Source organism: Pristiophorus japonicus, chromosome 4, assembly GCF_044704955.1.
Source record: "Pristiophorus japonicus isolate sPriJap1 chromosome 4, sPriJap1.hap1, whole genome shotgun sequence".
Lineage (NCBI taxonomy): Eukaryota > Metazoa > Chordata > Chondrichthyes > Pristiophoridae > Pristiophorus > Pristiophorus japonicus.
The window spans coordinates 164,301,447-164,373,535 of NC_091980.1; the positions used below are offsets into that span (position 1 = coordinate 164,301,447).

Below are 72,089 nucleotides of genomic sequence, written 5' to 3' on the forward strand. Positions count from 1 at the left end.
ATAGCCAGGAACACTGCTCTGGCACAGGCCTCCCAGTGGTCCACAAGCGCGGCACTCCACCCCTAGGTTCAGCACCACCACTGCGAACGACAGATGAGAGCAATGACCAAGATCCTGCTTCTGCATCAGAGAATATTGCCCCCTCGGCACCACCCGCTCCTGTACCCGTGCAACCACCGCATCTGCCTTCATCCCCCTCCCCCAATGAGGCACCGCCTGAGGAGCTCCTCGGCCAGGCGCTGTGGAGCGAGGAGGTGAAGGTGAAGGCCCCGTCAGCTCTCTCAGTAATGGGATGTAAAAGATCCCATGACACTATTTCGAAGAAGAGCAGGGGAGTTATCCCTGGTGTCCTGGCTAATATTTATCCCTCAATCAACATCATAAAAACAGATTATATGGTCATTATCACATTGCAGTTTGTGGGAGCTTGCCGTGTGCAAATTGACTGCTGCGTTTCCTACATTAGAATAGCGACTACATTCCAAAAATACCTCATTGGCTGTAAAGCACTTTGAGATGTCCAGTGGCCGTGAAAGGTGCTATAGAAATGCAATATTTTCTTTCTTTTTATTAACTAAGTCTGGCTTGTTACTCATTACTAAATCTGGTCTAGCCTGCCCTCTTATGGTTTTAGAACATATTGCTCCAGAACACTATCTTTAATGCACTGAAGAAATTCACTACCATTCTGGCTTGTGCAACTCTGCTCTTCCCAATTTATATGAAAAATGAAGTCTCACATGAAAACAACTCTGCTTTGTCAAGTTCTGGGCACTAAGGTACAGGGTAGATATTGGCCCAGATGTTGCGGCCGGGATGATGTGAACTGCAGCATTCGCCATCATTCCACCATTGAAACTCACCGCAGCTTTGGGATTTGGCACAGGCACAGGTGGAAATCGTGAAGTTGCGGTCTGTCATTGACAGCTCTGAAACAGGCCCCCACCCCGACAAAGCCAGCAATCTGTATAATCACCCAAATCAGGGAAACTGATGAAAACTTCAGCTCTTCCGCAGTAATTACACGGTTAAATTCCGCACTAAATGTTGGAGCTAAAGGGATTAGGTGTAACTGGGATTTTGCCAGCGTTATTACTGCTGAACCAATGTTAAGGTCCTGGAAAACTCATTTTAATTTTTTACAGAGTGAAGTTTGTCCATTTTAATAACAATTAAAATGTTTGAGAAACTTTAATAAAATATATTTTTTAATTTTGTGCATCGTTATTTCAGGTTTGCCTTTTCCCCATGTGCAAACCCCAATCTTTGTCTTGCTCTCTGTAACATTTTTTAAAAGGTAGAATTTTAAGAGTTTACTCACTTCCTTGTCTGCTGGCTGTGAGAATTCTGCCTTTTGACTGGCTGCTTAGACAGCTTGTTGACATCACAGCAGTTCGCACAAGGGAATCCCCGTGAACTTTCGTTGGTTTGAATTGAAGGTTCAAATTTCTCGACACAGGATGATGAGATCCTTGTGCGAAATGTACTTCGGGGCCAGCGGAGAACACCTTTGCTTCGCTGCTGAGCGCAAATTCCGGGCCATTGAAACTCTGGAAGCAGTTCAGAGAAAAGCTTAAAGATCAGAGGCCTGAGGCCTGAGGGAAGATGGAGAAACTCAGGCTTTTCAACATTGAAAGGAAGTGTCCTTCTAAACTGAGATCTGGGCAGCAATCTCTTCTGTCTGTCCTTATTTAGGGTTAGGGTTAGGGTAGCAGGCAGTTTAGCTTTGATAGGTATCTGTCACCAAAGTCCATCTCCTGAAATCTCCAGCATTCCTAAGAAGACTTTTTGTGCCGAGTCACTAAATATTAGAATGTGAATGGTACAGTAAACTGCTGACACAATCTGACAGAAACATGGCAGCATTTACAATTCCAGTTTATTGAGAGACAATCAGAAATCTAGTGAAGAGTCACTTCCGCATTGAGTACAAGATGATTGACAGAAATCCCTGGCGTGATCAGTGATTAATGATTTCTCCCCCGCACCAAGCACTAAATATTGTACAATTGGCCCCTTCAATCAATTGTGGGATTATGCTCATTCCTGAATGCAGAATAGAGCGGAGGACCACATCAAATCCAATTTCTTAATGTTTAAATGCTAAATGCTGTACAGTTGCCTTCAATCATTCAGTGTACTAGGAAGAGAGATCCGTGAAGATGTGGATTGTGTTAACGGTAAAAGATCAGCACAGCTGCTTCTGTGATCGTTGTTGTTGCACTGTCATAAATTCCCGTGCCGTACCCATTCCAGTCAAATGCTGCAAAATCTCCACACTGCCTCGGGCTTTCCAGAGGAAAATATCCTCCGCCTCCGATACAGAACTACAAATAAATAATTTGAAATATTTTAACTGTCAGGTACAGAGATGGCCCAGTGGGCAAAGGCACCAGTCACTGCAGTATTGAGGCAAACCCTGAACTGTGCAGATCAAGAAAGCCCCAGGCTCAATTCCCCCAATGTTAGTTGATCTCAGTTGGGGCAGTGTTAGGTTAGAGAGGGGAAAATTAGCCTGGGTTGTCTCCTGGTCACTGTCTAGTGACTCCTGCTGGAACATCTGTGTGTGGATCAGCCTCAGCTGTGATGCCCCCACCCTGCGTCCACTGACTTTTCCTATTTTCTATTGGCTCATCCCTAGTTACATCTATTCACTCCTCTATCATCCCTCTCTAATGCAGTACCTTTACTTACATATTCTGGATTGCATCCTTTGGTTTTCATTCCAGAACACATGGCGAGAGCTGCCTTTTCAGTGTTGAACACCCTGAATTGCACAAAGCCAGGTTCAAATTGTCCTGTAAACACATATCAGAACACATAATGATTTATATATAAACAGGTTAGACATCCAGCACACACCTGCCATGCTTCAGAACTCACACTTCAAAGAATCACAAGTAGAAAAAAAAAGGACAACATCCAATCATTCTCTGCTGTTTTTTGACCTTGATAACTGTGGCTTTCAAACAGTTGCATTTGAGTCCAGGATGTGCCTATTAAACCATTTCCACTCAGGGAGCAGTGCTCTTATAGGGACAGGTCAGGTTAAACACAGCTCCATTTTAATTTACAGATACTTAGAGCCTTGTTTCACTTTCCCGACATGGCCACGGGATTCACGCAGCTCGGGAACCACGTCTAACAACCTGGGGTGCGAGTTTCGTGGCCATTGCTCCAGCTGATTACGTGACACGTGCAATGTACAGTAAAAGCTCCCACCTGACAGATGAGCACTTTCCTCAGCAGAAGCTGTTGTTTAGTCCATTTCCAGCAGAGATTCTGCAGGCTGCAAGTGTTTCCAGCAAAGTCTCCATCCAGTGTCACCTCATTGAAATAACTCTCTCACCATTTGACAGAATGTTTCTGTCATCTGTACTTCACCTGCCATCTACTTCATCAACATGGATGCCGTCTATACTGTCCCACCTTGGTCCTTCGCTGATGTTGCCGGCGGGGCTCCTCAGCACGGCCCTAGACTCAGTACCGCCCTACTGCCCCAGCAATGCCCCTCCATGGATGAGGGGCGCCTCCGATAGCACTCTGCCTCCATTGAGGGGCGTGGGGCAATTTTGCCCCCTTTATTTTTGACATATTAACAGAAACTTTACATAAACATTGGGTAAAACACACAAGTGGCTACCTTTATGTGTTGTTAGTTGGTATGATTGCACTAGGGTGGGGGTAAGTGTGAGGGGTGGCTAGTGAGATAGGGATGTGATAATGAAGATAGAGAGAGATGGATGCGTGGAGGTGCAAGGTATGGTGTGAGTAAGGATGTTCAGGAGTAGGACTCGGAAGGCAGAGTGATGGGGATGTGATGAGAGGTTTCCTGATTTAATGAGATAATTGAAACGTTTGCAGCACTGCACCCAGGTCCTCCTGACCACATCACTGCTTGTGACATCATCTGCAATCTGCAACCAGGCTGCCTTGTCTCCTGGGGAGGTGTCTTCCACCCATCTGAAGGGAAGAGGAGCTCCCTGCATGCTCTGCCTCCCTCCATAAGCATCTTAAAGGAGACATGGGAGAACCTGGGTCAGCCCTCTGCCTCTGTGCAGTCATTGTCGGTGTTTGCAGCAGTCCAATGCTGTAGTGCACTGACAGCACGATGTTAGATTACACTTCAAATGGAATGTGGCCGGGGTCACTTTAAAGATCGCGGCTGAAAATGCATCGTGAGTGACATCACCAGACCCGCTCCATCTCATTGGGCTTAATAGGACCTATTAAGGCTAGTTCATTTTCAACAGTGGGATGGAGTCAGCAGTGGGGTCATGACCCACCACGGACACCGCCCGCACCGGACCCGCCCAGGTAGGCTTGCAGAAGTCTATGGCATCTAATAGAAGTGAACAGACATAAACTAGAGGAGAGTTCAAAGCTCCATTTGTCAAGGCCACCTTGGACATCAAAACAAAAGCAAATTACTCAGCAGTTCAGGCAGCATCTGTGGAGAGAGAAACAGAGTTAACGTTTCAGATCGTTGATCCTTTGTCAGAACTGACGAATGTTCGAAAAGAACAGATCCTGAGGAGCACTGAAAGGGGGTGAGGAAGAAAGAACAACAGGGAAGGTCTGTGATAAGGTGGAGCTCAGGAGAGATTAGAGACAAAAGGGATGATGAGTCAAATTCAACTGGTATTGGCAGAAGTTAGAAAAGGATTAGTCTAGATAGGGTGTGAATGATAGAATAATTAACCAGCTGCCATTGGAGAGAAAGAGAAAATAAACACATAAGATTGAGGGGAGGGGTGGTTGGATGGGAGCCAAAAATTGGCACAGGTTATCTGAAATTGTTGAACTCTATGTTGAGTTGGGAAGGCTATAAATTGCCTAAATGAAAGATGAGATGCTGTTCCTCGAGCTCACGTTGAGCTTCAGTGGATCAGTGTCGGAGGCCGAGGACGGAGATGTCGCAGTGGGAGTGGAGTGGGGAATTAAAGTGACAGGCGACTGGAAGCTCAGGGTCACACTTATAGACTGAACGGAGGTGCTCTGCAAAGCAGTCACCCAATCTACGTTTGTTCTCCCCAAAGTAGAGGAGACCTCATCGTGAGCAGTGAATACAGGATACTAAATTGAGAGAAGTACAAGTAAATCATTGTTTCACCTGGAAGTAGTATTTGGGGCCCTGGATAGTGGGAAGGGAGGAGGTAAAAGGGCAGGTGTTGCATCTCCTGCGCTTGTACGGGAAGGTGCCGTGGGAAGGGGAGGGGCTGATGAGGGTGACTGCAGAATCGACCAGTGTGTCGCGGAGGGAGCTGTCCTTTCGGAACGCTGAGAGAGGAGGGGAAGGGTAGATGTGATTGGTGGTGGGATCACACTGAAGGTGGCGGAAATGACAGTGAATGATCCGTTGAACGTGAAGGCTGATAGGGTGAAAGTTGAAGACATTGCATTGGAGGCAGTTCAGCGAAGGTTCACTCGGTTGATTCCGGAGATGAAGAGGTTGACTTATGAAGATAGGTTGAGTAGGTTGTGCCTATACTCATTAGAGTTCAGAAGAATGAGAGATGATGTTATCAAAATGTATAAGATGAGGGGGCTCGTCAACGTGGATGCAGTGAGGATATTTCCACTCATAGTGGAAACTAGAACGAGGGCCATAGTCTTAGAATAAAGGGCCACCCATTTAAAACTGTTGGAGGAATTTCTTCTCTCAGAGGGTTGTAAATCTGTGGAATTCTCTGCCCCAGAGAGCTGTGGAGGCTGGGTCATGGAATATATTTAAGGTGGAGATAGACAGATTTTTAAGCGATAAGGGAATAAAGGGTTATGGGGAGCGGGCAGGGAAGTGGAACTGAGTCCATGATCAGATCAGCCATGGTGTTATTAAATGGTGGAGCAGGCTCGAGGGGCCAGGTGGCCTACTGCTGCTCCTATTTCTGATGTTCTGATGACAAGAGGAACCTCGTCGTGGTTCTGAGAGGGAGGGGAAAGGGTGAGAGCAGAGGTGTGGGAAATAGAACGAACATGGTTGAGGGCCATGTTAACCATGGTGGAGGGGAATCCTCGGTTGAGGAAAAAGGAAGACATGTCAGAGGCATTAGTGTGAAAGGTGGCATCGTCAGAGCAGATGCGACTGAGATGGAGAAACTGGGAGATTGGAATGGAGTCCTTACAGGATGTGGGGTGGGAGGAAGTGTCGTCCAGGTAGCTGTGGGAGTCAGTGGGCCTATAGTGGATACTGGTCGATAGCCTATCCCAGAAATGGATTCAGAGAAGTCGAGGAAGGGAAGGGAAGTGTCGGAGATGGACAATGTGAAGGTGAGGGAAGGGTGGAAATTGGATGCAAAGTGAATGACATTTCCTAGTTCAGGGAGAGAGCAGGAAATGGCACCGATTTCATTTGAACAGTTCATCATCAAGGTGTACCTCCTCAGGTGGATGTAAAACATCCTGTGGCACTTTTTGAAGAAGTGCAGTGGAGTTCTGGGGCCATTGCCATGATTTATCCCTTAGTCAACACTGTCATGGTCACTGTTTAGAATCCTGGGGGGGAAATTGGGCTCTGTAACACCCATTGTTTTGTCGGTATGTGACTTTCAGATGGGTAGTGCACTGGACAGCAGCTTGGTAAAAGGGTATGCGAGTGTGCACCTAACATCCGTCGCTAACTTGCAGAGCAGGCAAATTATAATGTCAATCACTATGCAATGCTAATTTTATGCCAACACTGCAATTTATGAATACCATGTTCCAGCCTAGACCTTGTCTTAACCTGACACTGCTGAACACAACAGTAATCGGCACGAAGGGCCCCCACCAGTGCTATTTAATGGAATCATGAACTACTTACAGGTTAGTTGCTGGATTATTTCTTCTGAATGCTGGTACAATTTACACGTTGTTGGAGCTTTCCTACATTTGCTGAAAGTTTCAGTAGTCTACAAGGAGTGGTCTGGCTAGTGCTGGCACTTTTTTGTTCATTTAAAAGCTTGTGCTGAACAAGTTGCTGCCAGCCGTGTGTGGCCTTGTAGGCCTTCCTCTTGTAATTGAACATGACTGGGAGAATGACGAGAGGCCAAGCAGAGCAGTTCAAGCTGCTGAAAGAGGGAGAAGGGGGAGAAGGTTTATCCGCAGGAAACTGTATGCACAGAGAGTTTTTAAATGAGCAATTACCTTACCCCAGCTTCAGTAACGACCAATGTTCGAGATGTCTTCACTTTGCCCTGAAAGCCCCTTTGAACAGTGGTATCCAGAGCCACGATAGCAGCAGACTGAGTTTGCAAGGCAGCAGTTTGAGCTTCCCCTGCTGCTTTCAGACATTTCGATTGAAGCTGTTTGTGCTGCAATGGAAGCTGTGACATCGGCCAGCAGACACCGCATCATGGAGGGTTCTACAGATGTGCTGACAGAGCTGACCACCTGCTCTGTGTTGGCAAGGTCTGCGCAAAGCTCTGTGCCAAGTTGATGCTGGACTCCTCCATACTCCATTGACATTGAGTGCAGGCGCCTGGTTCTGTACACCCATCAGCCTTTTTCTGTAGCCTGGCCCATCGATGTCCTGATCCGAGTCCTCTGCAGCAGAACTAGTGTGCGACCTCGCCCTTTGGTGAGCTGTAACCTGCGCTATCCTTTCCCCCTGCTCCTGTGTACTGAAGCTCGGTTTCTCATTGCATGCAGAGTCCCTCCTCAAACCGAGCCTCTGAAATACGCGCAGTGTCAGTCTCTGAGCTGGTGGCTGGAAGTGCAAGATTGAGTAATGGTGTGTCTTCATCTTCACTGTCTTTTTCCTCTTCCTCCACTGATTACTAAAGCTCCAAGGGTTTGGTGGGAGAGGAGAAAGTAAGAAGTGCGTGCTTACACTCTCTGCAGCTTGTGAATCAGAAGAGATTGTGGGATGAGGGTGAAGTGGGATGAGAGAAGGAAGATTGAGTTCGGAGGAGCGGCCTATAAAAGACCCAACAGTCGGGAGGTTGCGCGGGAGCTCGGAGGAGCGGCGGGAGTTCAGAGGAGTGGCCTATAAAAGGCCCAGCAGTTGGGAGGCGGCACGGGAGTTTGGAGGAGCAGCGGGAGTTTGGAGGAGCTAGCTGGTGCAGGGAGAGCTCAAAAAAGAAATAGAAAGAAATCGAAGGGTGACGTCACAGCCAAGGGGGTAAGTGATTGGTGAGTCGTTTTTCTCTTTCTTTTCCTTTATCAGTAGGTAATCTTTATCATTGTTGTTGCCAAATTAAATTAATCTAAACGTTAAGTCATGGCAGGAGAGCTCGGACACGTGTCATGCTCCTCCTGTGCTATATGGGAACTTAGGGACGCTTCCAGTGTCTCTGACGACGATATGTATGGGAAGTGTATCCTGCTTCAGCGCCTGACAGACCACGTTGAGGCACTGGAGCTGCGGGTGGATTCACTCTGGAGCATCCGCGATGCTGAGGATACCATGAATAGCACGTTTAGTGAGTTGGTCATACTGCAGGTAAAGGTTACACAGACAGATAGGGAATGGGTGACCAACAGGGAGCAGTGGAAGGAAGGTAGTGCAGGGGTCCTCTGCGGTCATCCCCCTCCGAAACAGATACACCGCTTTGGGTACTGTTGGGGGGGATGACTCATCAGGGGAGGGCAGCAGCAGCCAAGTTCATGGCACCATGGGTGACTCTGCTGCACAGGAGGGCAGGAAAAAGAGTTGGAGAGCTATAGTCGTAGGGGATTCTATTGTAAGGGGAAAAGGTAGACATCATGGAGACATGGCTCCAGGGTGACCAAGGCTGGGAACTCAACATCCAGGGGTATTCAACATTCAGGAAGGATAGACAGAAAGGAAAAGGAGGTGGGGTGGCATTGCTGGCTAAAGAGGAAATTAACGCAATAGTAAGGAAGGACATTAACTTGGATGATGTGGAATCTGAATGGGTGGAGCTGCGGAATACCAAAGGGCAGAAAATGCTAGTGGAAGTTGTGAACAGACCACCAAACAGTAGTAGTGAGCTTGGGGACAGCATCAAACAAGAAATTAGGGATGTGTGCAATAAAGGTACAGCAGTTATCATGGGCGACTTTAGTCTGCATATAGATTGGGATAACCAAACTGGTAGCAATACGATGGAGGAGGATTTCCTGGAGCATATTAGGGATGGTTTTCGAGACCAATATGTCGAGGAATCAACTAGAGGGCTGGCCATCCTACACTGAGTGATGTGTAATGAGAAAGGACTAATTAGCAATCTTGTTGTGCAAGGCCCTTGGGGAAGAGTAACCATAATATGGTAGAATTCTTTATTAAGATGGAGAGTGACACAGTTAATTCAGAGACTAGGGCCCTGAACTTAAGGAAAGGTAACTTCGATGCTATGAGACGTGAATAGGTTAGAATAGACTGGCAAATGATACTTAAAGGGTTGACAGTGGATAGGCAATAGCAAACATTTAAAGATCACATGGATGAACTTCAACAATTATACATCCCTGTCTGGAGTAAAAATAAAATGGGGAAGGTGGCTCAACCGTGGCTAACAAGGGATATTAAGGATAGTGTTAAATTCAAGGAAGAGGCATATAAATTGGCCAGAAAAAGCAGCAAACCTGAGGACTTGGAGAAATGTAGAATTCAGCAGAGGAGGACAAAGTTTAATTAGGAGGGGAAAAATAGAGTATGAGAGGAAGCTTGCAGGGAACATAAAAACTGACTGCAAAAGCTTCTATAGATATGTGAAGATAAAAAGATTAGTGAAGACAATCGTAGGTCCCTTGCAGTCAGATTCAGGTGAATTTATAATGGGGAACAAAGAAATGGTAGACCAGTTAAATAAATACTTTAGTTCTGTCTTCACGAAGGGAGACACAAATAATCTTCCGGAAATACTAGGGGACCGAGGGTCTAGTGAGAAGGAGCAACTGGAGGAAATCCTTATTAGGCAGGAAATTGTGTTAGGGAAATTGATGGGATTGAAGGCCAATAAATCCCCGGGGCCTGATCGTCTTCATCCCAGAGTACTTAAGGAAGTGGCCCAAGAAATAGTAGATGTATTGGTGATCATTTTCCAACAGTTATCGACTCTGGATCAGTTCCTATGGACTGGAGGATAGCTAATATAACACCACTATTTAAAAAAAGGAGGGAGAGAGAAAACGGGTAATTATAGACCGGTTAGCCTGACATCAGTAGTGGGGAAAATGTTGGAATCAATTATATTAGATGAAATAGCAGAGCATTTGGAAAACAGTGACAGGATCGGTCCAAGTCAGCATGGATTTATGAAAGGGAAATCATGCTTGACAAATCTTCTGGAATTTTTTGAGGATGTAACTAGTAGAGTGGACAAGGGAGAACCAGTGGATGTGGTGTATTTGGACTTTGAAAAGGCTTTTGACAAGGTCCCACACAAGAGATTGGTGTGCAAAATTAAAGCACATAGTATTGGGGGTAATGTACTGATGTGGATAGAGAACTGTTTGGCAGACAGAAAGCAGAGAGTCGGGATAAATGAGTCCTTTTCAGAATGGCAGGCAGTGACTAGTGGGATGCCACAGGGCTCAGTGCTGGGACCCCAGCTATTTACAATATACATTAATGATTTAGATGAAGGAATTGAGTGTAATATCTCCAAGTTTGCAGATGAGTGGTTATGCTGGGTGGCGGTGAGAGCTGTGAGGAGGATGCTAAGAGGCTGCAGGGTGACTTGGACAGGTTAGGTGAGTGGGCAAATGCATGGTTATCCACTTGGATGACAAAAACACGAAGGCAGATTATTATCTGAATGGTGGCAGATTAGGAAAAGGGGAGGTGCAACGAGACCGGGGTGTCATGGTACATCAGTCATTGAAAATTGGCATGCAGGTACAGCAGGCGGTGAAGGCGGCAAATGGTATGTTGGCCTTCATAGCTAGGGGATTTGAATATAGCAGCAGGGAGGTCTTCCTGCAGTTGTACAGGGTCTTGGTAAGGCCTCACCTGGAATATTGTGTTCAATTTTGGTCTCCTAATCTGAGGAAGGAAGTTCTTGCTATTGAGGGACTGTAGCGAAGGTCTACCAGACTGATTCTCGGGATGGCAGGACTGACATATGAGGAGAGACTGGATCGACTGGGCTTGTATTCACTGGAGTTTAGAAGGATGAGAGGGAATCTCATAGAAACATATAAAATTCTGACAGGACTGGACAGGTTAGATGCAGGAAGAATGTTCCCGATGTTGGAGAAGTCCAGAATCAGGGGACACAGTCTAAGGATAAGGGATCAGCCATTTAGGACTGAGATGAGAAGAAACTTCTTCACTCAAAGAGTTGTTAACCTGTGAAATTCCCTACCGCAGAGAGTTGTTCATGCTAGTTCATTGGATATATTCAAGAGGGAGTTAGATATGGCCCTTATGGCTAAAGGGATCAAGGGGTATGGAGAGAAAGCAGAAAAGGGGTACTGAGGTGAATGATCAGCCATGATCTTATTGAATGGTGGTGCAGGCTCGAAGGGCCGAATGGCCTACTCCTGCACCTATTATCTATGTTTCTATATACCCTCATCATTAATCCCTCCAGTGGCCACGGCCTCAGTGATGCTCCTTCCCATAATGGCCAGCACTGTCTCTTCAATAGAGGTTAAAACATGGTTGACCAGCTGCCAGTGTGTGTGAGTTCTGGGTGCGAGACTTGCAACAGTGCTAATTGTGTGAGGATGAGGTAAAGCATCTCGATTTTAGGGTTGAATGCTGTTTGATAGAGAGATGAGCGATAGGGGTATAGTGAATTGAGCAGTTGATGCAGTTCGTGGTGCAGTTGTTGGGATATGCCATTTGAAGATGAACTCAGTCACCTTGATAACTTGTATGAGATTGTTAAACTTCTGCCTGCACTACATTATGTTCTTGGAGCTACTCTCCTGGCATTGACCTCTGACACTACTTGTTTCCACTGCCTCCTGAGCACATGTCTGTGACCTGCTGCCCCCTGCAGATATAGGAGATCTCTCCTTCTTTCCACCACATCTACCAAGGTCTCCAGTGAATTTTCTGAAAACCTTTGTGCTCGCTCTCTCACATGTTTAGCCATTGCTCAAGTATCACAGCCCAGATTGTCTTTTAAAAAAATTCCCACCACTTCTTGCAGCCACAATGCACCTCCCCTTTAAGAGGTGCAGGCTGCCTTTAATGAGCACTGGCCATGCGGGATATCGAGCCCCTGCTGATACGTGCAGCCAATGAACAGTGGGGTTAGTGCTGGTTGCATGCAGAGATCATGTAAAAGAGCATCAGGCACCAACTTACTATGCTGCCTGCAACGCATTGAACAGGCGCGGGTTAATCACACACTGAAATCCCCAGGCATGTTTTCGGGGGTTAGTCAATTTCTCCCCCTTGGTGTCCTGACCAGGATTTATCCCTTAGTCATTGTTTAGAATCATAGAATGATACAGGAGGCTAATCGCCCCATCGCACTTACGCTGGCTCTTTGAAAGAGCTCTCCAATTAGTCCCACCCCCTGCTCTTTCCCCATTGGCCAGCAAATGTTCACCTTCCAATATTTATCCAATTCCATTTTGAAGATTATTATTGAATCTGCTTCCTCCACCCTTTCAGGCAGTGCATTCCAGGACATCACAACTCACTGCGTATAAAATAAAGTCTTCATATCGCCTCTGATTCTTTTGCCAATTATCTTCAATCTGTGCCCTCTGGTTACCGACCCTTCTGTTGCTGGAAACAGTTTCTCCTTATTTAAAACACTTCATGAGTTTGAACACTGCTATCAAATCTCCCCTTAACCTTCTCTGCTCTACGGAGAACAACCCCAATTTCTCTAGTCTCTCCACTTAACTGAAGTGTTTCAGCCCAGGTACCATTCTAGTAAACCTCCTCTGCACCCTCTCTAAGGCCTTGACATCCTTCCTAAAGTGCGGTGCCCAGAATTGACCACATTATTCCAGTTGTGGCCTGACCAGTGATTTATGAAGGTTCAGCATAACTTCCTTGCTGTATGTGGGACTTTGCTGTGTTCAACTTAGCTGCTGTTTTTGCCGACAAAACAGTATTTAAAAAAGTTTGAATTATCAGCTGTGAAATACTTTAGGATATTCTAAAGATGCAGAAATGCAATATAAATGCAAGTCCTTTCTTTTAGATACAGCCTCTGCCCATTCAAGAGCTGCTTTGCAATACCTACTACAGATCAGTGAGCAGTTTCATGGCCCTTGCCTGACTTCTCCATGGCAAATGGACTGATTCCACCGACCAAAAATCTATGTTTTTGTTTCAGAAGGCAATGCTCTTGAAACTTGAATATTAAAATAGAGTAATTCACTTAAACCCCTGCATATTGCACTTACCTCTAATAGAAGGCCCATAAAAATTGCGTATCTTCTGCCCATCTCCGAAGTCATAGGTGATGGGAATGAAAGGTCCGTTATCACCTGGGCAATTCCCTTTGTTGTATTCTACAGGGTAACGCTGAAATAGAACATATTGTCCACACATTGAAAGACCATCCACTTGGCCGTCTCGTCCCCCCATGCCCTCTCCTCTCCCTGCGGCCACTTCTCCCAGTCCTCCTCCTAACTTTGCAGTTCCTTTCCCCTCCCTAACCCCCAACATCTTCCGACCCAACGCTTTTCAAACTCATCTCTTCCATGAAAAGCTCACCACCTGCTCTACTGGACCCCTGCCAACACAATTCCAGATTATCAGCCTGGCCCAGTGGTAATATTCTCGTCTCTCAGTCAGAATATTGTAGATTCAAGCTTTACTGCAGGGACTTGACTGCATGATCCAGGCTGCTACTTCAGTGCAGTACTGAGGGCATGTTGCATTGTTGGAGGGGCACCATTTGGATAAGATGTTAAACCAAAGCCTTTTTTGCCAGTCCTGGAGGATGTAGAGGATCCCGTGGCTCTATTCAAAGAAAAGCAGGGTAGTTCTCCCAGCATCCCAGCCAACATTTATACCTCAGTCAACTCTTCCAGAAACAGAGTAACTGATTATGTATCCCATTATTGTCTGTGGTTGCTTGCTGTGCCTGCCATGTTTGCCGACTGTAATGTATTTGCTTCATGGGTTCTTTGCTTAAGAATTCATAACCAAGGTTTAACAATCATACTGCACTTTATCAATTCATCCACTAGGCTCACAAGTGCATGCCTCATCATGGCTGACCTAGACTGAACTGACTGGGGTTTTATTGAATCTTGTGGACATCACGTGACGCAACCCTACAACTATTTTTAGTTGATCTGCAAATCAAGTTGATCTGTAAATCACGTGCCCCCTGATTAAAGGGGGGCACTAAAACTGACACGTTAAACAAATTAAACTTTGGACAGTGACTTAAATCAAATTAATATTTGGTTGTTGGGGGTGATGGTGCACTCCAGTCCCTCCGGCGCCCACCTCTCGCGGAAGGCAGCGAGTGTACCGGTGGACACCCGTGCTCCATCTCCAGGGACACCCTAGCCCGGATGTAACCGCGGAAGAGAGGCAGGCAGTCGGGCTGAACAAGTCCCTCGACCACCCGCTGCCTGGACCGGTTGATGGCCACCTTGGCCATGCCCAGGAGCAATCCCACGAGGTGGCCTTCCGAGTTGCACGCTCCCCTCCGCACAGGAGCGTGGGACTAAAGTGCAACCGGAATTTGAGGAGCAGCCCATTCAAGTAATGGAAGAGGGGCTGCAACCTCATACACTCAACATAAGCATGGAACACGGACTCCGCCAGACTGCAGAAATTACGGCCTGGGAGTCCGTGAACCGATTTAAAAACCGATTGTACGGGGCTGCTCCATGTAAAACCCTCCAGGCCAAGTCCCCAATAAATAAAGGGAGGACTCCCGCGTAGAGAGCACTCTATTGAGGGCCCCACCTCCTCTGGATGGCAAGATGGTGTGCCATAGTGTGTCCGGATGGCAGCCGAGGATGGCAAAGTGGAGAGTGTGCAAGAGCAGCCCGTACAGGAATCCCCTCCACACAGAACTGAAAGGCACGGAGGGGATTTCCCGGAGGAGGCTCAAGTTGTGAGGCACCAGCTCCCGAGGGAGGTTTCTGGGCCTGCCGCCGATGGGGAATTCCGTCCGGACGGGGGTCAGTTCGGACGGAATCGCCCCATGTGCTTGAACATCCTCGACACACCTAACGGAGTCAGGGCCCAGTGCTGTTTTTAGCGACTCGATGGCATTGGCCGTGCACCGGATGTCAGCCCAGGATAGGCGCCGTGCCATCTCCTCTGGCTCCATACAGCCCATTCCTCCGCCATCGAGCAGGTCCCTGACCCTGGTCCCCTCGCCAGCCACAGCCCTCTCGTCCGCCTGCCACCTAAAACCGCGGTCGTGGAGGTACGGATTCCTGAGCAGCAGCTCCCGAAGGACAGCCGCCACTCCAAACGGGGGAGAAACGCGCTTGGTGGTGATTTTGTTCCACACCCTGATAAGTTCCTGGTAAAAGACAGGCAGCCCCCGCATGGCAGTCCTGACGCTCCACCAGGCTCACAAACAGGAGATGCGTGTCATAATTAAGGCAGTACTGCTAGCGGATGAAATACTTCGCCAGCGCACACCACCTGGGAGGGTGCTCGACGTACAGGTATCTCTGCAGGGTCTGAAGACAGAAAGTCGCAGCCTGGATGCTCACGCACACCAACGCCGAACCGCCCTCCCTAAGCAAGAGACCCTGAACTGCAGCAGAGACCCAGTGCTTCCTGTTGTTCCAGAACAAGTCGACCAGCTTCTTTTGTATCTTGGCAACCAACGCAGGAGGAGGGGCCAAAGTGACCAACTGGTAGCACAACATAGCGGCCACCAGCTGGTTTATGACTGGCGCTCGACCCCTGCAGGACAGCACTCGCAGCAGTCCTGTAGGCGCCCTAGGCAAATGACGACTTTAGCCTCCAACTCTTGCCAGCTCGCCGGCCAGGCTTCCTCGTCAGGGCTAAGGTCGACTCCCAGATAAAGGAGATGGGTCATGCTCCAGGCAAAAGGCCTGAGCTCCTCCGGCAGTGAGTCCACTCGCCACTGACCCACCAGGAGTCCGGAACATTTCTCCCAGTTGATCCTGGTGGAGGATGCAGCCGAGTAAATCGTCTGGCACTCACGCATCCTCCACAGGTCAACGGGATCCTCGACCATGAGGAACACGTCATCAGCGTAAGCCGAGAGGACGACCTCCACACCTGGCCCTTGCAGAGCCAGTCCCGTCAACTTCTTCTGCAAGAGGCGCAGGAAAGGCTCCACGCATATGGCATGTAACTGACGGGACACGGGGCATCCCTGGCGCATCCCTCTCCCAAAGAAAAGGGGCGCCATCAAAGACCCATTAATCTTAATCAGACACTCCACGGCAGCGTACAAAAGTCGGATCCGAGCACCGAAATGCGTCCCGAATCCAAAAGCGCGCAGAGTCCCGAAAAGATACTCGTGATCCACCGTCAAACGCCTTCACCTGATCTAGGGAAAGGAAGGCGACCCGACAGAACAGCCCTCTGGGAATGGTGGACCCCAGAAGGATGTTGTTGTGGATTGTCCGGCCCGGGACTGTGTAGGCCTGGTCAGGGTAGATCATGTGGTCCAGCACGGAGCCAAGGCGAGCAGACATAACATTGACAAAAATTTTATAATCCGTGCTGAGGAAAGAGACCTGGCATCAGTTCTTAAGTAGGCAGAGATCACCCTTGTTAGGCAGCAGGATGATGACTACCCTGCGCCAAGAGAGGGGCATCTCTCCGGTCGCCAGACTTTCCCCCAGGACCCAAGCGTAGTTGCCCAGAATGCCCTGTGGAATTCCACGGTCGACCCGTCCCGCCCCGGGGACTTTCCCCTCGAGAGCTGGTCGAGGGCACCAGTCAGCTCTGCCACGCTTAGCGGAGCGTCCAGATTTTCGGCGCCCTCCGGGCCGACCTTCGGCAAGTCCTCCCACAAAACTCTACGCGCTTCCTCACTGGACGGATCAGGAGAGAACAGAGCCCCGTAATAGTCGTGGGCCCTGTTACTGTTGCCCTCCAGATCCGAGACCAGAGATCCGTCGTCGGCCAGCAGCGCCAAGAGCTGCTTAGGGACCTCCTGTCTCTTTTCCAGTGAGAAGAAGAATGGGGAGCTGTGGTACAGGTCCCAGAGGAACTGCATCCGCAACCTCACGAACGCGCCTCGGGACCCGACAAGCTGCAGGTCCTTCAGCGTACCCTTCTTCACTTCGGACACCGTCCACAGGGCCGGGTCCTTGATAACTTGACCGAGATGGGACTCTAGGTCAAGCACTTCTTTTTCCAGACGCCCCACCCTGGCCTCGCGCCTCTTGATAGACCTCTTCGCGTACTCTTGACAGAAGAGACAGAGGTGAGCCTTGCCCATGTCCCAACATAGCCTCAAGGAGAGGAAGCCCCCCTGCTTCCTTCTCCAGTCAGCCCAGAAACGATGGAACGAATCCTGGAACCGCTCGTCCTCCAGCAGCAGTTTGGTAAAATGCCAGTACACGGACCCCACCCACGCGGAGCGAAGCAAGCTCCTCCCACACCAGGTGGTGGTCCGAGCACGGCGCCAGCCACATGAAAGCCGCTGGAATGCAGAATATGTACACTCGGGATATGTACAGACAGTCGATTCTGGACATATCCTCTTCCAGGCCTCACCCAAGTGAAGGCGCTCGAGTCGCGATGGAGATTTCGCCAGGCGTTCACCAAGTCGAAGGACCCGACCAGCTCCCTCAATTTCTCCATCGCTAACATGCTCTGTGGGGCACCGGAGTGGTCTCTCGCCCCGAGGGTGCAGTTAAAATCCCCCCACCCCCCATCCTGCCGAGGACAATGCAGTCGCTGACGTCGATGGAGCCTAGAAGAGTGGAAACGTCTTCGAAGAAGCGCACTTGCTGCGGGCCGGGCTGGGGGGCGTACACGTTCACTAAATGGAGCAGCCGTCCCGCAGGCGAACCATGACATGGAGCAAGCGGCCTGATCACCAAGATCTCCGGCTGAAAATGTAGGGTCAGCAAGATGGCCACCCCACAACAAGTGGCAGTGAGGTGGCTCATGCGGACCTCTCCTTGCCATTCCAGGAGCCACGTAGCCTCGTCTCCTGGAATGGTGTGGGTTTCTTGCAGGAAGCACACCGCATATTTCCCCTCCCATAGGAGCGAAAAATTGTTAAATCTACGGCGTGCCTCTCTGCCGCCGTTGGTGTTGAGGCCTGCTATGGTTATCTTCATGACAAGAGCACAGTGCAACCTCTACTAACCTTCTGTGAGGAGGGAGCGGAGTCGTGTGCTGACCTCCACTCCCTCAGCAACCCAGTGAGGAACGTTTTGAGCCGGCGCAGCTCAAGATTACCTTTTTTTGCTAAGGTTCTGTCCGCGCCCATGGTTTTGACGACGGTGCGGATGGACCTGATGAGCAGCGCCGGCTCATTTATCCAGGGCCAGCTTTGCGGCGACCCTGGCATTCCGCCAAAAAGTCCCGGAGTTTCTTGGCAGGAATGCGGTGGGATTCGGCAGCGGGCACGAGGAGATCCATCGCCTCACTGGCAATGGACTCTAAATCCTCTCCCGCGCCTACCACCGAGTACCCATCCTCCTCCGGCAGGTCACCACCAGCGGCCAGTCCTTCGACCCTATGCATACCATGCAGCCCTACCTCTGTCGCAATCCCACCCCAGGATCGTTGGCAGAGGAGTTCTCCATGGGCTCCTCCTGGGATGCCAGGTCGGGAAGTGACAGCGGACGGGGGGACCCCTTCCATCCCAGGCACCGGGAAGCACTGAGAAACCAGGCCGAAAAACATTTCCAGATCCTCCAAGTCCCCTGGCGCCACCGTCCGGGACGGAAATTGGGGTTCCTCACCCTCCCCGCCACCATCCTCCGACCCAGCGTGCAGGGGTTCTTGACATTCATTTACAGCCAGGTCGAGCAGATCCCGGGGGATGTTGAGGTTTGACTGGGCAGGTTCGGACTGGATCTCTTTGGCCTCGCCCAGCCTCAGTCCCCAGGATGCTCGACCCGTGTTTGACTAAACTGATTGAATTTTTTGAGGAGGTAACCATGAGGGTCGATGAGGGTAGTGCATACGATGTAGTATATCTGGACTTTAGCCAGGCTTTTGATAAGGTCCCACATGGTAGACTGGTCATGAAGGTTAAAGATACAGGGCAAAGTGGCAAGTTGGATCCAAAATTGGCTTGGAGGTAGGAAACAAAGGGTAATGATTGATGGATGTTTTTGTGACTGGAAGGATGTTTCTAGTGGGGTTCCGCAGGGTTCAGTACTGGGACCCTTGCTTTTTGTGGTATATATCAATGATTTAGATTTGAATATAGGGAGTATGATTAAGAAGTTTGCGGACGACACTAAAATTGGCTGTGTGGTTAATAATGAAGAGGAAAGTCATAGGCTACAGGAGGATATCAATCTACTGGTCAGGTGGGCAGAGCAATGGCAAATGGAATTTAATTCAGAGAAGTGTGAGGTGATGCACTTTGGGAGGGCTAATAAGGAAAGGGTATACACATTAAGCGGTAGGCCACTTAATAGTGTAGATGAACAAAGGGACATTGGAGTGCTTGTCCACAGATCCCTGAAAGCAGCAGGCCAGGTGGATAAGGTAGTTAAGAAGGCATACGGAATGCTTGCCTTTATTGGCCGAGGTATAGAATATAAGAGCAGGGAGGTTATGCTTAAATTGTATAATACTTTGGTTAGGCCACAGCTGGAGTGCAGTTCTGGTCGCCGTATTATAGGAAGGACATGATTGCACGAGAGAAGGTGCAGAGGAGATTTACTAGGATGCTGCCTGGAATAGAGTTTTGAGGACAGATTGGATAGGCTGGGTTTGTTCTCATTGGAATAGAGGAGGTTGAGAGGAGACCTCATTGAGGTGTACAAAATATTGACGGGCCTGGACATAGTGGATAGTAAGGGTCTATTTCCATTGGAGAAGAGGTCTATTACGAGGGGGCATAGTTTTAAGGTGGTTGGTGAAAGGTTTAGAGGGGATTTGAGGTGGGGGGGTTTCTTTGCGCTGAGGGTTGTAGGGATCTGGAACACTCTGCCTGAAAAAGTGGTGAATGCAGAAACCCTCACCACTTTTAAGAGATGGACCTAGAGTTGGTAATTGGGATTAGACTGGATGACCTTTTATTGGACGGTGCAGATATAATGGTAAGTACTGCAGGGAATCGAATACAGCCAGGATGATCCCCTGGACTAATTTTGATCACCTGGATGGGTCGGAGAGGAATTTATCCAAATTTTCTCTCCATAAATCTGGACCGACTAGGCTTATATTCACTGGAATTTAGAAGAATGAGAGCAGATCACATAGAAGCGTGTAAAATTCTGACGGGATTGGACAGGTTAGATGCAGGAAGAATGTTCCTGATGTTGGGGAAGTCCAGAACCAGGGTTCACAGTCTAAGGATAAGGGGTAAGCCATTTAGGTCCGAGATGAGGAGAAACTTCTTCACCCAGAGAATTGTGAACCTATGGAATTCTCTACCACAGAAAGTTGTTGAGTCCAGTTGGTTGGATATATTCAAAAGGATGTTAGATGTGGCCCTTACGGCTAAAGGGATCATGGGATATGGAGTGGTGTATTGAAGTTGCATGTTCAGCCATGATCATATTGAATGGTGGTGCAGGCTCGAAGGGCAAAATGGCCTGCTCCTGCACCTTTTTTCTATGTTTCTATGTTTCAATGTAAAGTGGTCTGGGTTTTTATCTGGTTTTTGCCTCTCCCAGGAGATCACATTCGAGTGTAGACTGTTTCAGTATAAGGGGTGTCGCAGTTGTGTGAGGCGGACTGGTTGGGCTGGGTGCTCGTTGCCTTTCCGTCATTGTTCATAGGTTTATACGTAATCTTGAGGGCTGCTGACCGAGGGCCGTGCGGCTATTTGTCGGCCGGCGTGGACACAATGGGCTGAAATAGCCTCTTTCTGCGCTGTAAATTTCTATGTTTCTATGTTTTAATTTTGTGATTGTGCAGATGAATATTATCGGAGACTTGAACTGTAACCTAACCAGCACAATTTTGAGTGCGATTCGGGGCAAATTCCCGATTGCACCCAAAGCGGAAACTCCACATCTTTTTCAAATGTGGCACTGCACTTTAAGACAATGCTGGGACACTCACCTTGTAAAGCTGGAACAGGTTGCCCCTGTAACGATGCAGGAACTTGGTCTGGGTATGGTAGCGGAGGATTGCTGTATCTCTCCAGCTCGTTATGGGCATGTCGTTGGGCACGTGCCACACGGATATGTCTGAGGCCATTATGTCATAGTAACCCGGGTTCTGTTTGGAAGCAGACACAGTTAGTCAGGACTATAGCAAGCAGAGTTCAGGAACATCAAAAAGCATGTGTTACTGAGGTTGACCCCTCTAAGAATCAGATCCAGCTGCACAGTATGGAGTTGATAACATGGTTTTTGGAGCCCATAGCATTGCTGCTCATTGTTTGCTGGCTCAATACACTGTGGAATGCTGAGTCCGACAGAGTGCCTCTTACAATTAAAAACAAGGGCATACAAAGCGGCCACAACTACTGGAAGGACAGAAGTCTGGGAAGCTTTTAAAAGCCAGCAAAGAACAACTAAAAAAATGATTAAGAAAGGGAAGATAGAATATGAAAGTAAACTAGCACAAAATATAAAAACAGATAGCAAGAGTCTCTATAGGTATATAAAAGGGAAAAGAGTGGCTAAAGTAAATGTTGGTCCCTTAGAGGACGAGACCGGGGAACTAGTAATGGGGAACATAGAGATGGCAGAAACTCTGAACAAATAATTTTCATCAGTCTTTATAGTAGAGGACAGTAACAATATTTCAACAGTGGATAGTCAAGGGGCTATAGGTGGGGGAGGAACATAACACAATCACAATCACTAAGGAGGTGGTACTCAGTAAGATAATGGGACGAAAGGCAGATAAATCCCCTGGGCCTGATGGCTTGCATCCTAGGGTCTTAAGAGAAGTAGCGGCAGGGATTGTGGATGCATTGGTTGTAATTTACCAAAATGCCCTGGATTCTGGGGAGGTCCCAGTAGATTGGAAAATTGCAAATGTAATGCCCTATTTAAAAAAGAAATCAGACAAAAAGCAGGAAACTATAGACCAGTTAGCCTAATATCTGTGGTTAGGAAAATGTTGGAGTCCATTATTAAAGAAGCAGTAGCAGGACATTTGGATAAGCAAAATTCGGTTAGACAGAGTCAGCATGGATTTATGAATGGGAAGTCATGTTTGACAAATTTGCTGGAGTTCTTTGAGGATGTAATGAACAGGGTGGATAAAGGGGAACCAGTGGATGTGGTGTATTTGGACTTCCAGAAGGCATTTGACAAGGTGCCACATAAAAGGTTACTGAACAAGAAAAAAGTTCACGGAGTTGGGGGTAATATATTAGATAGAGGATTGGCTAACCAACAGAAAACAGAGTCGGGATAAATGGTTCATGCTCTGGTTGACAACCAGTAACTAGTGGGGTGCCACAGGGATCAGTGCTGGGACCCCAACTAATTACAATCTATATTAACGACGTGGAAGAAGGGATGGAGTGTAACGTAACCAAGATTGCTGACGATGCAAAGATGAGAGGGAGAGCAATGTGTGAGGACACAGAAAATCTGATAAAGGACATAGATAAAGTGAGTGGGCAAAAATTTGGCAGATGGAGTGTAATTCTGGAAAGTGTGAAGTCATGCACTTTGGCAGAAAAAAAATCTAAGAGCAAGTTATTATTTAAATGGAGAAAGATTGCAAAGTGCTGCAGTACAGCAGGACCTGGGGGTTCTTGTGCATGAAACACAAAAGGATAGTATGCAGGTACAGCAAGTGATCAGGAAGGCCAATGGTATAAGAACATAAGAACATAAGAATTAGGATCAGGAGTAGGCCATCTAGCCCCTCGAGCTTGCTCCGCCATTCAATAAGATCATGGCTGATCTGGTCGTGGACTCAGCTCCACTTACCCGCCCTCTCCCCGTAACCCTTAATTCCCTTATTGGTTAAAAATCTATCTTTGACTTGAAAACATTCAATGAGCTAGCCTCAACTACTTCCTTGGGCAGAGAATTCCACAGATTCCTCTGGGAGAAGAAATTCTTTCTCAACTCGGTTTTAAATTGGCTCCTCCGTATTTTGAGGCTGTGCCCCCTCGTTCTAGTCTCCCCCACCAATGGAAACAACCTCTCTGCCTCTATCTTGTCTATCCCTTTCATGATTTTAAATGTTTCTATAAGATCACCCCTCATCCTTCTGAACTCCAACGAGTAAAGACCCAGTCTACTCAATCTATCATCATAAGGTAACCCCCTCATTTCTGGAATCAGCCTAGTGAATCATCTCTGTACCCCTTCCAAAGCTAGTATATCCTTCCTTAAGTAAGGTGACCAAAACTGCACGCAGTACTCCAGGTGCGGCCTTACCAATACCTTATACAGTTGCAGCAAGACCTCCCTGCTTTTGTACTCCATCCCTTTCGCAATGAAGGCCAACATTCCATTTGCCTTCCTGATTACCTGTTGCACCTGCAAACTAACCTTTTGGGATTCATGCACAAGGACTCCCAGGTCCCTCTGCACCACAGCATGTTGTAATTTCTCCCCATTCAAATAATATTCCCTTTTACTGTTTTTTTTCCCAAGGTGGATGACCTCACACTTTCCAACATTGTATTCCATCTGCCAAACCTTAGCCCATTCGCTTAACCTATCTAAATCTCCTTGCAGCCTCTCTGTGTCCTCTACACAACCCGCTTTCCCACTAATCTTAGTGCCATCTGCAAATTTTGTTGCACTACACTCTGTCTCCTCTTCTCGGTCATCTATGTATATTGTAAACAGTTGTGGTCCCAGCACTGATCCCTGTGGCACACCACTAACCACTGATTTCCAACCGGAAAAGGACCCATTTATCCCGACTCTGCTTTCTGTTAGCCAGCCAATTCTCTATCCATGCTAATACATTTTCTCTGACTCCGCGTACCTTTATCTTCTGCAGTAACCTTTTGTGTGTCTTGGCCTTTATTGCAAAGGGGATGGAGTATAAAAGCAGGGGAGTCTTGCTACAGCTGTACAAGGTATTGGTGAGGCTACACCTGGAATATTGCGTGCAGTTTTGGTTTCCATATTTATGAAAGGATATACTTGCTTTGGAGGCAGTTCAGAAAAGGTTCACAAGGTTGATTCCAGGGATGAGGGGGTTGATTTATGAGGAAAGGTTGAGTAGGTTGGGCCTCTACTCATTGGAGTTCAGAAGAATGAGAGGTGATCTTATCGAAAAGTATAAGATTATGAGGGGGCTTGACAAGATGGATGCAGAGAGGGTGTTTCCACTAATGGGGGAGACTAGAACTAGAGGGCATGATCTTAAACTAAGGGGTCACCCATTTAAAACGGAGATGAGAAGGAATTTCTTCTCTGAGGGTTGTAAATCTGTGGAATTTGCTGCCTCGGAGAGCTGTGGAATCTGGGACATTGAATAAATTTAAGACAGAAATAGACATTTTCGTGAGCAATAAGGGGACAAGGGGTTATGGAGTGCAGGCGGGGAAGTGGAGCTGAGTCCATGATCAGATCAGCCATGATCTTATTGAATGGCAGAGCAGGCTCGAGGGACCTTATGGCCTACTCCTCTTCCTATTTCTTATCTTCATGTTCTTATATGTTTGATAATGCAATCCAAGAGCATCTCAGGCTCATTAAAGACCCAATTTCACAGTAAGTGAAAGGAGCTACATAGAATATAATTGATGCACCTGACTGGTGCTGTAAGCGCTTGTACAAAAAGCGTGCAATAAGGTGTAGCACTGCCCATTAGGGTGGCAGTGTGAAATGCTGCAATGCCTGCCTGCATGTGGGGAGTGAATGAAAGTGAATAAAGATGTAAGAAATGAAAATCAAATATAATAGCCGCAGGCTAAGGAGAGACCTCTAACCACACCTTCCTATCCAGAATCTCCATGGTCCTCTTCTCATGAAGTTAATGGTCAGAGCATTGGTGGCCCTTTCCAGTCTGCATGCACTGCGTTTTGTTATGTGCAGCATTCTCCTGCAAACAAGTAGTGTAAAGGGATGTACATTGCAAAGTTGAACATGAGGGAAGATGTATGCCACTCAAGTGGCCAAGTTACTAGGCACCTTCTAGGAGTGTGTCAACATTCAGCGTGCAGGGTCCTTATGCTGGCTGTGCACTTGACAATTACACGTGGAAGCTGACTCCATGTCTGCCCATGATATTGTCAAGAGGCAGCATGCAGATGTGGAAGAGGAGAGAGCCAAGGATGGATCTTTCAGGGACTCTGAAGACAATGGTGCAGGGCTGGGAAGAGAAGCCATTGCTGGAAACGCCCTGGCTATAACAGAATAGGAAGAAGGGCAAAATCAGAAATGGTGTGGAAGATAAATCTGGAGCATCGCTTCAAACTAAACTGTGGCAGAATGACACAGCTTCAAATTAGAAAAACGGGAAATTTAAGACTCATGTGAGGAAGCACTCCTTCAAAAAGAGCTGTCAACGTAATGGAATGGATATCTGGGTAGGGTAATGTAGGGGTTACCTTAGAATGATTTGGATGTGGTGTGATGAGGGCAGTGTAACTTTTTACTTTCTGGATTGATGATCTAAAATCAGGCCAAATGGACTCATTGCTATTTATCGATCTTGTGATTCTTTTGTACAGTTGGTGGCAAAACAATAGGGCAGCCAATATGAGCTGCCTTAGTGGTGTTTGCACTGATGCTCTTCTCTGCACTGCCTGCACTATGCTGGTGGTGGGGGCTTTGATGTTCCTCCAAGCTTCAGTTTCGCTGGAGTCTTTATTCATTTTGTCCTTTTCCCCAGGTCTCGTGTACAGGATCTAAGTTAACTGAGCATCCAACTGATTCATTCCCCTAAACATTTGAACAATTTTAATCCTACCGCATTTCTTTTGTCCAATGAAAACGAATTACTTTAAATGAATCTCTCGTCACTGACTCCTAAATTCCGGCATCATGCTGGTCATTCTGCCCTCACGCGCTCCAGTTTCCTCTGAAACCAATTTCCTTTTTAAGGACAAGTTCCCCATAACTCCCCCGATGTACAGTCCAGTGATCTACACAGGTTAGAAAACATGTTCCAGCTTATCGTTACATTCATTCCTGTCCATGAAGGGTCCTTTCAGTCAGTGATCAGTAATGATGACCAGGTATATTTCTCCTTTGTTCATTCACTTCCCTTCACCTTGCCTGTGCTCTGTGTTTCCTGTTCCAGTTTGTAGAACCTTGGCCGAGACATTCGGTAACGCCCTGGTTGGAAAGTTGGAAAAGTAGCACCAGGCACTAATCATTCTCTTCTCCAGCGATATTCAGCTTTAGCGCTCCAAGAGGGAAGTGGAGCGCTAAATCAAGCTCTAACCACTTCTCTTAACGTGCCCAAGTCAGAGAGTGGGGTGAAAGCGGCAAAGCGCAGAACAGTTTCGAGCGCATTGGTAACGGCATGAGAGGCTGCTTCCCTCGCGTAAAGAGCAGGAACAATGATGCTGCACAAGCTCGTTGTTGGCAGTTCTGTTTTGCCAGGTGACCTGCGCGACTGCCATTACAGCCCCAAACACTCACACAGTGGAGGCCTTGGATATATTGCACTGGTGAAACATGAAAAGCTTTGCGCAGTGACCAGACTGGTGAAAATAATAAAGGTTGCGCTAACTGGAAACCGTTCCCTTAAATTACCACTCCCCAATTGGTCAGCCGTGTTCACAATGCCTCCTCTTGCTGGGGTTGTCGATATGAGGTGTTACAGCAGGGGGAGAGAGTTAATTTTACATCCAGGGCGATAACGGAGCGCTGCGCACTTTCTGACATCATGATCATAGAAACATAGAAACATAGAAACATAGAATATAGGTGCAGGAGTAAGCCATTCCGCCCTTCGAATTGCACCACCATTCAATGAGTTCATGGCTGAACATGCAACTTCAGTACCCCATTCCTGTTTTCTCGCCATACCCCTTGATCCCCCAAGTAGTAAGGACGACATCGAACTCCTTTTTGAATATATTTAGTGAATTGGCCTCAACAACTTTCTGTGGTAGAGAATTCCACAGGTTCACCACACTCTGGGTGAAGATGTTTCTCCTCATCTCGGTCCTAAATGGCTTACCCCCTTATCCTAAGACTGTGACCCCTGGTTCTGGACTTCCCCAACATTGGGAACATTCTTCCTGCATCTAACCTGTCTAAACCCGTCAGAATTTTAAACGTTTCTATGAGATCCCCTCTCATTCTTCTGAACTCCAGTGAATACAAGCCCAGTTGATCCAGTCTTTCTTGATATGTCAGTCCCGCCATCCCGGGAATCAGTCTGGTGAACCTTCCCTGCACTCCTTCAGTAGCAAGAATGTCCTTCCTCAAGTTAGGAGACCAAAACTGTACACAATACTCCAGGTGTGGCCTCACCAAGGCCCTCTACAACTGTAGTAACACCTCCCTGCCCCTGTACTCAAATCCCCTCGCTAGGAAGGCCAACATGCCATTTGCTTTCTTAACCGCCTGCTGTACCTGCATGCCAACCTTCAATGACTGATGTACCATGACACCCAGGTCTCTTTGCACCTCCCCTTTTCCTAATCTGTCACCATTCAGATAATAGTCTGTCTCTCTGTTTTTACCACCAAAGTGGATAACCTCACATTTATCCACATTATACTTCATCTGCCATGCATTTGCCCACTCACCTAACCTATCCAAGTCACTCTGCAGCCTCATAGCATCCTCCTCGCAGCTCACACTGCCACCCAACTTAGTGTCATCCGCAAATTTGGAGATACTACATTTAATCCCCTCGTCTAAATCATTAATGTACAATGTAAACAGCTGGGGCCCCAGCACAGAACCTTGCGGTACCCCACTAGTCACTGCCTGCCATTCTGAAAAGTACCCATTTACTCCTACTCTTTGCTTCCTGTCTGACAACCAGTTCTCAATCCATGTCAGCACACTATCCCCAATCCCATGTGCTTTAACTTTGCACGTTAATCTCTTGTGTGGGACCTTGTCGAAAGCCTTCTGAAAGTCCAAATACACCACATCAACTGGTTCTCCCTTGTCCACTCTACTGGAAACATCCTCAAAAAATTCCAGAAGATTTGTCAAGCATGATTTCCCTTTCACAAATCCATGCTGACTTGGACCTATCATGTCACCTCTTTCCAAATGCACTGCTATGACATCCTTAATAATTGATTCCATCATTTTACCCACTACTGATTTCAGGCTGACCAGTCTATAATTCCCTGTTTTCTCTCTCCCTCCTTTTTTAAAAAGTGGTGTTACATTGGATACCCTCCACTCCATAGGAGCTGATCCAGAGTCTATGGAATGTTGGAAAATGACTGTCAATGCATCCGCTATTTCCAAGGCCACCTCCTTAAGTACTCTGGGATGCAGTCCATCAGGCCCTGGGGATTTATCGGCCTTCAATCCCATCAATTTCCCCAACACAATTTCCTGACGAATAAGGATTTCCCTCAGTTCCTCCTTCTTTACTAGACCCTCTAACCCCTTCTATATCCGGAAGGTTGTTTGTGTCCTCCTTCGTGAATACCGAACCAATGTACTTGTTCAATTGGTCTGCCATTTCTTTGTTCCCAGTTATGACTTCCCCTGATTCTGACTGCAGGGGACCTACGTTTGTCTTTACTAACCTTTTTCTCTTTACATATCTACAGACGCTTTTGCAGTCCGTCTTAATGTTCCCTGCAAGCTTCCTCTCGTACTCTATTTTCCATGCCCGAATCAAACCCTTTGTCCTCCTCTGCTGAGTTCTAAATTTCTCCCAGTCCCCGGGTCCGCTGCTATTCTGGCCAATTTGTATGCCACTTCCTTGGCTTTAATATTATCCTTGATTTCCCTTGATAGCCACGGTTGAGCCACCTTCCCTTTTTTATTTTTACGCCAGACAGGGATGTACAATTGTTGTGCTTCATCCATGCGGTCTCTAAATGTCTGCCATTGCCCATCCACTGTCAACCCCTTAAGTATCATTCGCCAATCTATCCTAGCCAATTCACGCCTCATACCTTCAAAGTTACCCTTCTTTAAGTTCTGGACCATGGTCTCTGAATTAACTGTTTCATTCTCCACCCTAATGTAGAATTCCACCATATTATGGTCACTCTTTCCCAAGTGGCCTCGCACAACGAGATTGCTAATTAATCCTCTCTCATTACACAACACCCAATCTAAAATGGCCTCCCCCCTAGATGGTTCCTCGACATATTGGTCTAGAAAACCATCCCTTATGCACTCCAGGAAATCCTCCTCCACCATATTGCTTCCAGTTTGGTTAGCCCAATCTATGTGCATATTAAAGTCACCCACTAGCGAGGCACGAGAGGCTCAGGCGCTACGGGTTAGCACCAGCGCTAAACTGGCACTGAAGTTCGTGGGCATCGCTGCATTCGCCATGTCCGGTCGCTAACCCCTTCGTGTTCCGTTAGCACCCCAACCAGGCACTAACTGATGGTGCTATCCTACCGAATTTCTAGTCCTAATAATGTCAACATTAAAAGCCCCCTGTCCTCCCTTCGCCCACCCATTTAATTGTCAATCTCACTTGGATTTGGCACTTGCTCACACAGCTAGCTGTCATCAGCAAATTCGATATTGGTACAAGGATAACTCTTCCCCATTCAACTTGTTAATAGTGTGAGCAGCAAGTGATTCTTGTGAAATTTACTTATTACTAACTCCCAGGAGGGCTTCAATTTGTCTTCTACCTTCAATTGATTATAAACACAATTCGTTAATAATTTGCGAGCCTTGATCTTCTTCAGAAGACTCCTAAGTCCAGTGTTAGAACATGAGGAAGTTCCATTCTGGTTATTTAGCAGGCAGAGTGGGCTGAGGGCAGCACTCACCAATCACATCGTCATCTCATGGAGTCAAATAGGAGGGACTTCTCTGCACAATATCTGTCAACCATCAATCAACCAGGTAACAAAAGGCAAGATACCACAATATCTTCCCTCACACGGCTGCAAATTGAACGGGGCAGTTTAGTAGATGTCCTTTCTCTTTAACTACAAGCTACACTCAGCTCCTCCAGTTAGACTTCTCCTTCTTTGCACATTTGTCTTAATTGCCTCAGCTCTGGTCAGTGCTCCATTAGCCCCAGTCGCTACAAACCATGCATTCTTTTAAGCAAAGAGATGTCAAAAAAGTTCATCACCTTCAAGTCGTCACTTGTTGCTCCATCTATTGAACCAAATGTTACATAGTTGGACCATGACCCGTCTCCTGCCGGACATCGAGCATCATTCCCTTGTTGGCTGGACCAGCGGTCCCCAGTGGTGCATTTCCCGTACATGTTGTTCTCGTGGACGCTTGCGACAAGAGTCCAACCACCGCCATTGGTAGTCATGTCACAGAAGGCCTGATAGGGTGAGCCATCTTTGGTTCTCAACATCTGGATACCATCTGTGGTAAAGAGTATAATATAAGGTAAAGCAATTGAATCAGAGAGTTGGAGAACAGCAGTGTCTCTGTACATGAAGGGTTTGGAACCACTACCACAACTGGAAGGATACATTGGGCTCGATTTCCCTGTATTGTGCCTGGGTATATTGGATCACCTTGAGGAGGGGATTGAATGCAGGTAATGGAGATCATTCGATATTCAATGAATGTATAAAACGATCAGTCAGAGGCTACTCATAATAAAGAACTTGTATTTATATAGTGCCTTTTAGGCAGTGAAATGTCCCAATGCGCTTCACAGGAGTATTATGTGATAAAATTTGAAACCGATTTGAAACTGGAAATTAGCACATGTGACCAAAAGCTTGGTCAAAGAGGTTTGGTTTAAGGAGCATCTTGAAAGAGGAAAGAGAGATAGAGAGGCAGAAAGGTTTAGGCAGCGAGTTCCAGAGCTTGGGGCTTAGGCAACAGAAGGCACAACCACCAATGGTTGAGTGATTATAAGCAGGGATGCACAGGAGAGCATAATTACAGGAGCACAGACATCTCTGGGGTTGTGGGGCTGGAGGAGATTACAGAGATAGGGAGGGGCAAGTGGGTGGAGGGATTTTAAAATAAGAATGAGAATTTTGAAACCGACGCGTTGCTTAACCAGAAGACAATGTCGGTCAGCGAGCATGGGGTGTTGGGTGAGTGGGCAGCCGAGTTTTGGATCACCTCTAGTTTACATAGGGTAGAATGTGGGAGGCCAGTCAAGAGCGCGTTGGTCTAGAGGTAACAAAGGCATGGATGAGGGCTTCAGCTGTGGATGAGCTGAGGCAAGGGTGGAGATGGGATATGTTATGGAGGTGGAAAGAGGCGGTCTTAATTATGCTAAGGATGTGTGTTCGAAAGCTAATTTCTGGATTAAATATTACCACAAGGTTGCGATCATTCTGGCTCAGCCTCAGACAGGAGTTGGGGAGAGTCCTGGAGTCAGTGTCTCGGGAACGGAGTTTGTGGCGGGAACCGAAAATAATGGCTTCGGTCTTCCCAATATTCAATTGGAGAACATTTCTGCTCATCCAGAACTGGATGTTGGATAAGCAATATGACAATTTAGGGATCGTGGAGGGGTCGAGAGAAGTGGCAGTGAGGTAGAGCTGGGTGTTATCAGCGTACATGTGGAAACTGATGCTGTGTTTCCGGATGATGTCGCCTAGAGGCAAAGTAGATGAGAAACACTCCACAGCTAATGTAAGTTTAATCACTATTGTACTGTAGGGAACAATTATATATCGGTCAGCGATCACCCCTGCTTGATTTTCCTCTAGGCACTGTACCCACCCGATCCAATAAATCCCAACGCAGCAACAGGAAACTCTATCCCATTTCTTTATTTTTCTTTGCACCTTCCTATTTTCTCCTAAATTTGCCTCTCCCAATGTCAGGCTCTGCTCCTGGGCTGTGGTTCCATGGGCAGCAACTCTGTGCTTCTTCACTGAAGTTCCCATTCTCAGGGTATTTTTCAGACTTTGTAGTACTGGCGGGGAGCTCGCTGGTGTGTACCACATCTTTAAATTAAGGCTCGGAAGCATTGCACACAGCGCCCGTGCTGATTTCTGACACTCACTTCCAGCACTCGCGTCTCCCACCACCAGAGTGAAGTCCAAACATCAGCTGCTTTTAATCGTGGGACCTCAGCAGCACAGTGCAACCTCTCTCCTTTTTTGTCATGGGGCATCCTTAGAGAGCCAATAAGGTCACATGATAAAGACAGGAGGAACCCAACTAACTTTATCCTTCACCAAGCTGGAGACAGCCCCTGTGAGATCCTCACAGCCACTCTGGTCTACCCTCATCTACAATGCTTTCACTAGTGGGCTTCATGAATAAAACATGATAGAATTTGGACTTATAATCAAGAGTAAGGACATTTCTCCTTATTTCTCGACCAGATTCATTAGTAACTATCTTGTATCAACTCAATTTAGTTTTGGATTCTCCCGCAAGGGGAAACATTCACTTCACAACTACCGTGACCAACCCATTCATAGGCCCCAAGTTTCTACATGAGTTGCTCCTGATTTTTAGGAGCAACTGGTGTAGAACGGAGTATCTTAGAAATCGGAATTCTCGTCATTTAGTTTGCTCCAGTTCTAGTCAGTTAGAACAGTTTCACTTTGGAACAGAATTTTTTTTTCAAAAGAGGGCGTGTCTGGCCACTTACACCTGTTTTCAAAGTTTCGTCAGTGAAAACTTGCTCCAAACTAACTTAGAATGGAGTAAGTGAAGATTTTTGTACGCTCGATAAAACCTTGTCTACACTTTAGAAAATCAGGCGTAGGTTACAAATCAGGCGTAGGGAATGGTGGGGGGGGGTGTTTAAAGGGAAGTTTACAAACATTAAACACTTCAGTTTTACAAATAAAGAGCCATCATCAATAATAAATGATAAATGCATCAATAAATCAACCAATAAATCAATCAAAAAAAATTAATAAGAAATAATTTTTTTTTAAATCAATAAATAAAACATTTTCTACTTACCAACTGCAGCACCGGGAGCCCTCCAACAGCGTGCTGGGATGCCCCCCCAGTGTGTCTCTGTCAGTGTCTCTATCTCTCTGTCTGTCTGCGTGTCTCTCATTCTCTGTCTGTCAGGGTCTGTGTTTCTGGGAGGGGGAGGAGGGGGGTAGAGGGAGGGATGGGGGGAGAAGGGGGAGGGATGGGGGGGAGAAGGGGGAGGGATGGGGGGGAGAAGGGAGAGGGATGGGGGGGGAGAAGGGGGAGGGATGGGGGGGAGAAGGGGTAGGGATGGGGGGAGAAGGGAGATGGGGAGGAAGGAAGGAGATTGGGGAGGAAGGAAGGAGATTGGGGAGGAAGGAAAGAGATTGGGGAGGAAGGAAGGAGATTGGGGAGGAAGGAAGGAGATTGGGGAGGAAGGAAGGAGATTGGGGAGGAAGGAAGGAGATTGGGGAGGAAGGAAGGAGATTTGTGGGGGGGAAGGAGATTTGAGGGGGGGGAAGGAGATTGGGGGGAGAGAAAGAGATTGGGGGGGAGAGAAAGAGATTGGGGGGGAGAGAAAGAGATTGGGGGGGAGAGAAAGAGATTGGGGGGGAGAGAAAGAGATTGGGGGGGAGAGAAAGAGATTGGGGGGGAGAGAAAGAGATTGGGGGGAGAGAGAAAGAGATTGGGGGGAGAGAGAAAGAGATTGGGGGGAGAGAGAAAGAGATTGGGGGGAGAGAGAAAGAGATTGGGGGGGAGAGAGAAAGAGATTGGGGGGAGAGAGAAAGAGATTGGGGGGAGAGAGAAAGAGATTGGGGGGGGGAGAGAAAGAGATTGGGGGAGGGGAAGGAGATTGGGGGAGGGGAAGGAGATTGGGGGGGAAGGAGATTGGGGGGGGAAGGAGATTGGGGGGGAAGGAGATTGGGGGGGGAAGCAGATTTGGGGGGGAAGCAGATTTGGGGGGGGAAAGAGATTGGGGGGGGAAAAGAGATTGGAGGGGGAAAAGAGATTGGGAGGGAGGAAGGAGATGGGGGGGGGGAGGAAGTAGATGGGGGGGAGGAAGGAGATGGGGGGGGGAGGAAGGAGATGCGGGGGGAGGAAGGAGATGGGGGGGGGAGGAAGGAGATGGGGGGGTGGTTGGGGGTGAAGGAGAAGGGGGAGGGAGGCTGAACGGGCCGGGCCCGAGACTTCGGGGCAGGGCCGTCCCCAGCACCAGATTTACAGGTAGGTGGCGTTGGGTTGGGTCGGGCCGTGTCGGGTCCGGTCCGGAGGTGGGGGGGGAGCGGGTGTCGCGTCCGGTCCGGGGGTGGGGGGGGAGCGGGTGTCGGGTCCGGTCCGGGGGTGGGGGAGCGGGAGTCGAGTCGGGTCGGGAGGAAGCAGGAGCTGGCCGTGGGAGGATCCTTATTCACACAGCCCCAGTGAGGCCATTCGGCCAGGGCTAGGGGCTGCGAGCTTCGGGCCCCTCCCACACGGTTTCGGGCGCCTGGAGCTACTGCACTTGCGTGCCCACTGCAGCGCGCATGTGCAGAGGTCCCGGCACTGTTTTCGGCGCAGGGACCTGGCTCCATCCTCTACAGCTCCTGCTGCGTTGCGCCGAGGGCAAGAGGACCTGCAGGGAGCTGGAGAATCTGGAGAGTTTTTTTAGGCGCACTTTGTGGTGCGAAAAACGGGCGTCCAGGTCGGGACTGCGCCATTCTAGGCGCGGCTTGAAACTTGGGCCCATTCTGTTAAAGACCGCGATCAGGTCACCTCTAGGTCTTCTCTTTTTAAATAAAATCCCCAACTTGTTCAATCATTCACATTGATCTATATTAGAGTTTATTTGCCACTTATCTGCTTAAGTTTTCTAATGCCTTTTATTTTGTTGCATTCTCCCTCAGTATTAGCTATACTCACAGTTTGGTATCATCTGCAATTTGTGATATTTGGTTACTTGTTCCTAAATCCAAATTATTGTTGTAAATTATGAATGACAGTGGTCCCAGCACTGATCCTTGTGGGACACCGCTTTCTACCTTCCTCCAATCTGATTGACGACTCTCTGCTTTCTATTTTTTAGCCAATTGCTATCCATTCAGCTATTTGTCCTCAGCCTCCACATGCCGTAAGCTTTGTCATGAGCCCGAATTCCTCCCCTTTCTCTGTACGTTTGAGACAACTACTCACCATCTTCTTCTCTTGCTGCTGTTTTCTAAACGTAATTCTAAGTTTAAATAGATGATTCATGAAATATTTCTGATTCAACTCCACTTCGACTATGTTGAAAACATAACCTGGACGGACACTTCGGTGCCACACTGAGCAAATGTTGTATTGTGAGATAGTTACAGGGAGGCGAGGTGGGTGTGAGTGAGGCCGAGGATGCGGAGGCCCTGACGACCTTACTGACAGGACCTCAGTTACATATTTAGCTGTGTTTCCCACCCGGCTGATGGATAGGGGGAAGACCAGCAGCAGGAAGTCACAGCCGTGGGCCCTTGGGAACGGTCCCGGGGAGTCGGCGAGGCCCACGGCCGTAACTTGGGGTGAAGCCCGGGATCGGGAGGGAGAGAGGCCCGGGATCGGGAGGGGGAAAGGCCCAGGATCGGGAGGGGGAGAGGCCCAGTATCGGGAGGGGGAGAGGCCCAGGATCGGGAGGGGGAGAGGCCCAGGATCAGGAGGGGGAGAGGCCCAGGATCGGGAGGGGAGAGAGGCCCGAGATCGGGAGGGGAGAGAGGCCCGAGATCGGGAGGGCGAGAGGCCCAGGATCGGGAGGGGGAGAGGCCCAGGATCGGGAGGGGGAGAGGCCCAGGATCGGGAGGGGGAGAGGCCCAGGATCGGGAGGGGGAGAGGCCCAGGATCGGGAGGGGGAGAGGTCCAGGATCGGGAGGGGGAGAGGTCCAGGATCGGGAGGGGGAGAGGCCCAGGATCGGGAGGGGGAGAGGCCCAGGATCGGGAGGGGGAGAGAAAGGGAGGAGACCAAAGGCTTCCTTGAGGGGCTGAGGGAGGTGATGCAAACCTGATCCCCCTGGCCCACTTGCACTGTGGGAGCCCAATTTAAATATGTTCATTAAGTGTCTCGCTTCTCCACAGTCGCACACTCGGAGACCCTGATATCGACTGCTGTAAAAAAGGCTGTGGGCACATGGGCTCGCATTCTGTAATTTAATTTTTTCCTGGGCGTCGCTGGAAAAGCCAACATTTATTGCCCATCCCTAATTGCCCTTGTGAAGATGGTGATGAGCCACTTCCAAGATATATTTTCAAGTCAGGATGGCGTGTATTTGGAGGGGAATTTGCAGGTGATGGTGTTCCCATGCACCTGCTGCCCTTGTCCTTCTAGGTGGTAGAGGTCGCAGGTTTGGGAGGTGCTGCTGAAAAATCCTTGGCGAGTTGCTGCAGGGCATCTTGTAGATGTTACACACTGTAGACACAGTGTGCCAGTGGTGGAGGGAATAAATGTTTAAGGTGGCGGATGGGGTGTCAATCAAGTGGACTGCTTTGTCGTGAATGGTGTTGAGCTTCTTGAGTGTTGGAGCGGCATTCATCCAGGGAAGTGGAGAGTATTCCATCACACTCCTGACTTGTGCCTTGTAGATGGTGGAAAAGCTTTCGGGAGTCAGGAGGTGAGACACTTGCCGCAGAATACCCAGCCTCTGACCTGCTCTTGTTGCCACAGTATTTCTGTGGCTGGTCCAGTTAAGTTTCTGGTCAATGGTGACCCCCAGGGTGTTGATGGTGGGGGATTGGGCAATGGTAATGCTGTTGATTGTCAAGGGGAGGTGGTTAGACTCCCGTTGGTTGAGTTAGTCATTGGCTGACACTTGTGTGGTGCAAATCTTACTTGCCACCTACCTGCCCAAGCCTGAATGTCGTCGAGGTCTTGCTGCACGTGGGCATGGACTGCTTCATTTTCTGTGGCGTTGCGAATGGAACTGAACACTGTGCAATCATCAGCGAACATCTCCAGTTCCCCATATTTAAATCTTGAAGCCCCATCCTGACCCTCTCCCGCCCATCGTTGGGTGGGGTTGGGAAGAGGGAGTTCATCTCGAGGCCATTGTCTTTTGGATCAAATAGAGGCTATATGATAAATGAAAAATGAAATCATTTACCTTGGGTGATGTTATATTTCTCTTTGAGTTCCCTGCAGCTCCTGGTTAAATTATTGAAGTCATTTCCCTCAAAGATTCCAGGTATATTGACAATTGTAATATCACGCTTTGCAAAGTCAATTTCATCTGAAAATCAAAACAAAGATATATTTAGTACCATTGGAGACACAAGACACAGAGAAAGAGACAGAAGGAGACACAGAGAAAGAGAGGCCCCAAGTTTCCACACGCGGTGAAAAAGTCGCACCTCAGAGCTGGGCGCCTGTTTTTCGCGCCGAAAACGGCGCCGGAAAAAAAGTGCGGTATTCTCGAGCTCCTTGGAGCTCGATGTCTGCTTGGCGCGGCGCACAGGGGGCGGAGCCTACCACTCGCGCCGATTTTGTAAGTAGGAGGGGGCGGGTACAATTGAAATGAGGCTTCTTGGTGCCGGCAACCCTGCGCGTGCGCGTTGGAGCGTTCGCGCATGCGCAGTCTGAAGTAAACATTGGCACTCGGCCATTTTTAAAAGTGCTGCAGAAAAAGTGAAGATTTGTTTCTTGGACCCCTGCAAAGGCTTGTATTTTAATTTTCTTGATATTTCTGTGTGTGAGGGAGTGCTTTTTGCAGCACTGCTGAATAAATCACCTGCTGATCTTATAGTGTAAATGCTCTCACATTTTTTTGTATCTGATTTAATTTTGCACCTAAAAAGTGATCCTGAAGTTTAAGTTTTCTTCAGAGTGTAAGATTTTTCACAATGAAACTGTTTTGTAAGTGGTGTTGACAATGCAGCACCCATTCTGCAAATGTAAGTATAAAACTGTCTATGCGGCTGCCTCTCCCTGTCCAAATAGCCTCAGTCCCCCTCACAGCTCGAAGGCTGCTGCTGTATCTTTGGCTACCAGCCAGCCACTAACGCCGCCCCTAAAGCGTGGCCGAATGGCCTCAAGAACCTTAATGAGCTGTGTGTGTCCTGTGTTCATTCTTCGGCTCCCGGCCAACCACTGACGCCGCTGCAATCCCATGGCCGAATGGCCTCAAGTCCGTCCGGGTGCTGCATCTTCGTGGGGAATGAAGGCCTGCCTCAAGCACCGCAGCTCAGCTCGAAGGCTGCTTGCTGCCTGCCGCTGCCGTCGAGACACTGACGCCACACTGCTGCCTGAAAGGCCTGCCTGAAGCATTTTCACACAGGTAGGAACATGGTTTATTTAATCTTTTCTTTGCTTATAAATTTTTATTCAGGTTGGATTTATTTGTATAATATTTGTATAAGTATAACTAAGGATTGATTGTAGAATTTAATGACTTCCCTTCCCCCCCTCCCCTCCCCGCCCCCCCCCCCCAACCACCTCGTTCCCTACGCCTAATTTGTAACCTGCGCCTGATTTTTTAAAGTGCAGACAAGGTTTTTTCAAGCGTACAAAAATCTTCACTTGCTCCATTCTAAGTTAGTTTGGAGTACATTTTCACTGTGGAAACTTTCAAATCAGGCGTCAGTGGCCAGACACGCCCCCTTTTGAAAAAAAATTCTGTTCCAAAGTGAAACTGTTCTACCTGACTAGAACTGCAGAAAACTAAATGTGGAGAATTCCGATTTCTAAGCTACTCCGTTCTACGCCAGTTGCTCCTAAAAATCAGGAGCAAATCATGTGGAAACTTGGGGCCAGAGAGAGGGACAAAGAGAGACACTGAGAGGGACAGATATTTGGATGAACACAGAGTGAAAGAGAAGAAGTCAGACAATCAGGGAGCCATTAAAAGAGATATGAGGTACAGGGAGAAAGATATAGAGGGAGAGGAAGACACACAGTTGACGAGAAAGGAAAACAGAGAAAAGCCGACAGAGACAGACAGAAAGAAACAGACATCACAGACAGAGAGAGGGGAAAGGAAATCATAGAGAGAGGCAGCGTGACAAAAACACAGACAGTGTGACAGAAAGAAGAGAGATACAAAGAGGGGGAAGGAGACAGACAGAGCCAGAAAGATAGAATTAGAAACAGAGAAAGAGAGAGAGACAGAGTGAGCGGGCAAGAGATGGGAGAAAGATTCAGTACTAGATTGACAGAGCCACACATGCAGACAGACAGGAAGAGAGCCACACGGGCAGAAGGACAGAAAGAAGTGAGAATGAAGGCAGAGATTTATGTTACGATGCAGTTCAGAGGCACCACCAGCCTCTGGTACATTGCTGAATTGGCGATTCTTCCAGTGTGAATCAGACAAGCGAATGTCATGCAGCTCATCTCTTGGGAGCCAAACTCTTGGGAATTGCAGGAGGAGCAGGATCCCTGGGCTGTACATCTCTTCCTAGCTCTGGGGAATAGGGGACAGCCAGACTGAGAAAGGACCAAATTGTACACACCACAATCCAACCTGATCTGCACAGTTTGTCCAATATCTTAGTTACCCCAGTTTGAATTCAATAAAGTAAACAAAGTGCAAGAATATGATGGAATCGTCACTTACCACCAGAACCAAGACTGGAGGATTGCTCAATATTGAGAATGACAAGGAGGAGAAAAAGGGCAGCCTTCATGTCTTCACAACAGCTTTCTCGGGGCAAGTGTCAAATCCTGGGAAGGTTAAGTTGACAAGATAAAAGGGTCTGATGAAGAGCACATTAACTCTGCTGACATTTTGAATATTGAATGAACTCATTAATTCTACATATTGTGAGGATCCAGTCAGTTCCTGCCCATAGATTTTAGAACCCATGTTGTATAAAATTACTCATGGATAATAATGGAAATTTAAGTCATGTTTAGGTTTAAAAGTAGAAGCAGTCAGAGAATCACAGATTAATACAGCACAGAAAGAGGCCATTCGGCCCATCGAGTTTGTGCCAGCTCTTTTGAAGAGCAATTCAGTTAGTGTCGTTCCCCCGCTCCGTCCCCGTATCCCTGCAATTTTTTCTCCTTCATTTATCCAATTCCCTTTTGAAGTTTACGATTGAATCCACCATCCTATCAGGCAGTGTATTCCAAAACCTAACCACTCGCTGCGGGAAAAAGTTACTTCCTCATGTCGCCTCTGGTTCTTTTGCCAATCACCTTAAATCTGTGCCCTCTCGTTATCGACCCACCAACCATTGGAAACAGTTTCTCTTTATTTACTTTATCTAAACCTTCATATTTTTAAACACCTCTATCAAATCTTCTCTTAGTCTTCTCTGCTCCAAGGAGAACAAACCCAGCTTCTCCAGTCTATCCATGTAACTGTAATCCACTAACCCTGGAACCATTCTAGTAAATCTCTTCTGCACCCTCTCTAAAACCTTCACATTCTTCCTAAAGTGTGGTGCCTAGAATTGGCACAATACTTCAGCTGGGGCTGCACTAGGGTTTTATATAGGTTTAGCATCACTTCCTGGCTTTTGTACTCGATGCCTCTATTTATAAAGCCCAGGATCCCATATGCTTTATTAACTGCTTTGTAAACCTGTCCTGGCATCTTCAAAGATTTGTGCACAAAGACCCACAGCTCTCTCTGTTCTTGCACCCCCTTTAAAATTGTACCATTTAGTGTGTATGGTCTCTCCTCATTCTTCCTCCCAAGATGTATCACCTCACACATCGTTGCATTGAATTGCATCTTCCACGTGTCCACCCATCTTATATGTCATTGTGACGGATGTTACTGCAGTTTAATCTGGGAGCCATTCATCTGCTCCTGGCACAGGTCTGCTCCCCTGTCAATTCTCCCTTGTCTCAGACCCCCCTGTATCCCACTCTCTTTCCTCAGTCTCCCACTTCCCTGTCCCGCAATTCCCGTTTCCCACTCCATGCTCCGCCTTCCAGATTCACACTCCCCTTTTTCAGGCTTATGTTTCTGTTAGTTAGGTTTCCAACTTCTTTGTCCCTGATCTAGAACATAAGAACATAAGAAATAAGAGCAGGAATAGGCAATTTGGCCCCTCGAGCCTGCTCCGCCATTTAATAAGATCATAGCTGATCTGTTCATGGATTCAACTCCACTTCCTTGCCCGTTCCCCATAACTTTTTATTCCCTTTTCGCTCAAAAATCTTTCTATCTCCCCATTAAATATATTCAAATGACCCAGCCTCCATGGTTCCCTTGGATAGATAATTCCACATATTTACAACCCTCAGAGAAGAAGTTCCTCCTCATCTCAGTTTAAAATGGGTAGCCCCTTATTCTGAGACTATGCCCTCTAGTTCTAGTTTCCCCTATGAGTGGAAATCTCTTCTCTGCATCCATCTTGTCAAGCCCCCTCATTATCTTGTACATTTCGATAAGATCAGTTCTCAATCTTCTAAATTCCAATGAGAAGAGACACAACCAACTCAACCTTTCCTCATTAGTCAACCCCCTCATCTCCGGAATCAACCCAGTGAACCTTCTCTGAACTGCCTGCAATGCAATGTCCTTCCTTAAATACAGAGACCAAAACTGTATGCAGTACTCTAGGTGTGGTCTTACCAATACCCTGTACAGTTGTAGCAGGACTTCTCTGCTTTTATACTCCATCCCCCTTGCAATAAAAGGCCAACATTCCATGTGCCTTCCTGATTACTTGCTGTACCTGCATACTAACTTTTTGTGTTTCATGCACAAGGACCACCAGGCACCTCTGTACTGCAGCACTTTGCAATTTTTCTCCATATAAATAATCATTTGCTTTTCTAATTTTTGTGCCAAAGTGGATAACCTCACATTTTCCCATATTGTACTCCATCTGACAATTTTTTGTCCATTCACTTAGCCTGTCTATATCGCTTTGCAGATTTTTTGTGTCCACCTCACAATTTGCTTTCCCACCCATCTTTGTATCATCAGCAAACTTGGCTGCATTACACTCGGTCCCTTCATCCAAGTCATTAAATAGATTGTAAATAGTTGAGGCCCCAGCACCAATCCCTGCGGCACCCCACTAGTTATTGTTTGCCAACCGGAAAATGACTCATTTATCCCGACTCTCTGTTTTCTGTTAGTTAGCCAGTCCTCTATCCATGCTAATATATTACCCCCAACCCCATGAATTTTCATTTTGAGCAGTGACCTTTTAAAGTGGCACCTTATCGAATGCCTTGTGGAAATCCAATTACACCACATCCACTGGTTTTCCCCTTATTCACCCTGCTTGTTATATCCTCAAAGAACTCCAGCAAATTTGTCAAACATGATTTCCCTTTTTGTCAACCAAGCTGACTCTGCTTGACTGAATTATGTTTTTCCAAATGTCCTGCTACTGCTTCCTTAATAATGGACTCCAGCATTTTCCCAATGACAGATGTTAGGCTAACTGGTCTATAGTTTCCTACTTTCTGTCTCCCTCCTTTTTTAAATAGGGGAGTTACATTTTTAGTTTTCGAATCCGCTGGGACCTACCCAGAATCCAGGGAATTTTGGTAGATTACAACCAAAGCATCCACTATCTTTGCAGCCACTTCTTTTAAGACCCAAGGATGCAAGCGATCAGGTCCAGGGGACTTGTCCTCCTTTAGTCCCATTATTTTACCGAGTACTACTTCTTTAGTGATAGTGATTGCTTTAAGTTCCTCCCTCCCTAAAGCCCTTCATTTCGTAATTTCATACTTCTTGGTTTCCTATTCACTCCTCCATTTCCGATTCGCAGAGTTCTAGTTCCCATTCCCCTCTCTCAGGCTCCAAATCTCCCGCGCCACTTAAATTCCCAACCTCCCGCCGACCTCCCTCACACTCCCAGTCTCCCGACGATCTCCCTCGCATTCCCAGTCTCCCGACAACCTCCCTCCCATTCCCAGTCTCCCGCCGACCTCCCTCACATTCCCAGCCTCCCGCTCTCCTCTCTCACATTCCCAGCCTCCCGCTGACCTCTCATCAGATTCTCAGTCCCATAGGAACAGGAGAAGGTCGTTCAGTCCCTTGGGCCTATGCCGACATTCACTTGGATCATGGCTGAGTTGCACCTCAACTTCATTTTCCTGCCTGTGCTCCATATCCCTTTATAACTCTAGCTAACAAAAATCTATCTAACTCAGCCTTGAAAGGGTCAATTCCCCGAGCAGCACAGCCTTTTGGGGGGAAGATTTCCAAATTTCTACTAGCTTTTGTGTGAATATTTCATCCTACTTTGACGCCTGATTGGTCTATCACTAATTGTAAAGTTACCTCCCCCCCCCCCGCTTGTTCTGGACTCCCCCACCAGAGCAAATAGTTTCTCTCTATCTACCCTCTCAAATTCTTTCATTATCTTTAACACCTCGATCACATCACCCCATCATTTCCTATATTCAAGGGAATACTGCCCAAATTTATAGAACGTGTCCTCACAGTTGAACTCTTTTAGCCCCGGTATCATTCTGGTGAAACTGCCATGCCCCCACTCCAAGGGCAATATATCCTTCCCGGGGAGCAGTGCCCAGAACTGAACACACAACTCCAGATGGGGTCTGACGAAAGCTTTATGCAGCTGAAGTATAATTTCCTCCCCTTTGATGAAAGCTAACATACCATTCGCCTCTTTGATTGCTTCTCGTAACTATACATTAGCTTTTAGTGATTTGTGTACATGGACATCTAAGTCACTTGGCTCCTCCAGAGATTCTAGTCTCTCACACTTCAAAACAAAGGGTTTGACAAAAGATAAAGAAAACCAGTCACTTCCAATCTACAGAATTACTTCCCCAGCAACAGAAAATATCTTAGCTTGGAGCTTCCACCATGGGTGCAACCCAGAGGTTAGACCCGAAAATGTGCCCACTCCAGTGCCCATTCTGCCAATATCAAATTACACTCAAAATTATTGTGAGTCTGATTAGAATACATGCAAATGTAAAATGGGCATAAATCAGTGAACACAACCAGGGCTCAACTCACACCATATAGTTCTTCTATCAGTATGAAAATGAAAGTTTTAAGTTATTTAACCATCATTCATGCACATCAGGCACAGCATGCTTAATAGTCTGCAATCGGGGAAGCTTTCGAATATTTAAGATGAATTCATAGAATCATCGAAAGCTCCAGCATGGAAGGAGGCCATTTTGGGCCCATCGTGTCCGCGCTGGCTGACAAAGAGCTTTCCCGACTAATCCCACTTTCCAGCTCTTGGTCTGTAACCCTGTAGATTACGGCACTTCCAAGTGCACATCCAAGTATTTTTTAAAAAGTGGTGAGGGTTTCTGCCTCTACCACACTTTCTGGCAGTGAGTTCCATGACTTATGCCATAAAAATGTTGTCAAAGAAACAGAAAATGCAGAAGATATCACGGAGAGGATAACTTTTTTTTTTTAAATCACAAAAAATTGCAATAAAACAGAAAAATTACCCACCTTACCTGCAAACCTGGTTGTAATTTCAAGAGAGCCCCTGACCAAACATAACTTCAGGAAGCTTGTAATGGGGCTCTGTAACCATTGACCAAACATAGAAACATAGAAACATAGAAAATAAGTGCAGTAGTGGGCCATTCAGCCCTTCAAGCCTGCACGACCATTCAATGATCATGGCTGATCATTCCCTCAGTACCCCTGTCCTGCTTTCTCTCCATACCCCTTGATACCTTTAGCTGTAAGGGCCATATCTAACTCACTCTTGAATATATCCAATGAACTGGCATCAACAACTCTCTGTGGTAGGGAATTCCACAGGTTAACAACTCTCTGAGTGAAGAAGTTTCTCCTCATATCAGTCCTAATAAAGGAGTTAGATGTTGTCCTTACTACTAGGGGGATCAAGGGGTATGGCGAGAAAGCAGGAATGGGGTACTGAAGTTGCATGTTCAGCCATGAACTCATTGAATGGTGGTGCAGGCTCGAAGGGCCGAATGGCCTACTCTAGCACCAATTTTCTATGTTTCTATGTTTCTAAATGGTCTACCCCTTATCCGAAGACTGTGTCCCCTGGTTCTGGACTTCCCCAACATCGGGAACATTCTTCCTGCATCTAACCTGTCCAGTACCGTCAGAATCTTGTGTTTCCATGAGATCCCCTCTCATCCTTCTAAACTCCAGTGAATACAGGCCCAGTCGATCCAGTCTCTCCTCATATGTCGGTCCTGTCACCCTGGGAATCAGTCTGGTGAACCTTCGCTGCACTCCCTCAATAGCAAGAATGTCCTTCCTCAGATTAGGAGACCAAAACTGAACACAATATTCCAGGTGAGGCCTCACCAAGGCCCTGTACAACTGCAGTAAGACCTCCCTGCTCCAATACTCAAATCCCCTAGCTATGAAGGCCAACAAACCATTTGCCTTCTTCACCGCCTGCTGTACCTGCATGCTAACTTTCAATGACTGATGAACCATGACACCCCTTTTCCTAACCCACCGCCATTCAGATATTATTCTGCCTTCGTGTTTTTGCCCCCAAAGTGGATAACCTCAATTTATCCACATTATACTGCATCTGTCATGCATTTGCCCACTCACCTAACCTGTCCAAGTCACCCTGCAGCCTCTTAGCATCCTCCTCACAGCTCACACCGCCACCAAGTTTAGTGTCATCTGCAAACTTGGAGATATTACACTCAATTCCTTCATCTAAATCATTAATGTGTATTGTAAATAGCTGGGGTCCCAGCTCGGAGCCCTGCGACACCCCACTAGTCACTGCCTGCCATTCTGAAAAGGACCCGTTTATCCTGACTCTCTGCCAACCAGTTCTCTATCCACGTCAGTACATTACCCCAATACAATGTGCTTTGATTTTGCATACCAATCTCTTGTGTTGGACCTTGTCAAAAGCCTTTTGAAAGTCCAAATACACCACATCCACTGGTTTTCCCTTGTCCACTCTACTAGTTACATCCTCAAAAAATTCTAGAAGATTTGTCAAGCATGATTTCCCTTTCATAAGTCCATGCAGACTTGGACCGATCCTGTCACTGCTTTCCAAATGCGCTGCTATTTCATCTTTAATAATTGATTCCAACATTTTCCCCACTACTGATGTCAGGCTAACCGGTCTATAATTACCCGTTTTCTCTCTCCCTCCTTTTTAAAAAAGTGGTGTTACATTAGCTACCCTCCAGTCCATAGGAACTGATCCAGAATCGATAGACTGTTGGAAAATGATCACCAATGCATCCACTATTTCTAGGGCCACTTCCTTAAGTACTCTTGGATGCAGACTATCGGGCCCCGGAGATTTATCGGCCTTCAATCCCATCAATTTCCCTAACACAATTTCCCCGTCTAATAAGGATATCCTTCAGCTCCTCCTACTCACTAGACCCTCGGTCCACTAATACTTCCGGAAGGTTATTTGTGTCTTCCTTCGTGAAGACAGAACCAAAGTATTTGTTCAACTGGTCTGCCATTTCTTTGTTCCCCATTATAAATTCACCTGAATCTGACTGCAACGGACCTACATTTGTCTTCACTAATCTTTTTCTCTTCACATATCTATAGAAGCTTCTGCAGTATGTTCCCGGCAAGTTTCCTCGCATACTCTATTTTCCCCCTCCTAATTAAACCCTTTGTCCTCCTCTGCTGAATTCTAAATTTCTCCCAGTCCTCAGGTCTGCTGCTTTTTCTGGCCAATTTATAGGCCTCTTCTTTGGATTTAACACTATCCTTAATTTCCCTTGTTAGCCACGGTCGAGCCACCTTCCCCGTTTTATTTTTACTCCAGACAGGGATGTACAATTGTTGAAGTTCATCCATGTGATCTTTAAATGTTTGCCATTGCCTATCCAACATCAACCCTTTAAGTATCATTTGCCAGTCTATTCTAGCTAATTCACACCTCATACCATCGAAGTTACCTTTCATTAAGTTCAAGACCCTAGTCACTGAATTAACTGTGTCACTTTCCATCTTAATAAAGAATTCTACCATATTATGGTCACTCTTACCCAAGGGGCGTCGCACAACAAGATTGCTAATTAGTCCTTTCTCATTACACATCACCCAGTGTAGGATGGCCAGCCCACTGGTTGGTTCCTTGACATATTGGTCTAGAAAACCATCCCTAATACACTCCAGGAAATCCTCCTTGCTACCAATTTGGTTATCCCAATCTATATGTAGATTAAAGTTGCCCATGATAACTACTGTACCTTTATTGCACGCGTCCCTAATTTCTTGTAACTGCAGGAAGCTTGTAATGGGGCTCTGTAATTACTGACCAAATGTAACTGCAGGAAGCTTGTAATGGGGCTCTGTAACCTGGGGCAGAGCCAGGTTTATGGGTTGAAATGCTTTTGGGTGGAGGGTTTGATCGACGGCGATAAAAGATTGAGGTGATTTGGGCATATTGCACTTACGTTCGTAACTCATTTACGCGCAAAATTCTGCAACGGTTTAGTAATTGATTTTGAAACATAGAAACATAGAAAATAGGTGCAGGAGTAGGCCATTCGGCCCTTCTAGCCTGCACCGCCATTCAATGAGTTCATGGCTGAACATGCAACTTCAGTATCCCATTCCTGTTTTCTCACCATACCCCTTGATTCCCCTAGTAGTAAGGACTTCATCTAACTCCTTTTTGAATATATTTAGTGAATTGGCCTCAACAACTTTCTGTGGTAGAGAATTCCACAGGTTCACCACACTCTGGGTGAAGAAATTCCTCCTCATCTCGGTCCTAAATGGCTTCCCCCTTATCCTTAGACTGTGTCCCCTGGTTCTGGACTTCCCCAACATTGGGAACATTCTTCCCGCATCTAACCTGTCTAACCCCGTCAGAATTTTAAACGTTTCTATGAGGTCCCCTCTCATTCTTCTGAACTCCAGTGAATACAAGCCCAGTTGATCCAGTCTTTCTTGATAGGTCAGTCCCGCCATCCCGGGAATCAGTCTGGTGAACCTTTGCTGCACTCCCTCAATAGCAAGAATGTCCTTCCTCAGGTTAGGAGACCAAAACTGTACACAATACTCCAGGTGTGGCCTCACCAAGGCCCTGTACAATTGTAGCAACACCTCCCTGCCCCTGTACTCAAATCCCCTCGCTATGAAGGCCAACCTGCCATTTGCTTTCTTAACCGCCTGCTGTACCTGCATGCCAACCTTCAATGACTGATGTACCATGACACCCAGGTCTCTTTGCACCTCCCCTTTTCCTAATCTGTCACCATTCAGATAATAGTCTGTCTCTCTGTTTTTACCACCAAAGTGGATAACCTCACATTTATCCACGTTATACTTCATCTGCCATGCATTTGCCCACTCACCTAACCTATCCAAGTCGCTCTGCAGCCTCATAGCATCCTCCTCGCAGCTCACACTGCCACCCAACTTAGTATCATCCGCAAATTTGGAGATACTACATTTAATCCCCTCGTCTAAATCATTAATGTACAGTGTAAACAGCTGGGGCCCCAGCACAGAACCTTGCGGTACCCCACTAGTCACTGCCTGCCATTCTGAAAAGTACCCATTTACTCCTACTCTTTGCTTCCTGTCTGACAACCAGTTCTCAATCCATGTCAGCACACTACCCCCAATCCCATGTGCTTTAACTTTGCACATTAATCTCTTGTGTGGGACCTTGTCGAAAGCCTTCTGAAAGTCCAAATACACCACATCAACTGGTTCTCCCTTGTCCACTCTACTGGAAATATCCTCAAAAAATTCCAGAAGATTTGTCAAGCATGATTTCCCTTTCACAAATCCATGCTGACTTGGACCTATCATATTACCTCTTTCCAAATGCACTGCTATGACATCCTTAATAATTGATTCCATCATTTTACCCACTACCGATGTCAGGCTGACCGGTCTATAATTCCCTGTTTTCTCTCTCCCTCCTTTTTTTTTTTTAAAGTGGGGTTACATTGGCTACCCTCCACTCCATAGGAACTGATCCAGAGTCAATGGAATGTTGGAAAATGACTGTCAATGCATCCACTATTTCCAAGGCCACCTCCTTAAGTACTCTGGGATGCAGTCCATCAGGCCCTGGGGATTTATCGGCCTTCAATCCCATCAATTTCCCCAACACAATTTCCCGACTAATAAGGATTTCCCTCAGTTCCTCCTCCTTACTAGACCCTCCGACCCCTTTTATATCCGGAAGGTTGTTTGTGTCCTCCTCAGTGAATACCGAACCAAAGTACTTGTTCAATTGGTCCGCCATTTCTTTGTTCCCCGTTATGACTTCCCCTGATTCTGACTGCAGGGGACCTAAGTTTGTCTTTACTAACCTTTTTCTCTTTACATATCTATAGAAACTTTTGCAATCCGTCTTAATGTTCCCTGCAAGTTTCTTCTCGTACTCCATTTTCCCTGCCCTAATCAAACCCTTTGTCCTCCTCTGCTGAGTTCTAAATTTGAACCCCGGTTACCCATATCTCTGTGCGCAAGTACGAAGGAAATTCAAGGCCCTTCTTGTGACGGGAGTCAGACTGACCTTAACAATCATGCGTGGTATGTTGTCTAGGGTTTGAACGTTGAACTTGAAATTCATAAGAACCTTCCCTCGCCAAAGGCCAAGGAGACTCTGATTGACCTCTGTCGACAGCAGTTAGACACTGAGGTGATGGAATTCCACAGGGGTTCTCCTGATTGGTCACTGTAACTTTGGCTGATGAGTTACAGAATCCCCACAGAAATGGTGTAAACGCCATTGAAGCCATTTCGCTGGGATTTCGGTCAATTTTCTGGCAAAGCTATGGCAGACAATTGGGACCCCACCCCCACAGAAATTCACCCCTGCAGCCCCATCACCGGTGCCTTTAAAAGTAAAAAGCTTCATCTGAGCAGCAGAATAATGCATTGTGTATTAAATGGTACAACATTCCTATCTTAGTACAGCAGACACATCGGTGTAGATTCTGACTTTGTGGGACAGTGTTAAACAGGTGATATCCAGTCGGCAGCCTGATTTACATAGAATCACAAAAGTACGACACAGAAGGAGGCAACTCAGCTCATTGTCTCCGTGTCGATCGAAAAAGAGCTACCCAACCTAATCCCACTTTCCAGCACGAGGTTCGTAGCCTTGTAGGTTATGGCATTTCAAGTGCACATCCAAGTACTTTTTAAATATGATGAAGGTTTCTGCCTCTACCACACTTTCATTCAGTGAGTTCCAGACCTCAACTACCCTCTGGATGAACTTTTTTCTCATCTTCACTCTAATTCTTCTGCCAACCACTTTAAATTTATGGTCATTGACCCCTAAGGGAAATAGCTCCTTCCTATCCCCTCTACCTTATCCCCTCATAATTTTATACATCTCAATTAAATCTCCCCTCAGCCTCCACTGTTCCAAAGAAAACAACCCCAGCCTATCCAATATTTCCTCATAATGTAAGACTACAGCACTTGGATGGCCGAACCTTCAAATTGACGAGATTCTTATAACCCAGTATAATCTTGCAGGTGAAAAGACCATTTTTTTGAACTTCAAGAAATTCAGACGAGTGAACTAACTGTCCCAGGGATTGATAAGACTGTGAGAGAACAATCTCAGTCTCAGTAACTGTCCCAGGGATTGATAAGACTGTGAGAGAACAATCTCAGTCTCAGTAACTGTCCCAGGGATTGATAAGAGAACCAACAGAGCTCACAGAAGTTACATTGGACTTGAACATAAACCGTTTTGATAGTCTGGATAGTTTGGAGCATGCACGCAGTAGGCCGATAGCCAATTTTCGAAGTATAATTACAGTGCGAAGTCTCTTATCAGCAGCTGCAGTCGAAGAGAGGGCAACTTGGCCAGTTGCCAACCAAAGAGCCACGGACTGATTACTAGGTGTTTGATCACTGGTAGTATTACTTACGTGTGAGTTTTGCTTAAAATTGCTTAATGATAAAGTAAATGAACTGCAAGTAAAGTAAGTCCTACAGGGTAGGTCTCTACAGTAACTGTTGTGTACTGATGCTATTGGATTTTTACTTTAGAAGTTTGTTGAATTTTAAGTAAAGGTTACCCCGTGAGGGGAAACGAGATATCCTGTGTCTGTATTGTTCTGTCCCACAAGTCTGAACCCTGTAAAGTGTAGAGTCAAGGCACGATCTTACAGAATAAAAATCTCTTTTATCAAGATAAGTCGTGAATCTGTTTAGTGAGAGAAACAGGACCATTTTTTACAGGATAAATACCTGTTTTTATAAAGGATAAGTCTAAAATGTTCCAGTCATTGCAACATCCTCGTAAATGTCCTCTCTAGTGCAATCACATCTTTCCTGTAATGTGGTGACCAGAACTGTACGCACTACTCAAGTTATGGCTTAACTGGTGTTGTATACAGTTCTAGCATAACTTCCCTTCTTTTATATTCTATGTCTCAGCTAATAAAAGAAAGCATTCCATATGCCTTTTTAACTATCTTATCAAACTGTCCTGCTACCTTTGACGAGCTGTGGACATACACTCCAAGGTCCCTTTGTTCCTCCACTCCTCTCAGTATCCTCCCATTTATTGATACTGAACCCAATTGTAACATTTCAAGCCCATCTACTTCTTTTCTGCTCCATGTATTTCAATCTGGTCATCATCACATTGCTGTTTGTGGGAATGTACAGCCATACCAACACATGCCCTGCACCAGTTTTCCCCAAGATCCGATTCTGGTCGTCGGCCGGGGCCATTAGAGGGAGCAGTGCGCGGCATCCGGGCCCGGAAATCAGTGCGGTCCCAGCCTGCAAGACCATCAGCAGGCCGGGGCCATTAGAGGGAGCAGCGTGCGGTGGCATACTACTGCAGGGAGCAGCGCGTGCTTCTATAGGAGGGCAATAGCTGATTGCAGTGAAGGCAGGTACAGCAGGGGTGGTGAGGTTGGGGCAAAGGAGCAACAAGGCCGAAAATAGTGCTGAAAATGGAAACTTGCGCCGATTATCGCCCAGGTGATCGCCGACCGCAACTTTCGGCATTTCGCCCACACTTCGCCGAAATGATCGCTGACCGAAAAAGTCGTTGAAAAAAAGCTGCACTCACCTGACCTTAAGTCGGCAGTACTCGGCAGTACTCGGCACTACGGACTCCATTTTGAAAGTCGGAGGATCCGTACTGAAAGGCTGCTTCAAGTGCTTATGAGGGGAATCAATTTGTTTAAGGGCCTTTTTGACTTTTGCCAATCATCTAATCACATTTGTATCTGTTGAGGACAAATTAAGGGCATTTTTGGCGATTTATAGTGATGGGGCCTGTAATTTCTCAACCAGTATTGGTCACTAATCACATGTTGCAGACTAGAGATGGGAGCAGGTACATTGAAGAGCATTATGTGCCCAATGAAAGAGATGGCAGACTGCTGCAGAGGAGGAGACATTACATCCAATGCATTTACAGGGAAAAGCGATCATACCTGAACTTGTCCAATAACACGTGCATTAGGAGGCTGCGCTTCCGAAAGTAGATCATAGTGAGATATGACAGCTAATTAAGGGAGATTTGCAGCCTACCAGCACCATCAGGACCACACTGTCCGTTGAGGTTAAGGTTACTGCGGCACTTTCCTTCTATGCATCGGGCTCCTTTCACGCCTCAGCTGGCGACATTTACGGTATCTCAGCACGCCACACATTGCTCCATTTGACAGGTGACTGAAGCCCTTTACGCACACAGAGTGGACTTTATAAACTTCCCAATGACCAGTGAGGCACAGACTGAGAGGGCTTTGGGTTTCTCATAAATCGCAAACTTCCCCCAAGGTGCAGAGAGCAATAAACTGTACACACATCGCCCTGCGAGCACCTTTACAGGATGCAGAGGTGTTTCAGAACCGAAAGGGATTCCACTCCCTGAATGTGCAGCTCGTTGCCGACCACAATCATGGCAGTGAATGCTAATTTTCTGGGCAGCATCCATGATGCGCACATCTTGCATGAGACCACTGTCTCTGACCTGTTTAACAGTCAGCCACAAGGTCACGGTTGGATGCTGGAAGATAAAGGATCATCATCATCATCATAGGCAGTCCCTCGAAATGAGGATGACTTGCTTCCATGCCAAAAAACGATGAGTTCACAGGTGTTTCAATGAAGCACCTAATATTCCAGTCCTCAACTACATATTGAAAGGTGGAAGATTCCTGTGCGTGGATTTTTTTTTAACGTGTGGTGGCCGTTGCACTCCAGCCACCACATGGGCTTGACAGAGCTAGGTCTTGGTCCAGTGGCAAGGATTAACCAAGGTGACTGGAGACCAGCTCTGCTGCACGGACCTAGTGCGCACACATATCACAGTGCTGCCCCTGGGCCCTCGCCTCTTCTGGTCCCGAACTCATGCCTCTCCTGGGCCCCGATCCCGTCCATCTACATCTCTCGTCATTCCTTCGCCCCGACCTCGCCGCTCCTGCTGTACCTGCCCATGTTCCAATCAGCGACCTGGACCTTGATGATGTCCCTCTTCACTGCTGTCGCCCTCCTGCACCAGCTCGCGCTGTACCTTGGGTATGCCGCTACACTGCCCATGGCCGTCGCTCGTTGCTCCTTTTATGGCCCCGACCTGCCGCTGATGGTCTCGCGCAGGTCAGGGCCACTGGGGGATAAAGGATATGGCCCTGACAGCTGGCTCATGACACAACTGCGTAAGCCCTAGACGAAAGCCGCGAAGCGTTACAATGAAAGCCATATAGCCACATGCAGTATCATCAAAAAGACAATTGGAGTGCTTAAACAGCACTTCAGATGCCTGGACCACTCAGGTAGCAACCTACAATACCACCCCGAGCAGGTCACTGAGTTTATTGTGGTGTGCTGCATGTTGCATTACCTAGCTATGAGGAGAGGACAACAATTGCCAGGTGGGACCGCCGGTCCATCTCAGGAGAGAGCGGAGGCGGAAGAGGAGGATGAGGAGGAGGATGACGAGGACAATCAGCCTGGCGATGAACCCATGCCACCACAAGACTGGAAAAGCCCCGTGGTAGTTACGTAGCTGCAAAACTCTTGCGTCAGCAGCTCATAAATGAACGTTTTGCGTGAACTTACTTTGATGACAGTTACAGTTGCGTTATGTTTCATCCTTGCCTGGCCTGGCCATGGCCATTGTTTTCAACCATTGTATTGATGTTTTACCTTACATTATTAGAAGACACTTCAGGACAATTAAATAAAGTGAAATAAAAATATTTAATAGTTAAACACAAATCTGAAAATGTTTACAACAAACATATCTAGGCACCCCCCCACCCCCCCCGGCCACTGCCCCCCCCCCTCCGCAGTGAACACCCACTCGGCTCAGCAAGCAGAATTGAGAGCCGTTATTCTCACCGCCCACTATATAGCATCTGAAGCAACAAACATTTGGTCAGACAACAGCGATGTATGCAATGCAGTTATGGCCTTGACCCTGTACCAAGAAACTGCGTACTATTCGTCAGATGGCAAAATTCTATTACATTCTGGTCTCCTCCGTAAACTTTGGGAAGTGCTCCAGAAACGACTCGCCCCTTGTCACATCGGTAAAGTGTGTGCCCACCAGAGAGATTCCTCACCCCATACCTAGGGCAATAATGCAGCCGATCAGTTGGCTAAAGAATCCACAATAACCGGATTAGACGTACCAGGCTGGGTTTTTGAAACTCCTCAGATACCTGCAGTAGTGGCTGCCACTAAAACACAAGCTATCGACTTGCATCAACTCCAGTCCGAGTACGACCCCTATGCACAAGTCATGGAATGGCATCACCAAGGCTGTCCGCTACCACAACCCACCTCATGGGCAGACTCCACTGAGCTCCAAAGTTACCATCAGATGGCTGATTCCCTGCTTATGTTTAAAAATAAACTGCATTACCTTGTGGGATGTGTTCCTCCGCAACTTAAAGATGAGATGTTAAGTTTGTTTCATTCCCACCCTACTGCAGGACATTATTCCGCCCCGACCACAATACAAAAATTAAATCAAGTCTGTTGGTGGTCTGGGTTGGAAAATGATGTCACAGAATATGTTAATAGATGCTTACAGACAAACCCTTCTGCCTGCTCTAATCGAGCTCTACTCAGATCCCAAACCATGAAGGTCCATGGACAAACCTACAAATTGATTTTATTGGACCTTTTAACAAATTCCAGGGTAATTATGAACACGCTCTGGTAGTAATTGATCAGTTCACAAAATGGATCGAAGCCTTTCCGACGAAGGATAATAAGGCACATATGGCCGTGCAAATCCTTTTGAGTGAGGTGTTCTGTTGGTGGGGAATAGCAATACAGGTCGATAGCGATCAGGGTCCACATTTTACCGGAGCAGGTTTTACTATTCTGCAGGACATGCTCCAAATAAGGCACAAGTTGCATATTGCACATCATCCACAATCATCAGGAATTGTAGCAAGGGGTAATTGGACATTGAAAACAATGTTAGGTAAATGATGTACAGAACACCCTGCTCAATGGGCTAACATGATGCCTCTTTGTTTAATGGCAATACGCTCTACCCCTCATGTGACGACAAAGGTAAGTCCATATGAGGCTAGGACTGGGAGACAAATGCCGATACCAGAACACATAACCCTGGGGGATAACACACCACTCAAATTACAGCCTTGTAGCCAGTAATGGTTGCAGACACTGATAGACCATGTGGACATAGTAAACAGACTGGTTGCCCAGAACATTGGAAAGTCACAAAACTAAATGAAACACAACTATAACAAAAGGGTAAGACCATTCGAATATGATGTCAGGACAAAGTGATGATACAGAATTTTTCCCCAAAGAAACATTCTTTTGATGTAAACTGGACAGGTCCACATCAAATAATTGATAAATTAAACCCCGCTATTGAATGTACCTATTGAATGATCCGTATGGCCCAAAGGGAGAACCCAAAACTGAAATAGTTCCAAATCAATCAGTTAAAAGATATTATGTTTGATTTTCTTGCAGGTGAATGATGTGGATCTATACACTTCTATTGTTACTCAGAAATGTGGAAAAGACAACGAATGAAGAGCAGGACTGCAGAGCAGTCTCAGACAATAAATGTACTTGACTCCTTTTTTTTGGTACAGAACCAGTGGTTCTTGTTGGACATAAAAAACAAAGACTTAGAATGAACCCTATTGATTGCATTTCCCACTGTGGATGAAGGAGGATAATAATGTAGCAACAGAATATACGGAAGGTTGTGGTGCTATAACGGAAGGTGTCGATCAGTGAGAAATAAAAGAAGGAATCGGAGAATGTATGACTTGTCCGTTAAGGCCCAAAGTTATGGAGATTTCTGAAAAAGAGTGGGGGTTTGTGGGGAGACATAAAAAAAACAAACCAAGGCCCGATAGCATCAGAAAGTAAAGTATACATCCAATTGTGTTGGCCTAGATGGTGGAAAAAACATGAAGGGCAGTATTCATGCTTTGGGACACATATTAAACCTACCCACCGGGAAAATTAAGCTCTCGTGCGTACTTTTAAGGCTTGGGGAAAATATACCTACCCCAAACCTGAGGGAAGTGGGATAGGTGTACCAGGTGGTGAACTTTGAGGATTTCGTAGAAGGATGTTATAATGATAAAGGGGGATTCCATAGCATTAGGTTTGAATTGTATAAAAAATTTCATGACTCAGATCAGGATCAGGGATGCGCAACTGTGTAAAATTAGAAGTTTGATTAAAGCATATCCAGTCAAGCATGAATGCCACAAGGTAAGGAACCAAAAATCATTAGGATTATTAGCACAAGTTCCTAGTTTAATGAACCAAACTAGACCCAACCCCTTGTTTAGAATAGAGAACATAGGGGTGGCAAAAACAAACACCGTTAGCCGATTCCTAACGGCCCCACAATGATTAATTCAGTTAGAAGAATTAACATGGATTGCACCAAACCTTGAAGGATGTAGTATAAATGAGGACACCCTCATTTGTCCTTATGATTTATATGAGCACTCAAAAAAGACATGTGGTTTCGATTGTTTTCAGGAAGTTCTAAATTGTCAGCATCATCATAGGCAGTCTCTCGGAATCGAGGAAGACCTGCTTCCACTCTTCGAATGAGTCCTTAGGTGGCTGTACAGTCCAATACAACAGCCACAGTCACTGCCACAGGTGGGACAGACAGTCGTTGAGGGTAAGGGAGGGTGGGACAGGTTTGCCGCACATTCTTTCCACTGCCTGCGCTTGTTTTCTGCATGCTCTCGTCGATGAGACTCGAAGCGCTCAGCGACCTCCCGGATGCACTTCCTCCACTTCGGGCGGTCATTGGCCAGGGACTCCCAGGTGTCAGTGGGGATGTTGCACTTTATCAGGGAGGCTTTGAGGGTGTCCTTGTAACGTTTCCTCTGTCCACCTTTGGCTCATTTGCTATGAAGGAGTTCCGAGTAGAGCGCTTGCTTTGGGAGTCTTGTGTCTGGCATGCGGACAATGTGGCCTGCCCAGTGGAGCTGATCAAGTGTGGTCAGTGTTTCAATGCTCGGGATGTTAGCCTGGTCGAGGACGCTAATTTTACTATGGAAGTGACAGGACCATCAGATGTGAGAACTAGGACTGCTTACGTATGGGAGAGAAAATATTGTTTCACCACCCTAGAAGATCATTATCATTATGGATTCTCTAAATGCTCGATTAGTCCAGGTACCTACTGTCTGACGCCTACAAAAACGACCATTTTTGGGGGAAGAACTCTTCTTGTAGTGGCCGCATCTGAACAACAAGTATTGCAGGTGGAGGATAGTTTAGACGTTAACCTAGAGGATTACATTACTAAATTTGGATATGATATCCCGGAATTGCCTGAAGTTTTAATGGCCTTAATGAATCAAATAAACAATTCCCAACGTCATTACTATAGATTGGAACAAAGAGATGAAGCCGTAGCTAAAGAGATCCCAGGGATAGGAGTTACAACACATTGGTGGGATATAGGGATTAATGTAGATATTCCTCCCTGGATTAGAATAATTTCACATTTATTGGTAATAGTTCAACTCAGTGTTAATATGTTTAATAGTGTACACCTGTTATTTAAAGCACCTAATACGCCTGACACAAACACGATTTAATGTTATAACCGCACAAAGTCTATTAGACAAGAGTAAAAATGAAAACTTTAAATATTCAAGACTTTAAGGGAAAATTCAGACAGATAGTCACCAGAGTGGGTACTGAAGGTAGTGAACTGATCCGACACATAAAATGGTCCAGATTAAAAGGGCTTATTGGTATTAGGAGGTTGTGAGGAGTCGGAAGTTCCTCCACCTCAAGGTAGGGACTGTAAGATATCGCCTATCGACAGGTGTTAGAAGTTAGAATTAAGAATCTCATAGAAACATATCAAATTCTGATGGGATTGGACAGGTTAGGTTCAGGAAGAAGGTTCCCAATATTGGGGATATCCAGAACCTGGGGTCACAGTCTAAGGATAAGGGATAAACCATTTAGGACCAAGATGAAGAGAAACTGCTTCACTCAGAGAATTGTGAACCTGTGGAATTCTCTACCACAGAAAGTTGTTGAAGCCAATTCATTTGATATATTCAAATGGGAGTTACATGTGGCCCTTATTGCTAAAGGGATCAAGGGGTATGGAGAGAAAGCAGGAATACGGTACTGAGGTTACATGATCAGCCATGATCATATTGAATGGTGGTGCAGGCTCAAAGGGCTGAATGGCCAACTCCTGCAACTATTTTCTATGTTTCTATGTTTCTAAATGTCTTTAATTAATGAATAACCTGTATGTTTGTAACCTCTTTTATATGCACTGATTGTATGTAAAACTCACTTATAAATGATAGAAAATGGCCGTATAACATAAAATGTGTTTTAAAATGGCCAAAGGCTGAGAAGCAAAGCCTCATGGTAAAATGAGCCATTATTATGTTCACCATTTTTGTAACTGCTGATACAGCTTAATTTAGAACTAGAATGATCAAGGCCAAAATTATTAATCAATAAGATAAAGGTATGCAGCATGTACCATTTCTTGTCATAATTTTGTAAAGCCAGGCTCAGAATTCTGTGTGACATGGTCTGTATAATTGTTCTCAGAGAAGTGATTCCTGCCACAGGGAGGGGAGGGGAGATAGAGATAACATAGAAGGTCAAAAGCAGTAGACACAATATGATCTATTGTAAGGCTGAAACAGCTGTGAATTTTCACAGCATTTGAATGGAAGAAAAGGGTATAAAGTAACAGCTCTTCTACCAGGAAGGCAGTGCGAATCAAGACAACAGGAAGAAAGAATCTTCAGAATAAAGAGACGGCACCATGGTCTCTCGAGAGGACACTGTCGAGAACAGGCTGTGACTATCATTTGTTAATTATTACTTTTTGTAACAGAATGTAATTTACTTGATAAATCTCTGTTGTTTTTACTCAATATACCTGTATTAAAAGCACTTATTATAATCTGAGCAAGAGTCTCTTAGTTTGAATTAAATATAAAACCTGAGAATAATTGAATTGCTATAATTAGCAAAGTGGCAAAAAGCTGCGAAGTAGTTAAAAACTACACCTGGCGACCACAAAGTGACTAAACAAAGAGATATTGTACAAACTACAATATACTCATTAAACAAGTTAATTGGGGACTCGTCATTTTTTTATTCTTCATTTGAAAACAGGTTGTTGAATATAAACAGCAGACGCAGGGCAGATCGTTTGATCACCGATTGAACCTTGTGGTGTGTTGATTTACGGCAACCGATAGTGACTATTATCTTCTTTAAGGAAGCTTAAAGCCAGGGCAGCTCTCCCCCAGTCCAGGCTGGGTCACTGTGTGAGTGACAGTAGCTGGAGAGACTGACACAGTCTGGGTAAAGGTGACCGGACCCCTCATTGCTCAGTCATGCCCCATCCATCAACGTAACCCAAAAGGAAACGGTGCCCAAATTAGACTTAAAAGGTATAGGTTCTTACCCCAGTCCAAATCTTAACAGGGAAACTACGCAAGATTACCCAGCCTCATTACAATCTGGCAGATTTACATATTCAGTGGATGATTACAATTTAAAATCTATTTAATACTTTTACGGAAGCAACCAGGCTGTTCCGCCTCTTGCGGCACTGGTCAGATTCACGCCGATCATGGAACACTGACGACACTACATCAGCGATCTCACCCCATATTTTCTGATACATCCGGGGTGGAGGTGTCCCACGCCCACCCCGGGTTAATTGGCCCCACCGCATCTCGATGTCATTGATCAATGTGTCATTTGCTTCGTCAGAGAAGGGTTTTGCCCTCCTTCTCCTTGCAACCTCCTGCAGACTCTCTCCTGAGTCCTCGGGCGACATCTCCATAATTTTTATCTTTCTAATGATTTACAACAATCTTTCCACTTTATAACTAACTCCTTCACAAATATAGCACTAGAAAAATCAGCAATCCTTCACTCCTTCAAAAATCAGCAATCCTTCACAAAACCTCTTCTCTCTCTCCACAACACTCTCCCCCTCCTTTTGTCTTCTGAGCATGCGCAGATGACCAGTGTCCTCCCGAATCACAGGAAAAGTTATTTGCTAAAAAAAAAGGCGCATGCGCAGAACGACTGTTGTTATGGATGCCAGCCTTGCACGACTGAAAACATCGCTCAGGCCCATTTCACATCGCTGAGGCAATCGCTCAAAAGAAAAAGCCGAAACTAGCGGTTTTTAAAATGGGTGATCCTGAAAAATAAAAAATCACTAAGGCTGGAAATATCACCCATTTTTTGGGTGATAGCGATCCGAGTGGAAAGTCTAGCCCACGGACTCTTCCTGCCCTGAGTTGGGCTCAGTACCACTGGACTAAAATATATTTTGAATGATGTTTGCACACTGTAGCCTGTGTAATTCAGTGCTATTACATACCTCTGCGGGCAGATGCTGACAGGTAAATACACACCACAAGCACGGAGAGAACCAAGATTGTTATCCTGTGTCCAGCCTGAAAAAATTAATAATCAATGAGAAATTTCATTTTATTTGGTACTGGTATTAATCCATTTAAAATCAGAACTACTGCCCAGTTTCAGGTGAATTACCAACACACAATCAGCCACCCTGGTACTCACTGCGATACTTCACCAAACGAGTCTCGCCCTGAGCTGATGCAATAACCTGGGCACAACCTGCTACAATTTATACTCTGCTGAGCTCAGTGACAGCCCACTGCATTGAAGTAAATAAGGAGGCAGTGCTGACACTGCTGTCCATCCAAACACTCAGAGCTTTCATTGCCAGTACTTTCTGACATCACCGATTTGTACAATGATCACAAGATAATTAGGAGGTGGGAGTCCACTCGGCCCATCTTAATCCATTCGCCCAGAAAGAAGAACGGACTGGATTTTCTGGCTTTCTCCATTCCGTTTTTCACCGCAGAGCAGCAGTAATGGTGGCGGTGAGGTGTTTTGGTCGGGCGGTCATCCTCCAGCGCCCCGCAGCGACCCTCAGGTCCGGTTTTGCGGTGGCGCAGAGGAGCACCACCCGGAAGATCTGCGCCGGTAATGGACTCCTGAGGTTAGTGTGAGTGTTTTTTGTTTTAATGTTTGTTACCGATTTGTGTTGTGGTTGAGTGGGCAATGTTTTGGGATGTTTTTGTGTTTTTGTTTAGGTTTCCCCCCCACCCCTCAGACGTCTCTCGGAGCGCTCCTGTCCCGGCCCTTTAGCTCGGGAGTTTCCCATCCTTGTGCCAAGAGAGGTGTACAACGTCTCCATTAGCACGGTGCCTCCAGACACAGGGCCCAGCTTCCCAAACTTAAATACTGAGGCCCAAACTTTCCCGCCCCGCCACCATTATCGCCTCAAAAACAGAAAAACCTAAAATCCAGCCCGATAATTCCACCCTCCCCCACCCGACAGTTCCTTCAATGATCACAAGTAATTCCCTCCCCAACTCTGTGAGAGCGTCCGGTGAGTCGATCGCTCACTCCTGATCTCAGTCCGAATTTTCCCTTTCTTAGTTTGACTATGACTTTTGCACAAACATAATCTCAAAAATTAACAGCAGGTGACTGTTGTGGCGAAGAGCACTACCTCAGATATGAAGGGCCAGATTGTACTTTTAAACTCGACGTTTCATTGACTTTCAGCCTGTGACACTTGATTTGATATTCATGGGGAGAATGGCAATCATTTCAACATAAAATGAAGGCTCGAAACAAACAACTTGGGTCATGCGGGCTTAGATCAGTAAACATTAAACCAATGTTTACTGAGAGGGAGAAGTTGATGATTCTGGTTTAGTCTGTTGGCCCTTCTTGGAAATGAGATATTGAATGTGCATCTGTTGACAACAGATTTAAGGCAATTCTGGCATTCAGTGGGAGGGTGTTTGGCCACTTCCCAAAAAACGAGCTGCCTGGAATTACAACAAGAAATCAGGCCATTTGGCCCAAACAGTCTGGACTGATGTTTCTCCTCCACATGAGTAGCTTCCTAATCTCAGTACCCTATGTTATGTATGAATAAAGAGTCTGACGAGATACTGTGAATTCAAAGTAAAGTGTGACTTTAGTCTTTTATTGCAGGTCTCCAGAGTGCCTCTCCATCCTATGAGGCCTCTTGAAGTGCAAGTGCTCCCAAGGGGTTGTGGGATCCCTTGGGATTCCAGGGGATGAGCCCTCGGGTGGTTACATAAGGTATTTACAGATTTACATATATAACACCCTAAACCTTTGAGTGTTGTTCAATTTCCTTCATTATTCTGTCCCTCTTCCCGTCTGTCTGAGAGTGAGTGTGCACCATGTGCAATAACTGATTTTCCAGCTTTCTTCACATTGAGAGACAAACCCATGTCACGTGGTCTCTGATCTGGTAAGCAACGGTGGTGTTTGTTGGTGGAATGTTGGCTGGGAGACTGGTTGAACTTGCTTTAGAATTAGCTGAATAGGCAAACGAGGCTGTAAGAGATGGCGGGTTGACAAAGGGCAGTGGAGGAAAATAATGTTTGTTTTCAATAAATGGCCTAAATTCACACAAACGATCAATACTGAAACACAGTTTAGTGACCGAATAACCCTCGGGGATAGCGAGTTAGAAACATGGTGATGAGTTTTAAGCAACTGCTGACAGAGATCAGTGAACCCAACACCGAGTGAAGATTAAGCCCAGAGAAACCTAAACAAGGGAGAACAGCGAAGTGAACATTCATGGTACAGTTCACATCCAGTAGGGGGGGCTCTCCCAGCACGGGGCGCTCCCCCAGCACGGGACATAAGAACATAAGAAATAGGACCAGGAGTAAGCCATTTGACCCCTCGAGCCTGCTCCGCCATTCATTATCATGGTTGATCGGATCATGGACTTAGCTCCACTTCCCTACCCGCTCCCCATAACCCTTTACTCCCTTATCGCTCAAAAATCTGTCTATCTCCGCCTTAAATATATTCAATGCGCCTCCACAGCTCTCTGGGGCACAGAATTCCATAGATTTACTACCCTTAGAAAGAAGAAATTTCTCCTCATCTCAGATTTAAATGGGCAGTGCCTTATTCTAATTCTATGTCCCCTAGTTTTAGTTTCTCCTATGAGTGGAAGTATCCTCTCTGCATCCACCTTGTCAAGCTCCCTCATTATCTTATAAGTTTCAATAAGATCACCTCTCATTCTTCTGAACTCCAGTACGGGACATGCTCCAGGAGAGTGTCCCGTACTGCAGAATGTCCCATACTGCAGAATGTCCCGTGCCGAAGAATGTAGTGTACTGTAAAAGTGTCTCATACTCGAGACTGTCCTGGAGTGTGTTCCATACTGGAGAATGTTCACTTCCCTGCTCACCATTCTTTAGGTTTCGCTGAGTTTAATCTTCGCTTAATGTTGCGTTCGCTGATCTCAATCAACAGTTGCCTTAAGCTCATCACTGTGCTTCTAACCTGCCATCCCCCAGGGTTATTTGGTTACTAAACTGCACTTCAGTTGGTTGCCGGACTAGGATTCATTCTTTGCATAATCGCTTCAGTATTGATCGTTTGTTTTCAATTAATGTCATAAAGTCACACAAACATCAGTTTCCTTCACTGCCCTTTATCAACCTGCCATCTTTCACAGCCTCATTTGCCTATTCAGCTAATTCTAAACATTTGCACTATTCTAAAAAAAACAAGTTCTCTCAGTCTCCCAGCCAACATTCCTCCCCCAACAAACACCGCCGTTGCTTACCAGATCAGAGACTACGTGACGTGGGTTAATCTCTCACTGTGAAGAAAGCTGGACACTCAGTTATTGCACACCGTGCACACTCACTCTCAGGCAGAATGGAAGAGGGGCAGAATAATAAAGGATACTGAACAAGACTCAAAGGTGTAAGGTACATGGGATTAGGACAGCTACTCATGTGGAGGAGAAACACCAATACCGTCTGGTTGGGTCCAATGGCCTGTTTCCTTGTTGTAATTCCAGGTCATGTGTGAACATCAGGTGAGGACTGAGCCAGACTCAACTGTGATAATAAACACTATCTATCACAGTAACTGTCAAATAAACACAGATAGTGGCTGTTTAGTAAAGATACTGTAGGGGGGCTGCATCAAAAGGAATTGTACCCCAGCAACGAGTCAATGGTTTCAAGAGAGGAAGGAAGGGGAGCAAATTGGCAAGAATGAGCTACTAGTGATTTGTTAACTGTTATGTATGTTAACTGGGTTTTACCTGCCACCGGAGGGCGCGATTGTCGGAGTCCTAATGATCACTGGCTGACACATGCAAGCCGTGTATATAATGTTGGCAGCCATGTTGAATCCTCACTTTGAGATTAAATAAACTGAAGTAAGATGAACTAGCTCACCGTACATAGCCTCGTGGAGTTATTCGATACTTAACAATTGGCGGCGAGTTAAAAATAAAAACTTTCACGCAACCATGTCTGTTGGAATTTTGGAGAGCTTCATGGAAGGGGAAGACTGGGAGGATTTCACTGATCGGCTCGACCAGTACTTCGTAGCCAACGGATTGGAAGGAACCGATAATGTAATTAAGCGCAGGGCGGTTCTCCTCAGCATTTGTGGGTCAAAAATTTTTGGCCTTATCAAGCATCTACTCTCACCGACTTGACCAATGGATAAGACTTACAATGAATTGTGTACGCTGGTTCGTAACCACTTTAAAGAGAAGGAAAGCATAATCATGGCGAGGTATCGTTTCTATACACACAATCGCTCAGAGGGTTAGGACGTGGCAGAATTTGTTGCCGACCTGAGACATCTCGCTGGGCTATGCAACTTCGGAGCTGCATTGGAGAAAATGCTGCGGGACTTTTTCATGCTTGGCATTGGCACGAGGTCATCCTTCAAAATCTGCTGGCTGCTGAATCTCTAGATCTGAGCAGGGCCATCACGATCGCCCAGACATGCATGTTCATGGACGAAAACTTGAAACAGATATCTTCCCAGCATCGAAACTCACCGGCAAGTACAGTGCATAAAATAATATCGCTGGCAGGCAGAGCTGCACATGGCAGGGCCTACTCGTCCGCATTCGTACGACCTGTAACTGTTCAAAGTCCGCCATCGGGGGTGAATCAAATCTCGCCTTCTTGGTGTTGTGGGGTCTATCATTGGGTCCAACAATGCCGATTCAAGCAATATGTGTGCAAAGGCTGTGCAATAATGGGGCACTTTCAGCGAATGTGTCTGCAACCGAGCAAGCGTGCTGCGGCACATCACGTGGCTGAGGATGATTGATTCAGCGTAGATCAAGCGGCAAAGGCAACTCAAGCCGAGGTACAGGATGAAGAAATGTTTGGTAAACATTCATTTACCAAAAGTCCTCCGATAATGCTGGAAGTTAAATTAAATGGGGTTCCAGTATCCATGGAATTGGACATGGGTGCGAGTCAGTCAATAACAAGCCAGAGGGCTTTCGAAAAGCTGTGGGACACTAAGGCAAAAAGAAGCAAACTGAGCCCAATCAATGCGAAGCTGCGTACCTACACCAAAGAGCTCATACCAGGCATTGGCAGCGCGGCAGTAAAGGTATCGTACAATGGAGCTGTGCATAATTTATCGTTGTGGATTATTCCAGGCAATGGCCCAATGCTGTTCGGCAGGAGTTGGCTTGAGAAAATTAAATGGAACTGGAACATATTAAAGCCTTATCATCAGTGGGTGACGCTTCATGTGCTCAAGTGTTGAGCAAGTTTCCCTCGTTGTTCGTACTAGGTATCGACAACTTAACGGGAGCCAAGCTTTAGATCTACCTAAGCCCGGATGCAAGACCCGAGCATCACAAGGCTCGGGTGGTTCTGTACATGGGGAAAGTGGTCGAGATCGAACTGGACAGACTTCAACAGGAAGGAATCATATCACCAGTCGAGTTCAGTGAATGGGCCAGTCCAATTGTCCTCGTGTTGAAAAGTGATGGCACGGTCAGGATCTGCGGCGACTACAAGGTAACGATCAACTGAGTCTCAATACAGGATTAGTTCATTACCCAAGGCTGACGACCTGTTTGCTATGCTAGCAGAGGGGGAAGTCATTCACCAAGTTGGACCTGACCTCTGCTTACATGACACAGGAGGTTGGTCGAATTGTCGAAAAAACTGACCTGCATCACACGCACAAAGGACTGTTTATATACCACAGGTGCCCTTTCAGAATTCGCTCGTCGGCAGCCATATTTCAGAGAAACATGGAGAGTTTGCTGAGGTCCGTCCATAGAACCGTCGTGTTCCAAGATGACATCCTGATCACCTGTCGCGATGCCACCGAACATCTGCACAACCTGGAAGAGGCTTTACGTTGTCTGTATAGAGTGCGACTCAGGCTAAAATGCTCCAAGTGCACTTTTATGGCACCAGAAGTCGAATTCCTGGGGAAAAAGCAGCTTGTAAATACAACCTGTACCAAAGACTTTGGGGGAATGATGTTATGTATGTTAACTGGGTTTTACCTGCCACTGGAGGGCGCGACTGTCAGAGTCCTAATGGTCACTGGCAGACACATGTAAGCCTTGTATATAATGTTGGCAGCCATGTTGATTCTTTACTTTGAGAGTAAATAAACTGGAGCCAGGTCATGCCTGAACTAACTCAGCATACTTAGCCTGGTGGAGTTATTCAATACTTAACATTAACCTTACAGCCAAAAGGAACGGCTAATACATTCACATAGTATTAAGAATTTAACAATTAGTGTATAATGGATATCTTTCAGCTTCGGAAATGACTGGACACTTCTTGATGGCAAGGGTGACATCAGGAACTTACTGCCAGCGAATTGTAGAGAAACTGGTCATTCTAAAACACACTAGAGACATTCTGTAAAACAAAGGACTGACATTAGAATTCGATAAAGCTGGAACTAGGGCAAAGGACTTGTACATTATTTTATTATTTTGAGCTCCTAATAATAGCACATACTATTTCAGATGAGGTCTTTGTAGAAGTTGTAAATGTCCAGCTTGTAGAATAGTGGAATAATTAATGTGCTCTGGATCTTGCAAGACTAACAAGAAAGGTAGTCTTGAAAGACAATTGATATCAGAGCCGCACGATCCAGGCTGTGACCCAGACACTTGCAAAATAGAGAAGTGTGGCACCTAATTGGAGACCTGTCGATCAGCAAACTAATTTACACTGGCAGTTATAGTTATCGACACATGCATGTTCAGTTGTATGACAACTTAGAAAGGATCCATGTAACAGAATTGTTCATCTTGGATTGGCCACAAACGCTTAAAATCCTTAAGCGGGATTGAATGAGTAAAAATCAACAAAGTGCTGTGCTTACTCGTAAAAGAAAGACAGACTTGCATTTAGATAGCACCTGTCATGGCCTCAGGATATTCCAAAGAACTTTATAGCCAATCCAGTACTTTTGAAGTGTAAACACTGTTGTAATGCAGGAAAACTGGCAGCCATTTGCACACAGCAAGCTCCCACAAACAGCAATATGATAACGACCAGATACTCTTGTTTTTAGGGATAAGTATTAGCCAGTGTAGTGTCCTTAGATGCTCTAGTAATGACTCCACGAGGCGGTGTGTTGTACTTGAACTGTAGTAACCTTAGTCCTTTATTCGTTAACTCCAGAGTGAGGATCACACCTGGTAGCCTGCCTTTTATACTAGGCCAGGCACACCTGTACAGGTAACCTACGAGTCTCCCACTGCACACGTTGTGATAGTACCAACAGTAGCCATGTAGGATACATGGCATCAATCCCCCTCAGCCCTCAGTGAAAATTGTCTCTGCATTGACTGTGCTCTGGGCTTAGCCTGATTGACTCTTGGCAGGTCACTTCAACCTTGGGTGAGTAGTTGAGCTGTTTGTGTGTGTGTATCCCTGACCTCTCCATTTTCCCCCGCCTTCCACATTGATTATGGTGGGGGCTCCTAACATTCATGTACATTCAAGTTCAGGTAAGTGGGTTTTGCATTTTTTTTTGTTTTGTTTTTGTGTGGTTCCGTGGTGCGACAAGTACGTTAGATGCCTTATCGATGCAGTGACCAGTGCGTGAGGACAAGCTAGTTCCGGGGTTGCTGGGTTATGTCCCTGCAGTCCGGTGGTGGCTAAGTGCCTGGTGCTGGCAGTGGGAACCTGGTTGGCTCGCGTAGCCTGCTGTCAGGGCTGGTGCCGTGATCCCTAGCGTCAGGCCGGTTCACAGATGTCTGTGATCTCCCTGTCCTTTCTTTGCGCCCTGGGTCACAGCTGCTTCCTGAGGAGCTGTCGTCGAGCAGTGCACAGAGAACTGCTGACTCATTGGCCTAAGCGTCATTTGATTTGGGATCCTGGCTGGTGCCTGTTTCCTTCGGTAGAACAGTGGCGGGTGACCCTATATCTAGGGGTATGGCCTTGGTGCAGTCTGCTCCTTCAGGCTCATGGCAGTTGGTGCCATCAAGTGCCTGAGAGGTGGAGCCGACCCGGGACATGGTATCGATACCGGTGCCGTTGCCCTGCTGAGGTTGCTTGCTCTGCAGCTCCTGTGTGTTGGGTGCTTGTGGCCACACTTCATGGTGCATGACTCTGGTCCCCGGGACGCAGGATAGCTCGCTGGACCTGTGTGCACCCGATGGGTGTCTGCCCGCTGCATTGGCTGCGTGCAGTAGAAATCCTGCCTTGCACAACTTTTCCTTACTTATGATGGACACTCTGTGGGTCCGATCACGATCGCGCGACTTTTCCTCGCTGTTTGCATATACACAATACAGATTGTCCATTACACATTTTACATGATCAGTTACACATTTTGTCTCTGACTTACAGTTTTTATTACATTGCTTGAGTGTGTGGAACTGTCCCTTTAATTGTAGTGGGTTGCGGGCCTCCTTTAAGAGAGCCTTGCTTGATTTGCCCCAATCCACTTCTCCGTTTGGTGCCACGTGTTGCTCCATTAGCGCTGCACCTCGTGTTCTGGCCGTGGCCATCTTTGTCTTCAGCGCATCAACTCGTGGTTTGGGCGCCGTCTTTCCTTCATCCACGATGTCGACTGCGGTGAGCCTCTTCCCCCCGGGTTCTGCCTCCGTTGGGAAGTCGCTTCTGGATCCGATTTTCTTCCTCCGGAGTCCTGCCACTGGAGCCTGGAAGGTACATTTGGGTCGTCCAAGCGAGATCATCTCCACGCAGTCATGCTGAGCGGTCTGTGTCTCGGGTGCTGTGCTCATCTGTTCTCCGGTGCTGGGTCCACTCTCAAGTGAGAGCTTGCTTTGCCTCTGAGCGCGGGGGACATCTATCGCTGGAGGGATGAAATCTTCCCACTTCCAATGGATCTTCTCCATCCACTTTCTACCGAGCAGCGTTGGTCCATCACCTGCAACAATCCACAGAGGTAACTTGTGCATTGCGCCATCATGGAGTACCTTTACATTCGCAGTACCAACGACTGGGATAATTTCATTGGTGTAGATGCGCAGCTTTGCCTGAACCAGGACCAACTCTGGTCATTCAGCCAGATTGTCCCATAGCCTCTCAAAGGCTCCTTGAGTCATCACTGACTAGCTCGCCCCCATGTCCACTTCCATGAAGACTGGAGCTCCCTCTATCTCGACTTCCATCTACAGCGGGGAACACTTGGTGGTGCAGGTAAACATGCTATGTACCTCCCAGTGGGACTGGGCTGCCTCTCTGCCTATTGATTCATAACTCACGCTGGATTCATGGCCATCTGCAGACTCTTCATTGGCAGTGAGTCATATTTCTCTTAAACATTCGCTGGAGGTGGCCCTTTGTGTTGCAGCCTTTGAATACATAGTCTTTAAAGCGCACTGGTGAGCCCTGTGATTCCCTCCGCAACGCCAGCATGGTGCTACTCGATTAGCCCCCATCGGCAGACTCTGAGTTAAGGGACTCGGGGGACCTGTTCTCTCTTCCCTGAGGGTTCACGTTCTACAGTCCAACCTCTAAACGACGCCACTCTGTGCACAGTACCTGCCGGGTTTGAGTCCTGAGAGTGAGACATCTGCCTCGAACCGCAGGTCGAGGTCATGAATGACTGGTTCACGGAGATGGCCTTCTGTAGTGTGACTGTGGTATCTGCCGACAGTAACTTGTGAAGAAGGCCCCCATGGCCAATTCCAATGACAAAAATGTCCCGCAGCGCTTTGTTGAACTGGGTGCCGAACTCGCACAGTGCCGCCAGCCTCCTGAGGTCTGCAGCGAACTTCGCGACTTCCAGGCCTTCGGGCCATCGGTGGGTGTAGAACCGGTGTCTGGCTGTGAGGATGCACTCCTTGGGCTTGAGTTGCTCCTGGATCAGGGTTACGAGCTCCTTGTACGACTTGGTCGTTGTCTTCGCTGGTGCCAGCAAGTCCCTGACGAGGCCATAGACGTTGGGCCCACAATTGGTTAGCAAAATATCTCGGCGCTTATCAGCCAGTGCGGCCAGGTCGTCTCCTGCCACGTCGTTTGCTGTGAAGAAATGTTCTAGCCTCTCCACAAAGGCGTCCCCAATCATCACCATCGGCGAACTGCTGCAACGTACAAAGTGTAGCCATTTCCGATTGAAAGTTCATAATCTCGTCGCCAATTGTAGTGTCCTTAGATGCTCTAGTAATGACTCCACGAGGCAATGTGTTGTACTTGAACTGTAGTGACCGTAGTCCTTTATTAGTTAACTCCAGAGTGAGGATCACACCTGGTGGCCTGCCTTTTATACTAGGCCAGGCACACCTGTACAGGTAACCTACAAGTCTCCCACTGCTGTGCCCTCTGGTGGCACACCTTGTGATAGTACCAACAGTAGCCATGTAGGATGTATGAAAGCCAGGACATCGGGGACAACTCCCCAGCTCTTCTTCGAAATAGTGTCATTGGATCTTTTACATCGACCTGAGAGAGCCGACAGTGCCTCGGTTCAACATCTCATCCAAAAGACGACACCTCCAACAGTGCAGCTCTCCCTCAGTACTGCACTGGAGTGTCAGCCTAGATTTTTGTGCTCAAGTCTCTGGAGTGTGACTTGAACGCACAACCAACTGACTCAGAGGCGAGAGTGTTACCCACTGAGCCACGGCTGACAAATATTGAAGTGTATTTTATGGTTTCTAGAAGTTATAAAACAAACTTAAAACAGTTCTGCAAAGAGCAGAAAAAGTGTAAAGAGTAAACCTTGGGAGGTTAGCAAAGAAAAAATACTTAATCAAACAGAAGTCAAACCAGAGAAGTTTTTCACTGCTGTTTTAATAGGTTAAGGGGACAAATTGGGCAACTTTGTAACTCCCGTTTGCGCTAATGGGACACAAATAAGTTTGTGACCGGGCACGGCGTTGTTAACGACACCCGCTAAATTCGGCGGGAGTTTAGCAGTAGCGGCGGCGCTACGGTATTGCGCCCTGATCTCCAGCGCCCGGAGATCGTGACGTCATCGTCATGTGTTTTGCCCTGTTAGCACCCAGGCCCCCAAATTGGGTTTGCCTCCTACAGCTGCGTCGAGCGACGACAACGACAGCTTCAGGGGACGCGTATTGTGCAGCCAGCTGTTACCGGGCAGAAAATTGATTCCTTCTGCCCCACTCGCGCCCCACAGAGCAAGTGGAACATGTTATTTTGCACTCCACTTGCTCTCATTGGCGGTGACCCAAATTTAGTTCGCGGAGCGAGAATTCCGTGTTTGGTGCAGAACATCGCGCTGTGCAGCCGTTACCGCCCCAAACGGGGTGCTGTGCAGTGAATACAGGCCCAATCGATCCAGTCTCTCCTGATATGTCAGTCCTGCCATCCCGGGAATCATTCTGGTGAACTTTCGCTGCACTCGCTCAATAGCAAGAGCATCCTTCCTCAGATTAGGAGACCAAAACTGAACACAATATTCCATGTGAGGCCTCACCAAGGCCCTGTACAACTGCAGTAAGACCTCCCTGCTCCGATACTCAAATCCCCTAACGATGAAGGCCAACATACCATTTGCCTTCTTCACCACATGCTGTACCTGCATGCCAACTTTCAAATGACTGATGTACCATGACACCTAGGTCTCGTT

General features: G+C 46.8%; 1 protein-coding gene across 1 annotated transcript; it reads right to left on the minus strand.

Annotated features, from left to right (window-relative positions):
* Nucleotides 1-2,068: 2,068 nt before the first annotated feature.
* LOC139262721 (intelectin-1b-like) lies at nt 2,069-51,677 on the minus strand. The gene is made up of 7 exons (XM_070877871.1): nt 51,266-51,677; nt 36,933-37,058; nt 30,104-30,351; nt 21,029-21,187; nt 13,264-13,384; nt 2,695-2,798; nt 2,069-2,327 (listed from the first exon to the last, which is right to left on the minus strand). Exons 1-7 carry the CDS (start codon nt 51,675-51,677, stop codon nt 2,175-2,177), a joined length of 1,323 nt encoding a protein of 440 aa, XP_070733972.1. The 3' UTR covers nt 2,069-2,174.
* Between the last annotated feature and the right edge of the window lie 20,412 nt (nt 51,678-72,089).

Coding starts and splice junctions, on each gene's coding strand:
- LOC139262721 (XM_070877871.1), bottom strand. CDS start 51,677: ATGCCGAAAGTTGCGGTCGGCGATCACCTGGGCGATAATCGGCGCAAG. Junction 30,352..36,932: donor GAAATATAACATCACCCAAG/GTAAATGATTTC, acceptor TCTTTACCACAG/ATGGTATCCAGATGTTGAGA. Junction 21,188..30,103: donor CAACAAGTGACGACTTGAAG/GTGATGAACTTT, acceptor GCTTCCAAACAG/AACCCGGGTTACTATGACAT.